Genomic DNA, 72,089 nt, shown 5'->3' with positions numbered 1-72,089 from the left:
ATAATTGCTGAAAGCTCTATACAGATTCCTAACTCTGCACAAATAGTCCCAAAAAATTTATGCTTGTGAAGTTTTAATGGCTATGACAATACTTGTAAAACATAAAAAAATCAGGGGTCATACACCATAGTTAATAGATAGATCAATAGTTCACCTAAGTCAATAACAATTCTATTGCACTGCAAATCATATGAGCTGTTGTGTGATTTTTCTCAATGATAGCTACTCCCTACTCTCATTATTATCTATTGCATGCATTCCACCTTTTTCCATTTTAAATTTTACGAGTGTTGTCACAATGATGAAAAATTCAGAAGTAGGAATTTTCATTATTGTTTGCATGAGGTTAAGAATCTGTATGGGGCTCATATTAAAAAGTGTTCTATTTAAATAAATTTTCAGTGATTTTTAGGCTTTTGTTTGTGAAATTTTTCAATCGATTTCAAACATTTTTATTTGATTGTATCAGAGTCGTGTGGTAAATTTCGATTTTATTTCTGTTTCTCTTCCTCCCCACGTATGCCTCACAGAACACAATAGAAATGTAGTAAATGGAAGTAGTCATATTCTGCTTATTAAAAATTCAGCTTTCTCACATTAAATAAAAAAGTCATTTATTGGATGTTTCACCTATGTGCATGACACAGCAATCTGAGCAACAACATAATTCAGTTGCTACTTCTAACTGAAACATTCCTCCTGCTCTCCCTAAAAGACTGAGATATATCAATACAAAAATTCTCAGTAAGTCACGGTATGAAGAGATTATGAATACTAGGAAATTCTGCATAACTTTAATACTGCAATGAGAAAAAGAAAGCTCCAATGACGACAAACAAATCTTAGCTCTTTTTAGAGAAAATCTCACAAATTCTTGATTGCTCGTAGGTCAGCATGATTTTACAAATAACTCAACATCAAAAGTAAACTGTGGGGCAGGATCCGTCAGACAACTGAGGCGACTGACGACATAATTGTTCGGCGATAGATGAAAGGTCAGCTTAACAACATTCTTACATAAAAATTTATGCAAGAATGAGGAAACGATTGGTAAATAAATCTCAGAGTGGTTTTGCTTTATAATAAAAAATAAACAAGGAAAAAACGCGTTAGGGATCATATTGTTATAAAAATGGTTCAAATGGCTCTGAGCACTATGGGACTTACATTCTGAGATCATCAGTCGCCTAGAATTTAGAAACTACGTAAACCTAACTAATCTAAGGACATCACACACACCCATGCCCAAGGCAGGATTCGAACCTGCGACCGTAGCGGTCGCGCGGTTCCAGACTGTAGCGCCTAGAACCGCTCGGCCACACCGGCCGGTTCCTGTTGTTATACCATCGAACAATCCACCCTCAATCTTTTCGATGTGGTCACTGAAACAATAGAAAAATAGATATAAAATTATATTCAGTACGCAGGAAACGATGAAAGTAAGGTGCTTTTAAATAAATCCAATGTATAACAAGGTTACAAAATAATCCTCTGTTTCGATTCAGTATAGGAAAGCGCTACTTACATATTTACAGCTCGACACCAGACAGAGAGTAGGCACAGATACGCAGAAAAAAAGGAAGATATATACTTTTATATGTCGAAAAACTGATAGTATGACTTCTCCATACTTCTAATTCTATGACCTGTTAATTATATTCTCTGGCAACTCTATAGTAAAATTATTATTCTGACAATTTGATGTTATGGTCTTCAGTCCAGAGACTGGTTTTATGCAGCTCTCCATGCTACTCTATCCTGTGCAAGCTCCTGCATCTCCCAGTACCTATTGCAACCTACATCCTTTTGAATCTGTTTAGTGTATTCATCTCTTGGTCTTCCTCTACGATTTTTACCCTCCACACTGCCCTCCAAAACTAAATTGGTGTTCCCATGATGCTTCAGAATATGTCCTACCAACAGATCCCTTCTTCTAGTCAAGTTGTATCACAAATTTCTCTTCTCCCCAATTCTACTTCAATACCTCCTCATTAGTTATGTGATCTACCCATCTAATCTTTAGCATTCTTCTGTAGCACCGCATTTCGAAAGCTTCTGTTCTCTTTTTGCCTAAACTATTTATCGTCCACACTTCACTTCCATACATGGCTACACTCCATACAAATACTTCCAGAAAAGACTTCCTGACACTTAAATCTGTACTCAATGTTAACAAATTTCTCTTCTTCAGAAACGCTTTCCTTGCCATTGCCAGTCTACATTTTATATCCTCTCTACTTCGACCATCATCAGTTATTTTGCTCCCAAATAACAAAACTCATTTACTACTTTAAGTGTCTCATTTCCTAATGAATACCCTCAGCATTACTCGATTCAATTCGACAATTTACGTTATTTCATAAGATAAAAAAGAAAATATGTAATATATCGAAATGAATATACAGTCACAAATACATATTTTAGTGCTTGATACATGTGTTTCCCATACCAAGATATGTAGTGTTTTATACCTATTGATTTTGCCTTATAGATGCTCTACAAATTAATATAACAAAAATTATATCTATATGAAGGTGCCTATTTTTTCCCACAATTCAATATTTTACTCTTTTGCTTCAGATGCGATATGTGCACTCTAATGTTATCTCATAAATACACTACACAAATTAAGCAGTTCGGATCCTATTCACTCCAACCTGGGATAGGCCAAGTGTTACAGTTTCCATACATTAGTGGAAAACTACTAGGGGTGTGCGACTTTTCCCTGAATACAAACACTATGTTGGTTTCTGTAATTGAATAACTGCAAATATGTGGCCAGTTAATTTTCTAATTTAATAAATATCCTGGTATAGCTTCGTTGGTCTCTGTGGTTGCAGTGGGTGCTGCTTTACTAGCTTTCCCCACCAGAGACCGCCTTCTCTGTAGCTGGCCAGCTTGTGGGTCCCATTGTTGCCACAAGATGTCACTCCAAACGACAGCCAATAAGAAATAGATAACAATACATATACTACACAGTCACCCATACCATGAACAATATTCATTCTTTGCAAGAACACACTTGAACTGTACTATTTATCTCCTGGGAAAATGTTATGTTAGTAAATAGGGCGTTACAAATTCTAAAAAACTATTGGTATTAGCAGGTCTGCAGTTGTCTTATTCCTATTTTATAATTACTGTGCCATATATAAGTAGTTGGTTAGTAAAAAATAATTTTCATCTGTTTTATAAGCCTTATACTTTTCGTCATATATTTCATTTCTACAAGTGATTTTCAATACTTTTATAGGTCTGTGTTGTTTTAAGGCAGTGCATATCAGTTTTCTTTCTGGTATTAATTTTGTGATCATCTCTATTAGCCTTAGACTCAAATGAACTGCTGACAACACATTTCATCTGCAAATAAGACGATTACGAAGCTGTAAATAATATCCCTCACTGCTTAAACAGATGGCTAGAAGATGTATTGATGGTGAATTATACAAATAATATTATTTACATTCTTTTATACAACAATTACTTTCCCCTAAGTAAGGAATTACCTCAAAATACTATTCCATATAGTATCAATGAATGAAATTACTTGAAATATCTTAACATATTGATTTCTGAACTTCTAATGTCGACCATTGTTTTTATTGGAGACATGACTGAAACAAAAATTATGTCATTTCTGTCCAGTTTAAATCTTCAGTGACAACTTACTAATTTTACCCTATATATTATTTCTTATTTATACACAACACTAATAGAGTATTTTGACAGTGAAATACGAATGAACTGAATATTTTCAAAATTTTAAATTTGCTTATCATGGAGAAAAATTAATAACTTTAGAATTTTGCTATTTTTTGTCATCAATCATTCACTCATTTTTACCAGAATACCTGAAGTCTGCATTGATGTGAGACAACTCTTAAGTACATTAGCTTATCAAAATTTTGTAAGAACTGTCAGGAGACTGACTGATTGCTGTTACTGACAGGTGTAGAGTCACCCTTCTACCACAGAAACCGAAAAGAATGTAACACACAGCAGTGTCAATAAGTACTGGGACTACATCAAAATTAAGTAGAAACTGATGTTAAAAAAATTTATTACAATATTAGTTCTAAACATAAATGCCTTCCTTTCTCACACACTCACGGCACCAATTTTAGATGTTCCAGACTATCATCGCAAAAATGTCTACTGGAATGCTGTTCTCTGTCGGCATCACATACTGCTGAATAAATTAAATATCTTGAAATACTGTCCCTTGAGAGCAGACTTGGGTTTGAGGAGTAGCATAACGATTTCAAGGGCTAAATCAGGCGGATATGGGAGGGAGTGGGATGTTCAAGGACTGTTATTCATCAGTTAGCCATATACTGGTGCACAACGTAAAAGGCAGCATTTATCATACTTTTAGGGTTGGACACAAAGAATTCCTACAAGCAGGCATTTGAAGATATTCTCGTTGCCCTGTCATGCAGTGAGTATGGTCTACACATTTCCATTCAGATTGCACACTTTCGTCAGAAAACCCTCTTCAGATATCCATCAATCTTTCAACTAGCCATTCATTGACAGGTCGTATTCAAAACTCCAGCTCTCATCACCTGTGATGGTGTTGAATAAAAAGTTTGCATCCATACCCCTAACTTCAAGAAAAATGTGGTACACCTAATTGTACTGCTCTTTTCCCCTCCAGTGTCAAGCGAGGGGAACAGACTTCACATGCACATAGTACACACTTAAATCTTCATGCATGACATTATGCACGGTACCTACAGCAACATGAAGATAAGCTTTGAAGCTAGTTTATTGTGCAGTGTGAAGCAGCTCCAGCACACTGTTCACATTTTCATCATTTTCGCATCTGACTGACCTACCAGCATGAAGACCCTCTTCTAGGGACTCACAACCATTCTTAAAAAGGGAAAACCATTTGAACACTCATTTCTAGTTGTTTGTTGAGGCTTTTTGCTCGTTTTGGTCACGATTTTACGACTTTTAAAACAAACTTCAAGTGTGGATTCTTGCTGCATTTCGAAGTCAGTGACAAAGAATCAACATGCATTGCTGTAGGTACTGTATACTCGAAGAAAATTGTTCCTAGCTTCTACAAAAAATGTTGTAATTATAGGAAACTTCAGTTTTCATAGTTCTGAATTTGTTTGAGTGACAGGACCACTTCTTTCTTTTGCATTGTCTGCATTTGAAGATTTACATTATAGTCATGGTATGTTCCTTTCTGATGGCTGTGCTACAAAGTTTTTAATTTCACTGACTTTCTACTCGATTACCTCAGCCCATAACTGAGCCAGTCACTCCGAGGCACCAAACTACGTACACAGCAAAACAACGGAATGGCTGCACTTCGGATAGCCTGATTTTACCATGTCCAGCCTGTAACAATGATATGAGTTGTGGTGAAGAAACGGGTACAATGGAGTAATAATCATAGGCCAGTCTCGTATAAATATTGCTCATTTTTCAGTGGAATTGTATTAGTCGGCAGCCAATCAGCCTAGAGAAGGGATCTATGTAGGTCCACCATTTGCTCCTCTAGCTGTCTACACACTTCTTTGGAAGGGCAAGTCCCATCCTGGCGACTTAGATGCTGTTGGCCACAGCGCCACCGTCCATGCTGGTTCCAATAAGGAGGACTTGGGTAGCTTTGATTATCAGGCAACTTAGGGGCCCTACTACAACCGCTGCCGCCTTCCGACTTGTGGGTGTCTGGTTCCTGTTTGGGGGACGTACAGTCATCCTTCACTGTGGATGCACGCCGACTTTTGCTCCTGTTGACAGACTTCATTGTACTGGGTACCCTACTGTACAGTGGCCACAACATGTCCCAACAAAAATCCGCACACTGCATGTATGGCTGTCATCTGCCAGTGGTAGCATAGATGACGCCCGGAGCCATCCCGTTACCTCAGCAGCCTTGTTCTACCCCTGTCGTCATAATAGCAACAACTCAGACCACACGCATTCTTCCCAGGGCATGCACTGCTCCTGCTTTACTGCCAAGGTCAGCCTAGAGCCCAATTCCATCATCCCTTTATTAATGAACAATAAATGTTTGGCTCTTTAATATCGTTTGACTAACGCCCAACAGGTGTAAGACAGTCACCCACTCAACAAGCCGCTATTAACCTGCACTCAACCATCATCCAACATAAAATCCAAAACCATGGACATTACACTGCTTTCTTCCTTCTATGTTTTTAAGTTTTATATTTATCGAGCTATTTGTAATTTCGATTTTGCCAAGCAATATTGCGTTTAAAGTTTTGGTTTAAATTTATATAGTGAGTTATTTCGATCTGTGTCGCTTAAAATACGTCCAAAATATAACAGCTTTGGAATGTAGCTGCTATGACCTTGTTATTACAATGTGATTCATTCATTAACAATTTATATGTAATAATACATATACTTCTTTAGTAAGTGTTGTTTTATAATAGTTATACCTGATTTCAGATGAATTACTGTCACTGTGTACCATGTCAAACTGCCTACATCAGTTTGCACAGTGATGGTGTTACAAAATGGGGCAGGAAGCAACAACATATTTTAAACTAATTTCAACACATATTTTTCTCAACTACACTACGTTGTTGCAATGCATGCCTTTTAGTATTCTGCCTTATATCGTACGTTTCATACAATGTATCTGATGTTAGGGTTCTCCCAGAATGTTCCATGAGCTGACACATAAAAAATTATTTTGATGATGAAGACAGCTGTATTACCATTTGCTGTTTACTTTCGCCACTGAATTGGTTGCTACTTTCCAAAGGTGATATTTAAATACCTGCTGCACTTTAAATGTCTTTTATAATGCTTCCATTCCATTTAATACAAATGGTATTTAACTTCTGTTATTTGCCTCCCCACTCCCTTATGATACATTTGTTTGCTGTTATCTTGCCACTGTGTGCATAGATATCTATATGAAAATCAAAATAGCTGCATAAGTGACATGATGACATTCTAGAAAGAAAAAAGCTGCAAGGAAATGGTGATGAAACTCTGGTTTGATGCAAGCTCATGTATCTCATAAAACATTAGCAGTAGTACTGCGCCACTCACACATATCCTTTTCCTACTGGCAATTCAAGCACACCCATTTTAAGAGCTCCAGCGGTGTTACAAAATTAGGGGCATAATACGTTTTATATTTTCATAACAAGAAACAAAAAAGAGGGAATGGGTGAAGAAAAAATCTTCAACATGAAAGAGAGGGAAGTAATTGGATCTAAACAAAAGTAAGCAGAAAAACTACATTAATTAATATGGCTCTTGGATTAATGCAGTGTAATACCACTTGGCATTTACCTTCTTTAGTCCCCATACTTATTTAGTTATTTAGACAGCTATATTGTACAATATTGTGTGGAATTATTGAATTATCTCTGATACAGTTCATTAAATTATAATTACAGTTTATGAAGATGTACCCCAGTCTATGATCTGTCATGATATACTCTTTGATACTTTTTTAACAATATTTACAAGTACCAGTTATGCTATACTGTCATAATGACTGTAGAGTATTTAGGGTATTCGGAAAAACTGAGCTAGCCTACAATGTGGTTTCTCACATGCATGAAGATAAATTTTGGGAACCTAAATATTATTCATTATTTGCTACTTTTCCTTGCACAAAAACATTTCTAATACATAACTGCTATTTACGATATAGCTCAGTCAAAAAGTTTGAGGAAATATGTAAATATTCTGCACAACATAGCTACATAAAAATCATATTTGAAATTCAGAAAGGAGCAGTGAGATTTGTAGCCAAAATATCACCCACACAAGCTTGCAGACAAGCTTTATTACACCATAATATATGACAGCATATTCACTGAAATGAGAAAATATAAAAACGCAGCAAGTGAATGAGGCAACAGGGAATAAAAAGTATAAAAATGAAATTGACATTAAGTGTAAAATGGCCAATCAGAGATGGCTTACGGTCAATTGTAAAGATTTGCAAGTATATTTCACTAGGAGAAGATAGATAGAGCCTACCAGAAAATTAAAGCATCCTTTGGGCAAAAGAGAAGCAGCTGTATGAATATCAAGAGCTCATATGTAAAACTGGTCCTGAGCAAAAAGGGAAAGCTGATAGGTGGAAGGAGTATATAAAGGGTCTATACAAGCATCATGACCTTGAAGACAGTATTATAGAAGGGGAAGAGAACAGATGAAGATGAGATGAGAGGTATGATTCTGCAAGAATAATTTGACAGAGCATTGAAAGACTTAAGTTGAAAAGAAGGTCCTAGGAGTTGACAAGACACTGTCGAAACTCCCAGTGGGCTTGAGAGGGTCATCATGACAAAACTATTCCATCTGATGTGCAAGATGTATGACATAGACGAAAAACCCTCAGATTTCAACAAGAATGTAATAATTCCAGTTCTAAAGAAAGGGACTGCTGACAGGTGTGAATGTTATTGAAGTATCAGCTTAATAAGCCATGTCTGCAAAATACTAGGAATACGAAATCTTTACAGAAGAATAGAAAATTTGGTAGAAGCCGACCCCAGTGAAGCTCAGTTTCGATTCTGGAGAAATTCAGGAACACACAAGGCAATACGAATCCTTTGACTTATCTTAAAAGTTAGGTTAAGGAAAGACTAACCTATGTTTATAGCATTTGCAGACTTAGAGATAGCTTTTGACAGTGTTCACTGAAAAGCTGTCTTCGAAATTCTGAAGGTAGGAGGGGTAAAATACTGGTAGCTAAAGGCTATTTACAACTTGTACAGAAACTGGACAGCAGTTATAAGAGTCGATGGGTGCCAAAGGGAAGCAATGGTTGGGAAGGAAATGAGACAGGATTGTAGCCTATCCCTGATCTTAATCAGTACAATGAGCAAGTGGTAAAGAAAACCAAAGAAAAATTTCGAGGGGGAATTAAAGTTCAGGGAGAAGAAATAAAAACTTTGAGGTTTTGCTATGTGATACCAAAGGACTTGAAAGAGCAATGAAATGGAATGGACAGTGCCTTGGAAGAAGGATATATGATGAACACCAACGAAAGTAAAACAAGGTTAATGGAATGTAGTCGAATAAAATTAGATGATACTAAGGAAATCAGATTAGGAAACTAGACATCTAAAAAAGTAGATGAGTTTTGCTATTTGGTAGAAAAATAACTGATGATGACCAAAGTAAAGTGGATGTAAAGCATAGAGTAACAGTGGCAAGAAAATCGAAGATAGACTTACTTGTTAGGAAGTCTTTCCTTAAACTATCTGTGTGGTGTTCAGCCACGTATGGAAGAGAAACATGGACAATAAACAACTTAGTCAACAAGAGAGCAGAAGAACAGAAATGTGGTGCTACAGAAGAATGCTGAAGATCAGATGGCTAAATCATGTAACTAATCAGGAGGTACTGAACAGAATTGGGGATAAAAGAAATTTGTGGCACAACCTGACTAGAAGAAGGGATCAGTTGACAGGGCACATTCTGAGACGTCAAGGGATCACCATATTAGTACTGGAGGGAAGTGTGGTGGATAAAAATCACAGAGGGAGACCGAGAGGTGAATACAGTAACCATACTCAGAAGTATGTAAGTTGCAGTAGTTATTCGGAGATGAAGAGGCTTGAACAGGATAGAGTAACATGGAGACCTGTTTCAAACCAATCTTCAGACTGAAGACCACAATAACCACAACTCACTGCATATAGTATACATCGTAATATTATAGCACTGAGAGTAAGTGATAAACGTCTAAACAAAGACGTACATGACCACACAACAAGAGGAAAGGAAAATTAGTACACAGGACAGCAAAATCTCAAACTGACAATGACTGCTCTTGATGATGCAGGCAAAAGGTTTTTCAACAATCTTTCAAAATCAAGGAAGTAAAAAACCTAATCTATTTAAAATCCTTTAAAAACTTGTCTTACAGAGAACTTTGTTTATAGTGTGTGTAAGTATAGATATCAGATTAAATATTAGCTGTTATTTGTAACAGAATCTATGTAATAACCTCGTATGTACCTAAAAATATAATTATGTTCTCTTTATTGTACAACTTTTTGTATGCAAAATTGTATGCTGAGCCCTATACTATCGGCTGAAAATTATTAGCTAGAGTACAAGCATAAGGAATAAATAAATAAATGAATACAAATTAAAAGAAAAGTATGTGTGCACAGACAGGGATCTACAAACACACAAGCTACATACTAAACCAGGCTTATTTGAGTAAAAATACCTGCAGATAATAATATAAATATATATTATTGATATAACAGCAATAAATTAAACTATAAAAATATGTCTATTTAGAACAGACCTCACAATATATTGCAAGGTAATGCAATTGTAAAACTCTTGCTAAAGTGGGTAAGTTTTAAGGTATTGTTAGCTGGGAGGATTAGGTTCAGTTATGTATGGACCATTCTGTAGTGGAACCTCTGTAGAGGATGGTGCATGTGTGGTGATGCTGCAGGTGGTGGGCAGCTAGTGAAAACGCTGTGGACAATTTAATAATATAACTTAATCGTATCTTCATTTCTACATGAGGCAGGCTTGTCTCTCCTCATAAGCTGTAGGTGGTGCTGCTGAAGTCGGCTGCTAGGACAGCGTTTGGGAATGCTGCATAAGGACTCAGCCCAGGTGGGGAAGGCAAGCCCAGGAATAGTTGCAACAGCAGCACTTCCCAGCAGAGAGACATTCTAGGTAGCGACCCAGCTGCTCTTCGCTTCTTGGCGGCAGTGGCGACTGTGTGCAGGTCTTGACCCACATCCATTGGGCAGATGGCAGATGGCAGCTGGAGTTGTGATGCCAAGTCCCACCCTGGGCATTAACATCAGTGGCAGCAGGCCGGCAGACTGTGGCATCAAGTCCCTTGATGGACCCAGTGCACTGGCAGACTCAGCCATGTCTCAAACTGGAGGCTGTGGCTGGCACTGCCCAGTCATCTCGCAGTCCGGCAGTGCTCTGGTGTCGTGGAGTGCCTACTCAGCGATGACCAAGTCCCTGAATCAAATGACGCCTTGTCCTCAAATTCAGCCTCATTTATACTTTGTTACTGTCCATTTGTTTCTCTAAGACCTGGTATCTAGTCAAGCCGCCCATAACAAAGAGTCACGTTCATGTGGTGGCAACGACCCACTTACCACATCATTCTTTCCTGTGTGGGGCAGTTTACTGCTGAAACTCACTTGCCCATCTGTATTGTGCCCTACGAGTCAACATAGCATGGCTGACAGCCAGTGCTGTTACCACAATTCTCTATTGTGGGCACCACGCTGCTTTCACTCACTTAAAATTCTGACCCATTATTCTACTTTGATTACAAGTGTACTATTTAACTTTATAGTTTCCCAAACTTGTCTGTTCCTAACTATTAGAGAGATTAGAGCGCGCATGGAGGCTTTCAGACAGTCGTTCTTCCCGCGAACCATACGCGACTGGAACAGGAAAGGGAGGTAATGACAGTGGCACGTAAAGTGCCCTCCGCCACACACCGTTGGGTGGCTTGCGGAGTATAAATGTAGATGTAGATCTAGATGTAGATAAGTGCTATGTCAAATAAGTCGATCTATCTGTCATCTCTTGCTTTGGGAATCCAATCTATCGGAACTTGTATTACCCCTGGATCGTGTTTCCCACGTTTGACATCTCCTATTCTTATACAGCTTTAAATGCTGTGGCATTTGATCCGCAGTTATCTGCCCTTCTTGGGCTGTTATCATTTGGCCTAAGGAATCGTCCAGACCTGGCTCATAAATGTTATTCAGAAAGGTAAGATTCTATTTGGATAAGATCTCTAGTGGTTTGTCTAGCCAGTACAGCTGTTTCTGTGTCACATTAAATAGAGCAACTCCTTTCATAGTCGCTGGTAAATGAAATGTAGATACTGCTATATCACATCTAGTCCACTGCCTCGCAACTTCAAACGTTTGGCATCCATGGGTTTCCTTTGCTCATAACAACTAGCGACCACCGTCATTTCATTCACTGAACAGTCTCAGTGGAGCCCTGCTCCCAGAAAATAAGGTTTTGATTCAATCATCTCCCTTGGGCAAAGATATTCTCTCGTTTTTCCCTAAAATAGTTGCAGGATGTATGTCCCCCTACTCATTATAGCTTCATCAGTCGGGCATGTGGTGACCATCCCATTCTGAGATTCCTGGAGATCACCCACACTCACCTCCACGAGTTGATCTTTGTCTTCTGCTAGCAGGAATGCCCCTTCTTCCCTTACTTGTATAAATTTCCCAACCGCCACTAGATTCACCAGATAAGTGTGCGCTATGTAACATCTGAATACTGTGTGTTTCCTAGCTACTGGTATTTTTATCAATACATACAATTGCACACTATCTGTTACTACAGTCACTGCTGCAGTGTAGTAGAAAAACGATAAGTCCTGACTACTCTGTTCCCTACTAGTAGTAATTACAATGGCAGTTCTCCTTGTACCTTCCTCAACCCCTTCAGAAATTGCTAGAGTGACAGCAAGACAAGATTTAATTGACCATGTAGTGCCTGATGGACTGCCTCTTGCAGGTTTCTTAGCTCAACCCCTGCGTCCCAGATGCTACCATGTAGCGGCTGCAATAACCTTTTCAAGGTTAACCTTGCATCAGATACCTGCATACACGCTTGAACTGCCTCCAAATCCCAGTTCAGAGTACTAGGCGAGGTCTTGGAATAATTCATGAGTTACTGAGTGATTTAGAGTAGTGGTTAGCACATTGCACTCACATTCTGGATGGTGACAGTTCAAACCCACATCCGACCATCCTGATTTAGTTTTCTGTGATTTTACTGAATGACATGAGGCAAATACAGGGATTGTTCCTTCAAAAGGGCATGGCAGCTGTCTTTCTCAGTCCCTCTCTAATCTAAGCTTGTATTCCTTCTCTAATGATATCGTTGTTGACAGGACATTAAATGCTAATCTCTTCCTGTTCCTCCTCTGCCCCCTCTTCCTCCTCCTTCTCAGCTCTCCTAGTCCATGACGTCCTTAGTCATCTGGCAGAGCATGCATGTATTGTCCAGCACACCACTCTCCAAGTTCATACTCTGCATGTTATTCACTTCCATTAAGTATTTAGAGCCTTCTGCCATTTCATTCAATTTACTCACATTGCTTGCATCTGCTGTCCCAGAGATTGTCTTTAGTATTCTAACCTCAGCATACATCCACCCCCTTGTACTTTCCTGCGCTCTTGAGGAACTACTTCAATCAGCTCTTGCATCTGCTCCTTGAATATGCATTAAATGATAATGCCCTCAGCAAGTCCCTGTGATCCTTTGGGACCTCTCTCTGTTTCCCACTACTAATCGCCAATTCTTGCACCCCTGAAAATACTTTTTCCAGCATTCTGATTTCATTTCGTAACTCCCACACATTAAATACTAAACTTAAAGACCATTTGTGACTAGAAAATACCACATCTACCTGTCTGGAAAACAACACTCAACAATCCAGGTAATGCACTTGCAATCCCATTACTCCACACCCAGCAGAGAGGTACAGCATTGCCAAAACTAGCATTATTCTTCTCCTTTGCGTGGTAACCTAGGGACAGGGATCTGCATCACCTCCCCACCCCCAAAGAAGCCTAATTCTCTGAAAAGCGATCATCTTATTGTTCTTTTGGTAAGACTACCACAAATAAATATGCAGGTCTACCTCTACTACTACCAAAATTATGTCCTACACCAGACACACAAACAAACTGCACAAAATCTGTATGCATAACTACTCTTGGCAACACCATCCATCAGCCCACATCAGTGGTAATGTCCCCCCCCCCCTCACTGTCTCTTCCTGTTTCTCCAAAACCTTCATATTTGCTCTTTGTACCCTGTTCCACACCTCCTTCACTTTTCTTGCAAAATCTCGGACTGCTTCTCTCTTTCTGCCATTCTTCTACTCCATCACGTCGAAAGGTGACGGTATCTTTTTGCCAAACACTGTCTCAAATGGTCATAACCTAGTACTAGTATGCACTTTAGAGTTATATGCATTTACGGCAAAAGCTAGGGTTGTATTCCAGTTTGAATGATTTGGGTCCACATAGTAACTAATCATTTTCGCAATTGTTTTATAAACTCTGTTCGTCCTTTCGTTAGCTTGTGGATTTAGTGGGCTATTCCTCAGCTTCTTCACTCTCAGCAACTGACACATTCATTCATCACGCCTGACATGAAGTTCGTCTCCTGGTCCGTTACTATCATCTGTTGCACTCTGAACTTCGAATGCTCCTATTAAAGTGCCTGTGCGACTGTGATTGACTCTTGGTCTGGCATTGGCACCATTGTGACGTTATGAGAAAAATGATCTATTATGGTCAGCACAAAACGATTATCAGCTGGTATTCGGCTGAAAGGTCCTGACATGTTCATTGGAATGAAACTAAAAGGTTCTGTTGCCTCTGGCAATTTTTATAACAATACCTGCTTCTGACTCAAATATGGACTATCAGACCAATTGTGTGATTGGATTTAAGAGTTCCTAGATAACAGAACGCAACATGTCATTCTCAATGGATAGAAGTCTTCCGAAGTAAGAGTGATTTCAGGTGTGCCTGCAGGGGAGTGTCATAGGACCGTTGCTATTCACAATATACATAAATGAGCTTGTGGATGACATCAGAAGTTCACTGAGGCTTTTTGCAGATGATGCTGTGGTGTTTCGAGAGGTAGTAACAATGGAAAATTGTACTGAAATGCAGGAGGATCTGCAGCGAATTGACGCATGGTGCAGGGAATGGCAATTCAATCTCAATGTAGACAAGTGTAATGTGCCGCGAATACATAGAAAGATAGATCCCATATCATTTAGCTACAAAATAGCAGGTCAGCAACTGGAAGCAGTTAATTCCATAAATTATCTGGGAGTACGCATTAGGAGTGATTTAAAATGGAATGATCATATAAAGTTGATCGTCGGTAAAGCAGATGCCAGACTAAGATTCGTTGGAAGAATCCTAAGGAAATGCAATCCGAAAACAAAGGAAGTAGGTTACAGTACGTTTGTTCGCCCACTGCTTGAATACTGCTCAGCAGTGTGGGATCCGTACCAGACAGGTTTGATAGAAGAGATAGAGAAGATCCAACGGAGAGCAGCGCGCTTCATTACAGCATCATTTAGTAATCGCGAAAGCGTTACGGAGATGATAGATAAACTCCAGTGGAAGACTCTGCAGGAGAGACGCTCAGTAGCTCGGTACAGGCTTTTGTTAAAGTTTCGAGAACATACCTTCACCAAAGAGGCAAGCAGTATATTGCTCCCTCCTACGTATATCTCGCGAAGAGACCATGAGGATAAAATCAGAGAGATTAGAGCGAGCCCACACTGAAGCATACCGACAATCCTTCTTTCCACGAACAATACGAGACTAGAATAGAAGGGAGAACCGATAAGGTACTCAGGGCACCCTCCGCCACACACCGTCACGTGGCTTGCGGAGTATGGATGTAGATGTAGATGTAGAGAAATTGGCCCTCTGTGCGCAATCCATACAATTCTTGACATATCGATCCACATCAGCCTCCCTTCCTTTTCACCAATACTTCTCTACCACTCTTCTATTCGTCGCCCTGCATCCACCATGACCTGCCAAAATGAGATAATGAATCTCATATAACGCTCCCAATTTTAACTTGGCCAGTGCCACTACTTGGGGTCCTAATTTCATCTCTCTGCACAATAATCCGTCATGCTTACCAGACTTCTGCTGTTTCTTATACTGCCTACATTCCTCATCAGTGCTTCATGCTGCTCACGCGTACTGCAAGATCGTGACCCAGTGTTTGTATTACACGTATCCAAGTTCAGCAGGTTTCAATGCCCATCTCGTTAATCTACTAGACAGGTCTTTCAAGCCTAGTACCCACTGTAGGGTAATTTCTTTCTGCAGCGTTCAACTGTCTTGATGCAAAGGCAACAGGATATTCTTCACATCGATCTCCTGGCTCAAAAAGCAGCCAAGAGCATAGTTTGAGGCATCACATGGCAATATAATTCTTTCTGACAGTCTAGAAACACCGAACTGGACTGGATGACAACACCTTCTTTAACTCGTCAAATGCTTGCACTGCTTGCACCAACCTCAGACCAGTCGTTACACCATCCTTACCTATGACATGGCCCAAACAGCTAATTTCTTCCAGCGCAAAGTGACACTTTTCAGCTTTGAGTGCTAAAAGTACCGCCTGTAATCTGCTGAATGTTTCTTTTAGACGTTGTCTATGCTCCTGCATATCCGATGACTGGACTATCATGTCATAAATATGCTAAGCACTGGTATGGTTTCAATCCTCTCAATTATTCTTCCAGCAACTTCTAACTGATGGTACCTACTATTTAAATCCAACACTGAGAAATACTTACTTTCTCACAGATCATCTATGGTCTATGTGATATTTGATCAGGGTTTCCATCTGCTGCAGTCTTGTTGTTCAAAAAACGATAATTGCAACAAAACTGATATTTCTGCAAACTGTCCATAGACTTCTTTGGTATGATTACAATTCCTGGCCCTAATGCACTATTACTTTCTTCTATTATTCCGACAGCTAATTGTTGATTACAAAGACTTCTAAAAGTGGTTGCAACAGCTGTGGTATTCTATACGGCACTTCATTCCCTGTTGGAATCCTGTCTTGTACTATTGGCTTGGTGGGCAACGCCCCTCTCAGACAAAACAGACCCTCTAATTCTAGAAAAGGGTGCTCCAACCGCACTCTTTCTGGTCCTTTCAAATGGTTCAACTTCTCTTGAAACGCAGTCCTAGCACTGCCCTGTGCTCCCTTATAGCTCAAATCTCCTGTATGACAATCTTCTTCATCTGGAATCTCTAGTGTAGCTAATATCATTCCCTTCAACAACTTTACATCTTCGGAGCAGTTTTTCAACCCAAAAGACATGTTCCTATATTGGTGATGTCCCCCATTTTCTGATAAAGCTGTTTTTGATCTATCTTCAGAAGCCACTTCTAAATGATGATATCTGCTCTTTAATTCAAACACTGATAAATGCTTGCTTTTGCCTGGGTTTTCAGGGGTCTCTGTTACAATTGGAATAGTGTATGCATCTGCTCTATGCAACTGCTGTAGTACCACTTTTCCTCCATCCCTTTCCTGTAGGCGTACAATCCTACATTTCACCAAATAACACATTGTGCCCAACACTTCACCTAATACTTCACTACCCTCCAACGGTTCTACTACACATATCACATCTACTGGTAAGTTCAGTTCCACATTCATCCACAGTCATTTTTCGGTGCCTTTCAACATACAGTCATGCTGCCTTAAGGCTATTGCTTGCGGTTTAAATGGACCATCTTGGATGCTAGACACTCTTCGCTTCAGATTAACATTGACAATAGTTTCCCCAACTCAGAATGTCTTCCCACTCAGTTCCACAATATGTCGACGAAGTTCAGTTATGGCATGATGTTGATGCAGAAATTCTAACCCTAGGATCATGCTCTACCCTCGCTTACATGAAACACAACTTCCACACACCGCCTAAACTTGGTTGTTCCAATCAAAACGTTCACCACTACTGACCCCAATGTCTGCACATTATTATTGTCTATCGCACCTAAATCATACCACATTAGGTTCCAATCCCTCCTACCCACCAATTCTCTCGAGGCTACTGGCACGTATGCTCCTGTGTACAACGATACTTCATACTCTCTTCCATCCACAACAGCCATTATGGCACATTCCGCACATGCAGTCATTCTGACTGAAATTATTCCTACTGAGAACTCCTGTCGGTAGCCCTGGGCCTCTGTTCTGGACTTAACAGGCCCTTCATATTCCCTGGACTACCTCTGCCAAATCCCTACAGCCTTGCCATTGACCAAACCCTCCTCTACTGCCATTTCCATCAAATTGTCGGCGACCCCTGCTACTCCAGTTGTGCTGTGGGTTTCTTAATTGGTAATATTGGCTTTGTACATGTCCCTTACAATGCAGTTAAAACAGTTAATATTCGATGTAAATATGTGCTTTCGCTCTCCTACCCCTGTCGACCTACCAATCTCTTCGTATTCCAGTGCTAACCTAACCCCTTCACAAAGATCCTTAGCTGCCCTTGACATTTCAAATGTCAAACCCCTTAAAATATCTGCTCGCCACTGACATAGTTGTGTCCAGAGTCGCATCAGAAACAACTCTTAGATGTGTAAAAGTTGTGTGAAGGAAACCTGTATTTACGAAGTCAAACAGGTAAGAATCACTTTTCAACTTTCTTGATGTAATTCTGGTGCTCTGCTGCATATGTTATTCACAGAATACACAAGCAATGCCTTTAATTCTTGATTGCATTTTGAAACATGCCTTTATTTATGTCATGAGAGATACTGTGGTGGCGCTCCTTTCAAATATATACAGTGGCTGTCCTGTATACATTGATAGATGTCTTTTTTGTTAAGGTATCGTCGTGCTGTGGCAACAATTCCAGCAGGCGAGTTGAAGCAGAAGCTATACGTGTTCAGATGGGTCATTCATTGCAAATTTGGAAACTACTGAATCTTTTCTTTCTTTGAATGTTGGAACCTGCTCACTTCATACGTATTATTTACATAGTGGTACGCAGTTCGAAAAGTACTTAAGAAGCCCCCCCAACACTAAATAAATGTGCTGGTTGTGTGAAATGTGTTCTAACTTGTGCGAAAAATTGTAACTGTTGCCGTATTTTCTTTATATAAAGCGAGAACCTGTGTACTACATATTCGGATTTACATTGTGGGTGTATTACAAAAAGCGCGTAAGGAGAAGCTCCCTCACTGCTAAATAAATGTGCTGGCTGTGTGCAGTACGTTCTACTTCTTGAGAAAAATTGGAATTCACTACCATGTAAGTAAACTTCTTCTTTTACTCTTGAAAGCAACTGATGCAACGAGTAAAACACCAGCAGGAATGTGACTGTACCAGTCCCAGAATATAAGTGCTATATTTGAAAACATCCTTCTTTGGAAAATAAGTCTCCTAAAATAACTAGCTTGCGAATTTGTTCTTACGCCTTATAGGCCCCTAACAATGAGACTAAGTCACATGTGTCAGCCTTTTTATGTTTTTTGTTCTGACAATGAATGGTAGTTTGTTTTTACCAGATAATCAATGTGTTTTAAATATTCACTCGCAGTTTCGTGTTCCATCCTTAATTTGTAAATTATTGACAGTGAAAATTCTCAGAAGCTCTCAGAAATGTGAAGGTGAATGATATAATTTTTGGCGTTGGTAGCACGTGAACAAAAATTATCATATTCACCATCCTACTTCCCCATCCACTACTGGTGACATTACACATTACACCTCAAAGATGACATGCATCTTATAACTTTGTCCTATGCCATAAGCTTCATGAAACCTTCAGACACTGATAATTCATCATCTAAAATTTAATATCAGTAAACTGTACCTTTTTGAGAGATTCACAATGTACTAGTGTTTTGGAGCAGCGTTTGTTTATAGGACGTAAATTATACTTGTCTGCAAAAGGCAAAGGTCCCAAGTTCAGGTCTCAGTCCAGCACACAGTTTTAATCTGCCAGGAAGTTTCGAATCAGCGCTCACTCCGCTGCAGAGTGAAAATTTCATTCTGGAAACATCCTCTAGGCTGTTGCTAAACCATGTCTCCGCAATATCAATGAGGCCAGACAACGAATCGAAAAGGGAGAATGCAAATGAAAGGTTGCCACTGCTCTTGATATGAAGGAGCCTGCTTTAAGGGAAAGACCAAAACCTGTGGGTAGAGAATATAGTTTTTTTTTTCACTTCCCTGTTAAACGTTCAATGTGCAAATACATAGGTAATACTGAAAATATTTCGATTATAGGTTGCATTTTCTTTTAGAGTACTTTATCAGCATTACTGGGCCATTTAAAAAGGAGTTCCTGAGATGAGCTGGAAAAAGAATTACCAAACCTCATCAGGGATCTGGATGCTAGGTTCTAGGGTATCAGCAGGAAGCAGATCATGCAATTAAGAGATGAATACACACATGCTAACAAGTTGGATCACCACTTCGATAAGGACACAAAAGCTGCTGGACAGCACTGGAGTTAGTAGAAGGAAAAAAGTTTTTCCTCATCGCATTTACAAAAGGGATGAGATAGGAAGGTTGTGTCAGCAGAAGAAGGCCAAACAGTCATAGTTTTCTGTGCAATGAATCCTGCCAGTTTCTTCATACCACCAGCTATCTTTCCATGAAAGAGGATGAAGGCTGAACGCTTCAAAGATACACCCCAAGTAACTCTCCCCATGATTTCATACAATGGGTTCATAAACTCTGTTCTCTTCATCAACAGTCTGAAGTATTTCAGTGACTATGCCAAGCCAACTAAAGACAGCCCAGACCTCTCGATACTCAACAATCACATGTCACACAGTAGTCTTCAAGCTGTTCTCCATTGTTGAGATCATCGCATAACTTTGGATCATCACATAACTTTGGACCACTGAAAATTGCTTGCACAGCTGAAGTTGACAAATGAATATGTAACCACCCAGGGACTACAGTTATGCTGGGTGGTATCTGTCTCGTATTTCTGAACGTGTGTGAACGACTTACCACTTTGCAGTAGGCAAAACATTCTTTCTGTGCAAAAGGTACACATCCATTTAGCCCTGATATGTTTGGAGAAGGAGTTTCTATTATCTAACATAACTGCTCGACCCCAGGAAGATCTAATCCAGAATTCCGTAGAAACAGAATAACTTCCACTTCAAGAGGCAGATTTCAACACCAAATACAGTGGTGACCCAGGTAGGAAGTGATAACACAGCAGAAATGGCAGTGTCTCCAGCAGTAATCTTGCCTTTAACGAAAGCTAAACAAACAATAAAGACTAGGTGCCAAGCCAGGCGATCGGAGGTCGTAAATCCTCTCCACATAAAATTGTACTTTGGAGAGAAAGCATGCGCTGTCTCATAGACCTAATGTGGGGAGATACTCTGCGTCGTAAAGAACATTGTTTCAAGGGAGGCAGACCGTTCCAGAAGTAATAGGCCTACTACGCCTGAAGTGACAGCAGACAAGTCCGTTATTTCCTGTCCAGGATTTGATGAGCAGTATGAGGAACCAATTCTAGAGGAATGGATCCAGTGTGTTACTTGTGAGAGATTGTGGCACGAACAGTGCTCTACATTTGAGTTGGTATTGTCTTCATTAGTGTCATTTGCTAAATCCGTACTCTTTGGGCATGTTTTGTGTTCTGTACTCTTAAGCACAGATGAACGAAAAAGTGCGAATTTCACGGTTTTTGTATTTTTGAGAATTTCAGTAAAAGCCTTACCTCTCTGCATCTGTTGTTTTCTGAACATGTAGATATGAGTTTGTTTTCCTATTGATAATAACCCAAATATTTAAGGTTATTCCTTAACTGCACACTCTTAGGTATTGTTCCCCTACAATTGTCTAATATTCTAAAATTGTGTTTACTTGCTTGTTTGTACAGTTTAAAAACTTGGTATGCAATTTCATGTGGGAATTAAAGAATCATGGCACCTTCTTATGCCTGGTAATCACTTTCGATGCCCAAAATATTTGCTCATACAGCTACTAACTAGTATTTCGTGTGATGCTGCTGACAGAGGGTCGTATGCATGAAACATGCTTGCTGTAGTGAAAAAAAATAACATTGCATTTGTGAAAACTTATTGATTCATTCGTGACTATAATGATCTTCATAATTAATCGCTGAAGGAGCTCGATAATGTAAACCCAACTCTTGGGTCCCACCTGTAGATGCCAGCGGTGTCGTTATCTAGAAACGATAATCGAGAGTTATTTCAAAGAGTAGTTCTTAACATCAACAGACTACAATATCTCTGTAAACAGAGTTTCAATAAACAGAAAATTATGGCGTATAGTGTGGTGTTAGGTGCATAGTCATCTTGTTGCGGAGACATTGTGATATATTCGAGCAATACTTGTGCGCCTCTGATTAATTTGGGAGGAGAGTAGAGGTACATGTAACGATATCCATAGGGTAAGATTACTGATTTGAAATTTGTGTACAGAAGGTCATTCCAATTTACTGTCACGTTTATTAAATTTTGTAAATGATGCCATGTCTCTGTTGCGTACCTGTTATTTCTGAGGAATTAATTCTTGTATTTAGTTACACAATTGCTTTTTTTTCCCTCTGTAGTTACGACCTTACAATTTCATTGCATAATGTGAAGACACATCAGTTCCTTTGTTTTCGCCTTATGCCATCCTATGTCCAGAACTATTTTGGTTACATTAAATTTCTTTTAGTCATATTAACGCAACAGTTACCTATTTGTATCATTATCGTAGGAGCGTAAACGACCAGCTCGTCAGTTAATAACGGGGAAGTTTGGTACTCGGTCTAGTCTCGCCTTATTATCGTTGCAGATGGGGGGAGTAACGAAAAATATTAAATTCAGAATTTATTCGAAAGTTTCTTTTAAAAGATTTAACTTTTGTGGTACATGTAGCCCGAAGTTCTGTTGTCATCCAGTGCCAATTAACGACCTGCGTAATTTGATGTTGCAAACTAGCGTTTAAAGAAAGATCATACTAATTTGTCTCCGTTGTTCACAATTTCTTTTCTTTGTCACATTAGTTTTCATGATGTAACAAAATGTAATTAAGATAAAGCTGCTAAGTAGTTGTAAACGCATTGTAATGTGACACATAAGTGTCACATAATTTATAAAGAGCAAGAACACTACAGTAATGGATGGCAGCTAGTCACATAGTTATTTTATGTAGTATTACAATTTCTTCTTCCTGAGTATTAATATACTAGTGGACCATCATAGTTATGTATCATGAGGAGTTACTGTGAATGTGTGTTGTTCACTGATGACAAATAATGCTGTTGCAAATATTGTTCTTGAAATGATATAAACAGACCTCACAGTCAGCCGTAATGTAGATGTAAGTTTAAATAGGATAACAGAGCAAGTAGGGTGATAAAAAGTTGTTAAAAGCAGCAGTCATTCTTATATGGGATAACTTGGGTTAATTGTCAGCCTCACCATATAAGTTTTTTTCAGAAAAACTCAAGCTTTTTCGTGCAGTTATAAGTATTTTGATCCAGTTAGTTTCCTGTATGATTGCAGCAGTGTTAGTTTAGAAAATGCAACATTGGGGTTTTGTTTCATCAAGTCTAATTTAATATTCCATTATACCAATGCCTCAGTGTTAGCTAAATTTCCTACAAAGTTATCATCCTAAATCAGACATTCTTAAACAAGAAATAAAATTTCCATGTATCTGTAAGAGGAGGAAATTTTGAATAAAGTGCCAGAAATTTTTTCTATGCTTTGGGACGATTTTAAGATGTCATCTTGTGGGTGATCCTACAAGGTAAACTTATTGCAAGCAAAATGTCAGATTAGCTGTGAATATACAAGATGTGTAAATCCTACTATTATTAGCAACTACAGAAGTGAATGAAATTTCCAGTATAAGCATGAAAAGTTATGCAAAATATGGACTAAGGGGACTTGTTATTCTCTCATCCCAAACGACTAGGTGGTTTCAGTTCTGGAGGGAAATCAGTTATTCCTAAAGATGAAGTGGAATTAGTGAACTCACTGAAATGTGGCCAAATGGACCTTTATATTAACAAAACTGAAAGACACTTTAAAAATGTATGTAACAGAGTACAACCTCCATACTCCTTTTGTCATTAACAAACTAGGATAGTGTATCCAAAACCTAAAGAACCCCATAATGTAACCGTGAAGAATGTAGAGGTCTTACAGCAGACTATAAGAGACTCAGAAATGATGTATACATGATTTACAGCCTTGTATAATTGGGTAGTATAAAAGATGATCCAAAATCTTGATAAGACCTGTTTCTGCCTAGTTCCATCAAAAATAAAAACAATTCTAATAAATAGGGCTTTTAAAGTATTAGGAGAGGGTAGGTATTGGTGACCATTGAAAGAATGTATTGGAGTTCCAAAGTCCTTCTTGGTGTTTGAGCCAATCAAGACAGTCGATCCACCTCTTTCATGTTAAATCCATTGATCATCTGCAACTACTCCATGGCAGTCTCTAAGTATTGCAAAGAGCTTTCTGAAGTTTAGAAACATTTAAGTTTCATTTCTGACATATTGTTTGTCACAAAGTTTTATGTTTTCATTATTTTAAACATAGGTGCGTAACAGCAACGGTTCCACGTAATTAGATTAAAAACAGCCGACCCGTTGCAAAGGATAAAGTAGTCTTTACCTAGGTTTCGATAAGTTTAAAGCTATCTTCTTCAGAAGTCGGAATACTGCCGACTTCTGAAGAAGATAGCTTTAAACTTATCGAAACCTAGGTAAAGACTACTTTATCCTTTGCAATGGGTCGGCTGTTTTTAATCTAATAAAGTTTTATGTTATTCAGTGTTTGTTCTTTCATAATTGTTTAATAAATATCCCAATATCATATTTTGGCCATATACATTTTGTGTTACAATTGTCTGAGTTGGTATTAACAATATTCCACTAAATTATGCAGGAAGCAGCTCTCTGAAAATTACCCTTGAATGTCTGTGATTTGCCGCATTCCATGGGATAATTTCCAAACACATTTTTATTTAGGCTAGTGTTTTGTGTGAGATTTTCTCCAGCAGATATCACACAAAGTATATTAAAAACACAAAGATACAGTTGCACTCAATCTGATGCCACCAACTATGGAAGCTACCCAACCAATTAGAAGCAGCTCTAACAACAAAAAACCAGACAATGGCCAGGAAAGCAGTGTGGTGACCACATACACTCCATACCACATCTGATGATGCCATTGGCTTAACACTGTGACATGCTTGTGTTGCTATATGCCTCTTGTGTAGTCATATGTGATGGATTGCTTGCTTTTATTGCACTTTAACTTCTTGACTAAGCATGATGATTGCCATGTTAACAATATCGTAAATTGTGAAGTGTAGTGATTTTTCGCTAACAGATTTGTAGTTCGTGATTATTAGTGCAAATAATATTATACTGTATAGTTATAATCTGGAGCCTGAAGTAATAGTTCAGTTGCAGACGAGATTGACTTGGCATGTAGTATATTATTCTTATATTCTGAGACTTTTTTCATGGCATACATTAAAATGTTTAAAATCTCATTAATTTGCAGCCTATGAAGTTCAGGACATGGCGGATGACTTATCACTACCAGACAGCCTAGAAAAGTTGGAGATTGACATTAAAAGGTACACACTATTCTGTAAATTTCTTCTTACATCCATGTCTGCAAGAAAATTGTGTATTTTGCCTCCTTGTTCCATGTCAGAATTTGTGTTGAATTTAATATACAAGTTGCCCATATTTTGTATCGGAGCTAACATTTTATATTTCACACAGTAATAGATACATCTTACATCTAGATAACTTCATAGTCCTATTAGTTTGTGACACAAATGTTACAGGAAAGCTATTTTGGACTAGTGTTATGCTAGAAACCTGAACCTCTAGGCTCCAAAAACAAAAATCTTGGTTGTGGTGACAGACTTATCTGTGGTGTAGCCCAGGATTTAGGTTAGGCTGGGATGTGATTTGGTTGAGAGCTTGTGAAGGCGAAATAAAGATTATGATAACATACAAATTTCTTATGTAGCCTGATGTCTGTGTTTGCACATATGTAACATACTTTTCATTACAAAAACAAAAATTGCAAGAAAATTTTAGAAAATTTAAATTATACAATGGAGAAGTCTGTAATGAGTATTTTGGTGCCTCTTATCACCCATAAACTACGTAACTGTTAAAATGTTTTTCACATTTGTAGTTCATATTAGGGCAATTGCATACTGAGTGGTGTACTGATTTCCATCTTACTATCTGATTCTGTTCAGACCCTCTACATAGATACCTATGCATATTATGTGTAGTCAGACATTCTTAGTTTGAGATGTGTATGGCTTGTTTTTCCAGGAGCCCCTTAAGTCAATGCTGGTGAATTTTTTGTAAAGAATGTGCAAAACTATTTATCATTTTTGAGTTGATGTCTTTCATTGAACAATGAACTACATCCCTGAGAGGTTGTTCACTACTTACATAGCGATCACTTTTGCGGCACGCGCGATCTTTTTTTTCGCCACTCGCTATATCTGTTTTTAAGCAACGTGTGTTCTTTTCCCCTGACCTGGACATAATTTCCCTACCCACTATGTACCCTAATCCTATACCACATTATTTACATTCATTCCGGAAACATGCATTCACCGTAGCCAAACTGAAATCCCACATACTTTTCCTCCGGTCCTGCTTAACCTTAGAAATTACCCCTAAAGGTCTTACCTTAAAAGTTCCCATCTCCGGGTGCAATTCCTCCTTCCACCAGTCTCTCCTGGACTTCCAGAACCTTCAATCCTTAGCCCTTACCCAACTTGTCCTGAATCTCTACACTACTTCATGTAACCACCACTCCCAACAGGTCCTATCTCTCTTCAAAGTCCTCCACCTCTCAAACCCTTGCTTGGAGAACACACTCAGGAACATCATCCTAGAAGCCAGCTGCAAACTTGAGTTCCATGCCACACACCACCTGAAAAAACTATCCACAGTGCTAGTGCAACACCTAAGAAGTGGGGTCCCTATCCCTCACAAACACCAACCACAACAGAATCTTCAACAAATCCCCCTCATAGCCAACAAACCTAGCCTAGCCACCCTACTCAATCTCCCCATCCCAGCACATACCCCACACAGACCAAATCTCAACTATAACCACAGTCAAATGCCACAGATCACCAGTCCCAATTCAGTCCTAAACCTCTCATCCAGATCCCTCTCTCCTCCAGAGACATCTGTTCTATCAAAAGGCTTAACCTTTAGCCCCACGCCTAAATTCAACCACACTGCCCTGGTTAAAGATCTCCTCTCATTCACTCAGAACCTCAACTGGAAATATCACTTCACTACCCAAACACAGCCCCCAAATACTAGACCCAGTGTTGAAACCTGTCTAGAACAGTTCCGACTGCCTTCTCAAAGGGATCCTCCTCCCCTCCCCCAAAACCATCCCTTGCAGACATTTCAGGAATTCCTCACATCCAGTGTTGCCTCCCAGTCCTTCTTGAAGAACATCCCGACAACCCCCAACATCACCCCAGCTGAATCCAGTGCCATTAAGGAGCTGAAAATAGAGCGCTCTATTGTCATCCTCCCGGCAGATAAAAGCTCCACAACTGTCATACTTGACCGTGTGGAGTATGTGGCAGAAGGACTGTGTCAACTCTCCGACACCTCAACCTACAAAGCTGTTACCCAGGATCCCATTCCCTCCATCCAGACTGAGCTGCAAAAAATCCTAAAAATCCAAGGTCCCTCACAAGGCCTCACAATGGCTTCCATAGACTTACTCACTCCACCTGAGCCACGTACCCCTACCTTCTACCTATTACCCAAAATCCACAAAGAGAACCATCCTGGCCGTCCCATTGTAGCAGGCTTCAAAGCCCCAACCGAACGTATCTCAGCTCTGGTAGACCAGCACCTCTAACCTATCACCCGCAGACTCCCATCCTACATCAAAGACACAAACCACTTCCTAGAACGCCTCAAATCCATTCCCACTCCTCTCCCACCTGAAACCTTTCTTGTCACCATAGATGCTACATCCCTTTACACAAACATCCCACATACCCATGGTCTCTCTGCCCTTGAGCACTACCTCGCCCAACGCCCACCCGAAGATCTTCCAAAAACCTCGTTCCTTATCACACTTACCAACTTCATCCTCACCCATAATTACTTCACTTTTGAAGGCCAGACCTACAAACAAATCAGGGGAACGGCCATGGGAACCAGGATGGCTCTGTCCTATGCCAACCTCTTCATGGGCCGCATGGAGGAGGCTTTCCTGAAGACCCAACAGCTGCTTCCCCTGGCCTGGTATAGGTTTATAGATTACATCTTTGTGGTCTGGACTCATGGTGAAGAAACACTCCTCAATTTCCTCCATAACCTCAACTCCTTTTCGAATCTGAATTTCACCTGGTCCTTCTCCAAAACCCAAGCCACCTTCCTGGATGTTGACCTTCATCTTGTTGAAGCTCACATCCACACCTCTGTCCATATCAAACCTACAAACAAACAACAGTACCTTCACTTTGATAGCTGCCATCCTTTCCACATCAAACGCTCCCTTCCCTACAGCCTAGGTATTCGTGGCAAACGTATCTGCTCCAGTGACGAATCCCTCAACAATTACACCAATAACCTGACCAATGTTTTCCTCTCCCGCAACTATCCTGCAGACCTTGTCCACAAACAGATTTCCCGAGCAATACATTCCTCCCCGTCCAACAACAATGTTCCTACCCCCAGACCACACAGAAGAATCCCCCTTGTCACCCAATATTATCCTGGCCTCGAAAACATCAACAAATTACTCCGCCAGGGATATGACTTTCTCAAGTCAACCCCTGAAATGAGATCATCCCTTGACAAAATTCTCCCCACACCACCCAGAGTTGCCTTTCATCGCCCCCCTAACCTCCGTAACATCCTTGTTAAACCCTACAATATTTCCAGACTACCTTCTCTACTCAGCGGTTCCTACCCCTGTAACTGACCCCGCTGCAAAACCTGCCCCATGCATCCCCCCACAACCACCTACTCCAGCCCCGCTACTGGTAAAACGTACACAATTCAAGGCAGGCCCACGTGTGAAACTACACATGTCATTTATCAACTGACATGCCTGCACTGCACAGCCTTTTACATCGGCATGACAACAACTAAACTGGCTGAGTGCATGAACGGACACAGACGAACTGTCCGCCCAGGAGATGCCCAATACCCAGTAGCAGAGCATGCCCTCCATCATAATTCTAGGGACCTAGGAACCTGCTACACCGTATGTGCCATTTAGCTTCTCACACCCAACACCAGTCCCTCTGAACTGCGGAGATGGGAACTTGCACTCCAACACATCCTTTCATCCCGCCATCCCCCTGGACTGAACCTACGTTAAACAACCTCAATCCCATTTACTCTTCAGTCTTCTTCTCTTTCCCTTTCCTCTTTAGCCATTCACGCATCTTTTCATCCTACATAGTTGTGTTTATCTTTACACTATATACCTCTTTACTTCTGTATGCATCCTCTTTGGTTTGAAGCTGGCACAGTACTTACAGTAGAATATCTTTGGCTTCCCTCTGACAACAATGCCTCCATCATTGCTACTCTCCCTATTTTCCTTTCCCTGTTGCTTCATAACCTGGGTTGTGAGTAACTGAATCTCCTTTCCCTTCTTCTCTTTCTTTCCCCTCTCTCCTCCCCGATGAAGGAACATTTCATTTGTTCCGAAAGCTAGGAACGTAAATTTTCGGTTCTGTTTTATGTGTATCTATCGGCTGTACTGAGCTGAGGTAAGTACTGGCCAGCCCCTCTATCTCTTTGTTAGTAATAGTTCACATAGTGTAAGGTATAAGAGTTTCAAGATTTTTTTATGTAGACTTCACTGCACCAGGGGCCCTCTGTCATCAAGAAACTTCATTGTAACGAAATACAGAGTTCAGCTGTGTTATTTCATAAAGTAAATCTCATAAAAATTTCAGTTTTTGTTCAGTTTCTCTGTGGCATGTGTAAAGTTTCTTTTAGGAGTGGATGAATCTTGACATAAATGGAGGCAAAGTTTATTCCAGAGAATTGTCCCTCAATATTTAGACAGTTTTGAACTTGTATCTGAAAAGGCCACCCATTCTGCAGTTCATTCAACATTCATTTTAAAAACCCGGTTTTTATGCGTAATATATCTTAGTTTTGTTTTAGTAAGGTAAAGATATGCAAAAAAATTGTGTGTTATTCCCTCCAGAAATTTCCATTGTTTTTACACAAAAATTGTGCAGAATTTCATTATTGACAAAATGTATGGTTTTTGTTGTAGGCATTGCACTGTTTCGTAATTATAAAGGACATTAAACACCATAGGAAAGTCCATTTTTACACAGCTTATTTGAAAAATTGAGTACCTCATTTTGAGTTAACATGTTAACTCAGCACAAGTTCATTGTAAGCAAGGGTTTGTTCCCAATCTTGGTGCTCTTTTTGAGCATCTTCTTTGTTGGTTCAGGATGGATTTGTCACTGCCATTCTGAAGAAAATGGAACACCTCTCTCCCCAAGCCACAAGGGGACCCATCCTGATATCCAGGCAAGTGCAACCACAGGTGGGGCACATTTCTGAGAGAACCCAAGTCTTACTGTGAGCTGCTTAGCCAACATTCCCAAACCTCAGTTGGATTGTCTAACAACTCACGACCTGGAATTCTGTGCACAAAACATCCATTTAGCATTGTTATAACATTGTTTTACAATACTTTCTTGTATGAATGTGTGTGTGTGTATTTCTTGCAAGTCTTTTTGTTAACATGTCTGAAACTCAATATTCGCCTTTGCTGTGAGTGGCATTCTATCCTTTCCATAATGTAGCTGTTGATTTGATGGATTTCTTCTAAGTACATGTAGGTTTCTCTTAAAATTCAAAAGTTTACAAAACAATAGTACTTAATTGCAGTGGTAATGAGGTACTGTAATTTGGAAATATGGAACAAGCTTACATCCAATGTGCCAGTTAGGACAACTTGATTTTGAATCTTGCTTTCATACACTTTTGTTAGTGAACTACTGATGTAAAAGTACAGCTTTCTCACAGATAGAAGAAATAGCTAATGGTACAGAGCAACAGGAGTGTGTTAATGCAAAAATGGACTGTCTGTTATGAAAGGCACTCTGTTTGAAAAGCTCCATGGCTGTTCATTTAAATTTCCATGAACATACCTTTAGTAACGTTGAGATAGATTTGTACTCTCGCTTGCTTTGTGCTTCATTCATAAGATCTCGCTGCACTGTCATTCACATGCATGGTGTTATCAGATAGTGTCATAGGCAGAGCTCCAAGTGCTGCAGCTTAAAAAGATGTGCAGATCAGTCACAATTGCAGACAGTAAGATGATGCAAGTTTGGCACTCTCTGATGGTGTGTGTAGGGCCACCTAGTGGCATTTGGTGAGCCTTATGTAGCAGTGACTTCCAGTGGCAGATTTAAATGTTTCTTCTGCCGAGATGAGAGCAGTGCGCACCATGGCAGGATGCAGTCAGTGAAGCAACTGTCGATGCCATGCCATTTGCTCCTGAAAGCAAAATTTTACAGATTCCATCAACTAACTAATAGATCAAACAACCTACAGCAGAGCCTCTGATGACAGTTACTTCAGGAAATAACTGTGTGTGAACAGGGTTGCCACAGGTTCTGGAAGTAGGGAATTTCAAATGTGTTGGGGAAACTTGGAAAAAAGAAACGCTGGAAAAATATTGTTTTTGTCTCAGCAGATGAAATGGTTTGTTTACTGAGATGTCATACATAGTCGCTGGTTATGTGTAGCTGCCCACATGTGTTGCTTCCCTGCTCCCTCGTTACTGCTGCTTCTCCCCTTCCTACCACTCCCCTCAGTTTGCATCAGTGTTGCCACCACTTTTTGACGCTGGCCTAGCAGCTGCTGACGAGAGGCAGGGAGGTGTGGGGATTGGTTTGTTTGGATCTGATTCTCAGAGGCTGTAGACGCAGCGGCCGGAGAGTGCAGTTGTATGTACTTGAGTTGTGTGTGAGTGAATGTGCATGTGCTCTCAAATTCTGACAAGGGCTATGGCCGAAAGTTTAGTTGTGAGAGTGTGATTGTCTTTTCTACGTGCGTGTCTGCTGCTCAGCAATCATCTTTACGGTGAGTTGCTACCTATCCTCATTATTATTGATTGTCAGAGTATTTGTACAAGTTACCTGTTGCATGGATTGATCACTACAATCCCATTTCACCAACATGCTGTCTCTGACTCCTGAATAGCTGGTAACACAATTGGATTTCTGTGACAGGTCCAAACCGTAGGCCATTTCTGCAGGTATCTAATGGATGGGGCCTGCTAATTTGGAGCCCTTTGTTTCCCACTAATGTAAAGGTCGTGCCCATCAGATTTAGACTCACTGAACTGCCCACAGGCCGGGTCTGTCTGTATGTGGCCTAATGCAGTGGATTTTTGTAATTTATCCATGAACCAAGGACTGCAGTGCTCCTCAGCAGGCTAGAGGCCACGGGCGATGGATTTCGGAAACTGTGACTGTTCACTGCAAATACATTGTGCACTGCGGCATTTATAGACATTTTATGTATTCTAGTACATTTTGGAACTATGAAAGTAGTTCATATATTAGAAAGTATGGGCAAAAAGAAGAAGAAAATTGTGGCAGTCGCTGGCAGTTTGTACACTATGTAGTCAAATATTTCTTGAAAGAAAGCTCACATTATCTGTAAGATAATACATATAACACAGTGGGTAATAACTGACAATAATGAATGTCACAGAACCAACATTTTATTGGCAGTCAACTATATTGTTGGTTTACACCTTATACATTTCTTTCAAGAGGCCTATTTCTTTCTGAGGTTATTTGTGAAATCAGTGAAGGTATTTTCCCCCCAGGGGGTCCACAACTCTTTTGTGGATACGTGCATAGCGACCACGGGACCCTGAGCTAATGTGGCCCTCCTTCCTTTCCAGGCTGCATACCTTCCTTTTCCGCATCCTTCCCCATCCCCCATCTTTGCCCCCCCCCCCCCTCACCTCCACCTCTTTCCTTCCCTTTCTCCCCCTCTGGGAGTATGTTTTGTGCCTACGTCCAGAGACGGACGCTTGAAAATGTAATACATTTCTTTCTCTGCTTGCAAGTCTTCGTCCTTCCTTTGTCCTTCTCTTTTCCTTACCTCTTCTCTTTCCCCTTTTCTCCACTGCGGCATTTGAGACCTATCTTCTTTCCTTTCCCTTTCTTTGTTTTTTCCCACCTCTGCGTGTCTGAAGGCCGACCCACGCATTTCCATGCGTAGCCGGTGAGGGGGTAATGCATAATTCCCCGCCCCGGGTAGACATGTAGGACATGTACGTACCCCCTGGTAACGGCCAGGCCCAGGGAGGGGTGATTACCCAAGCTGATACCTTCCGAAAGTGCCGATTGGTCCCTCCGTCCGTTTCTCAGGAGGTGTGCCCTGAGGTGTGAACAATCACCTAAGGCGGGAGTGCCCTCAGAGAGGGCCCCCACAAGGGAGGAGCGGCATCGGAGACGCCGGTAATCATGGGGGTACTTCTGCAATGGTTTCCTCATCTTCTACTATGTCTGCTCACAAGTGTAAGATCTATGAGTCTCAGCCTCAGACAGTTCTTCCATCATGGCCACAGTTCCTTGTTTCTCGGTCTGACGAAGGTCACGACTTCTCCACGGTCAACCCTTTCATTATTCAGAAAGGTGTCGACGCAATTGCAGGTCCTGTAAAGTCTTGCTCCAGATTACGAAATGGCACCTTGTTGTTATAAACAGTCAGTGCCCTCCAGGCACAAAAATTGCTACATACTTCACTGCTCCACACCTTCCCTATCCGGGTGCAAGTGCACCGCACTTTAAATTCCTCATGTGGGGTCGTTTATACACGCTCCCTCGACAGATTGTCTGACAAGGAAATTCAACACTACCTGTCTGACCAGGGCGTAACGGCTGTTCATAGTCATGAAAAGGGTTGACACGAACATCGTTCCAACCCGTACTGTCTTCTTGACATTTGACAGAGTTCAACTCCCATCGAACATAAAAGCGGGCTATGAGATAATTTCCGTTCGCCCTTACATCCCAAACCCTACACGTTGCTATCGGTGTCAGCGGTTCAATCATACCAGCCAGTCCTGTTCCAATCCGGCCAAATGTGTTACGTATGGCAAGGATGCCCATGAGGGTGCTTGTCCACCTCCATCCCCTCGTTGCACCAACTGTATGGGTGACCATGCCGCTTCCTCTAAGGATTGCCCCATTTTTAAAGACGAAAAGCTCATTCAGGAAATCAGAGTGAAGAAAAAGGTGTCGACCTTTGCTACTCGAAAATTATTCACCAGTTGAAAGCCCACTGTGCCTCAGGCAGGTAAATACAGCACTGTCCTTGCCTCTCCTCGGCCAACAAAGGAGGCAGCCACGCAGACTTGTGATCTCACCTTTAGTGCCACGGTCGTCAGATCGGCCAGCGCAAAGGTCGCCCGTTCAACCACCCCGCTTTCACCTGCTCACTCTATGGCTCACCCTTCATCGGGTTCTGCTAAATCTCGAGCCCAAGTCAGACACCCGGGCTTCCAAAATAGAGCGTACTCATGAAGATTTTTTACGTACCCCAACTTCACAACCATCAGTTCCTCCTTCGTCGAAACATCCTGTTTCCAAGAAGGCTCATAAGAAACCCAGTTCCTCTCCTTCTCCACCACGGCGTGTCTCATCTACAGCACCAACTGGCGGTAGCCGCCCTCGGCCGTCTTCTGTGTCGCCGAGGCACACTGCTGGCGGCCGATCACTGGTGGCAGGAGCTGCTCCTGAACAACCTATGGATCAGGATCTTCTGCCTTCGGCTGAATGCCGTTCCAAGCTGTTGGTCGCAAGCTCTGAGAAGTCGTTGAATTGAGGGCAACGTTGGTCACATTCTTCCATTTTCTGTCCACCTTATGTCCATTATCCATTGGAATATCCGCGGCATTCGAGCCAATCGGGATGAATTGTCGATCCTCTTATGATCCTACTCGCCGGTCATCTTCTGTCTTCAGGTAACAAAGCTGCGTCCCCACGACGGCTTTGTTTTCCCCCATTTTCAGTCAGTCCAATTTGATCTCCCTTCTGTTTAAGGCACTCCAGCACATGGAGGACTCAAGATTCTTCTCCATGATACTCTCCATTATCGCCCAATCCCCTTAAGGGGACACAGTCGTGAGGGAACTCCCATAAGGAATCAATGCTAAAACGAGCAAACGTCAAGTACACTTTCTGACGTAACTAATGGAGATAAAGACCTGAAACTTTTTACAGTGTACAGCTGAAACTTCATTCTCAAATCACATAAAAATGGTTAATGTATTTTATACATTTCATGAGTAATCATTTTTTTGTTCTATAAGACAAAAAAATTAAAACTTTTCTAAACACCTTGGAGCTTGTAAATCTGTCTTTTTATCACTACTGGTCTATTTTTTTATCTAATTAATCATCGTTGTATTAACAAGAGATACTGTAAGTCTGATGTCTGTAGCAGTCATAGTTTTTGAGAAAAGTGTACCAGAAGGTCAAAAAATGTAGTTTTGAGAAAAATGGTACTAAAGTTTTACATGCAAGAAAGTAATGTACAGTGTCATACAGACACACTTTTAAAACATTCCAGGGCTGTACTGTGGCTCAGCTTCCTGATCTTTATCTTCTTTTCTTTGATCTTCTGGCTATCCTGGCCTCCTTGGTAGCATTTCCTGAGAAATATCAACATAACGGATATGGTCCATATCAATCTTTTTCAGTCCCCTTTCAGTATTGATACCATCCTTTGTTCCCAAGAGTCTTAACATATCAGTCTTCTTTGACACACCAGCATTGAAGCGCATCCCTGCACCATGAACACCAAATTTTAGTGTTTCTTTTCTAACGAAAACAGTTTTTTGTAGCCTTGTCCAAATGACAGAATTCAAACTTTCATTTGGGTTTTGAGTTTTTCCATGGAGACACTTTTTCAAGAGCTCTTGTTGGCTAAGGTCTCTGAAAATGGGTTTCACAGCTAGCAGGATTTTTTCTGGAATTGAATGTTTGTGCTTATAGCTGGAAGATGTAGCTGGGTTGTTGAATTTGCACCAGCTGTCAGCTCCCCGTGGGTAAAGGTTATGTTGTGGTTCCTCATCTGTTGAAATTTTATGAAAGAATATAGTCCACATGGCTCTCCTCATTGCTTCTACATTGTTGCAGTTATTTCTAATGGCCATACCATAATAAGTCTGGATCCTGTCTATTTCAGCCTTTACCACCTAACTTTTTTCCTTACATATCTTTAGAAGTTGTGATCCCATTCTTTTCTGTACATGTACTATACATTCCAGTTTATTAATTTTGACTCTAGGCCCGTAAGGTTTATCTTATACCACTTTCAGATAAGCCTTACTGTCCCTGTCCCCAAGATAGTCTGTATAGAGGATACCTCTTCACTGCACAGATCTTTTGAAAATGTTAGCAACACCAGCCATTTCCATGCCTCCACTAGAACCATCATAGTCCTTTTTGCACACATGTTGTATAGTGGGATTTTTGCTACAGATGTCACAGGACTTAGTAATAATTTCAATATCCAGAACCTTCCCAGTATCAAAAGAAGTTGCTGACACAATGCCATTTAGGGATGTATGCCCACGTTTCTGCCAACTGCCATCAAAACCAACGGAAATTTGCCTTGGGTCAGATTTCGTATCATTCAGCTGAACTGCTTCTTTGGCTGCGCTGAACTGCTTCTTTGGCTGCTTTCAACATTGTAGATTCAATTACCTCAGCTACAACTGCACCAATAGTCTTGTTGTAAACATCAAACTTTCTTGGAGGTAGAGGAATGTTCATCACTGCACAAAGAACAGCACCTGCACTTCGCCCTTTTCCAATAGATGTAAGTGCATACACTAATCTTACACTGTTTTCATACAATCTGCTTCTTGTTACGTGGGATGACATTGTATTGGCAGTACAGCTACATTCCAAACATGTCAAAACTAAATTACAAACAGTTCCCTTGGTTTTCACCACATCTTCGTGCAAAGTAACGTTTCCACCACAGTTTTTAGAATTTGTGTGTTTTTCAATAAGTTCATGCAATAACCTCGTGGAGATGAGAATGTTTGTGTCAGTAACAACAGAAACACTGTTCACGCCACATATTGCATTGTCACCCATTTGAGGGGCACTTGGAAAACTGGCAGCACCTAGAAGCTTCTTGCTTGAAGCACTGACACTCGCACTGACTTCAGTCTCAATATTTTTTTCTGCCCTCTGTCCAAAACTAGCAGTTTCGCAGTTTATTTTTACATATTTATTTCCACGAAACTTAGGCTTATATTCAAACTTCCTCATTCTACCCATTGTGTTATAACGTTTCACAAAATCATTACATTTATATCACCAAAACGTAAACAACTAGGATGAAGAAATTGACAGACGATAGTCGACAATGCAGACAGGCTGGCAAACATCAGAATAACAATTCTCTCCTGCAAGCCAAATAGAGTATTTATATCCGTGGAACATAAATGATTGTTGTACTATAGTCAATGCTGACTACTGCGCAAGACACAGCAAAAATGGACGTGGCGCTAGTTACCATGCTTCACGAACAAATTAATAACTCCGAATCTAATAATCAGATTTGTATGAAGCAAACTGCATTTTGTAGCCAAATAATTGGAGCATAGATTAAGACTAAAAAAAATTCGATTTTTTTTTATTATTTTCTTTTTTTAAGCCTGTTCGCGACTGTGTCCCCTTATACACTTCCTTCTAGGCTGTCGCTGTCCGTCTTTCCCTTTCTGGGTACACCTTCTCTCTTTGTATTGTATGCATTCCATCGTCCACACCAATGGCACGAGCTGATCTCCTTCATCTTCTTGGTCAGCCTCCACCCCCTATTTGCTGGTTGGGGACTTCAATGCCCACCACCCGCTTTGGGGATCTTCACATCCTTGTCCGTGTGGCTCACTATTGATAGACATCTTCCACCAAGCGGATTTTGTTTGCCTCAACACTGGGGACCCTACATTTTTGTCTGACTCCACGACAAATTTCTCTCTTTTGGACCTTTCGGTCGGTACTGACCCGCTAGCTCGGCGCTTCGAATGGTTCGCTCTTGCTGATACACACTCGAGTGACCACTTTCCATGTGTCCTTCGATTGCAGCCACAACTGCTATATGTGTGCCCACGACACTGGAAGTTTGCCCAAGCCAATTGGACACTTTCTTCGTCTCTAGCAACATTCGATGACCGTCACTTTCCTAGCGTCGACGATGAGGTCACTCATATTCAGTCCGAATTGCCCCGGCACCCCCCAGTTGGTGGAACGAGGCATGCCGTGACACAATACGTGAGCAGCAACGTGCTCTTCGCGTTTTCAGACACCATCCTACTTTGGCCAACTGTATCCGCTATATGCAGTTCCGTGTGTGATGCCGTCGCGTCATCCGCGATAGCAAGAAGGCAAGCTGGGACTTCCTTACTAGCTAATTTAACACCTTCACTCCCTCCTCGGAAGTTTGGAGTCGGATTCGATGGTTATCTGGCGCGCCTAGTTTCTCCCCGGTCTCTGGGCTCACTGTCGTGCGTGATAAATTAGTGGACTCCGTCACAATTTCAAACTCATTGGGTCAACACTTTGCTGAGATTTCGAGCTCTTCAAATTACCCGCCAGCGTTTCTCCCGAAGAAACGTGCAGCGGAAGTGCAACCTCTTGCTTTCTCCTCTCAAAATCGCAAAAGCTATAATACTGTTTTCTCCATGCGGGAACTCCAACATGCTCTTTCTTCTTCTCGCTCCTCCGCCCCAGGACAGGATGGTATCCACATACACATGTTGCTGCTTTTATCATACCATAGTCTGTGTTACCTCCTTCGCCTTCATAATCAAATTTGGACCGACAGTACTTTTCCCAGACGATGGTAGGTAGCTACCGTTGTTCCTGTTCCAAAACCTGGAAAGGACAAACATCTCCTCTCTAGCTATCGCCCCATTTCTCTCATGAGCAGTGTATGTAAGGTTTTGGAATGTATGGTGAATTGCCGTTTAGCCTGATGGCTGGAGTCCTGCAGTCTTTTAACACCTGCCCAATCCAGTTTCCGAAAGCATCGTTCTGCAGTTGACCATCTTGTTGCTCTCTCCACTTATGTCATGAACAATTTTCTCCAGAAACGCCAAACAGTAGCAATATTTTTTGATCTGGAGAGCGCATACGATACCTGTTGGAGGACGGGCATTCTCCGCAAACTGTTCTCTTGGAGCTTTCGAGGTCGGCTGCCCCTTTTTCTTCATGAATTTATGGCAGAGCGCACATTCAGAGTGCGGGTGAACACTACTCTCTCCCGTACTTTCTCCCAAGAAAACAGGGTACCCCAGGGCTCCGTGAAGTGTTGTACTCTTTGCCATTGCCATAAATCTCATTATGTGTTGTCTCCTTCCTGATGTCTCGGGCGCCCTCTTTGTGGACGATTTTGCACTCTTCTATAGCTCTCAACGGACCAGCCTTCTTAAACGACGTCTTCAAGAATGTCTCAATCGCCTCCACTCTTGGAGCATTGAAACAGGCTTCTGCTTTTCTCCCAGTAAGACCGTTTGTGTTAATTTTTGGTGTCGTATGGAGTTTCTTCCACCTTCCTTACATTTAGGACCTGCCAACCTTCCGTTTTCGGACGTCGCTAAAGTCTTGGGTCTTATGTTCGACAGAAAACTGTGCTGGTCCTACCACGTTTCCTATCTCTCAGCTCGCTGTCTGCGATCCCTCAACACCCTCCATGTCCTGAATGGTACCTCCTGGGGAGCGGACCGAGTGGTCCTTCTCCCCCTCTATCGCGCCTTAGTGCGCTTGAAATTGGACTATGGAAGCATAGTTTTCTCCTCTGCTCGGCTGTCTATTCTTCGGCGTCTCGACTCTATCCACCACTGTGGATTACGTTTAGTGTCTGGAGCTTTTTACACCAGCCCTGTGGAAGGCCTTTATGCTGAGACTGCTGAACCTCCACTGTCCAATCGGCAAGCTGTCCTTCTGAGTCGTTACGCTAGCCATCTGTCTTCCATGCCTGCTAATCCACCCCGTGACATTTTTTTCGACGCTTCATGGGATTTAGGGTACGCAGGCCGCCCTTCCTCCCTACTACCACCGGGAGTCCGCTTCTGTCAACTGCTCCCTTCTCTTTCCTTCCGCTTTCCTAAAACTTTCTTGACAACTTGGGGTACAGCCTACCTGGTCCCTGACCTTTCAGTTTCCCAAGGATGGTACGCCTTCACTTTTTTATCGTTGAGCATTTGCTGCTCTATGTGCACAAATGAAGGAAGCCACATTTATTTACACTGATGGCTCAAAAACATCGTTTGGTGTAGGGAGTGCTTATATTGTTGGCGACACCCCAAATCGATGTTCGGCTTCCCGACCAGTGTTCGGTTTATGCTGCTGAGCTTTACGCTGTTCTCCAGGCTGTCCAATACATCCGTCGCCATCAGCGGATACAGAATGTTATCTGTTCAGATTCTCTCAGCTCTCTCCTCAGTCTCCAAGCTATCTACCCTGTGCACCCTCTGGTCCACCGGATTCAGGACTGCCTCCACTTGGGGGGCGTCTCTGTGGCGTTCCTCTGGATTCCAGGAGACGTTGGTATCTGTGGAAATGAGGCGCCCGATATAGCGGCCAAGGCTGCAGTCTCTCTTCTTCAGCCAGCTATTCGCACGATTCCCTTCGCTGGTCTATGGGGTGTTTTATGTCGTCGTGTTGCTTTTTTATGGCATGCACATTGGTCGACACTTGCCAGTAATAAAATGCGGGACGTGAAAGCTCTTCCCTGTGCTTGGACCTCTTCGTCCCGAACGCGTCGTTGGGAGGAGGTAATTTTAACTAGACTCCGGATAGGGCACTGTCTTCTTTTTAGCCATCGACATCTTTTAAGTGGCAATCCTCCCCCACTCTGTCCTCACTGCTCTCAGCTGTGGACGGTAAGACACCTTTACTTGAGTGCCCCTATTTTACTCCGTTACGCACCCATCTATAGCTGTCGCCTGATATATCTTCCATTTTAGCAGATGACATGCGCTCAGCCAATCGTGTTCTCGAGTTTATTAGTGCCAGTGAGATGACATCAGTCATTTGAAGCTCCTTTTGGGGACAACCAATCCCCTTCTATAGTGGTTTTTTAAGCTTTCCTTGTGTTTTTAGTTTCTCCAATTTTTTGTGTTTTGCTCCAATTGCTGCTGGTTTCCAGTTTTGTTTTTTAGCTTTTCGTAAGTCACACACCGGCCACTAATGACCGTAGCAGTTTTGCGCCCTAAAACCATAACAAAAAACGGTGAAGATATTTTAATCTGTCTTGCAACTCCAAGGAAGTGCGTATTTTTGTCACGAAATGGGTTTTGTTTTATTGAAACAAAATGACTTCAGTGGTCTCAATGAAACACACATACCATTTGACTTGCTTTCTCCAGCTAAAAACAGTTCACTACAAAAGATGTTGATGTCAGTAATTAAGACTTTTGCTCACATTAGAGAATACTATCTGCTTACAAGTTTTATTCAGATATTTTCACGTTTGGCTTTGTTTCTTGTAATGTAGCTGTGTAGACAGATTGTCAACTTAACATTTTTACTTAACCTTGAGATCTCAAAATTTGTTAGGGAAAAATGCTAAAACTTGTCTGGAAATTGGGGAAATATCAGGGAATGGCAATCAGGGAAGCTTGTGGCAACCATGGTGAACTTCAAACTCTTTTTCATTACAGTGAGATTTATAGAGTGAGTGCCCCTACTGCAGCGAAACTCGTAAAACTTGTGTACTTTATACTACCAAGAAAATTGAATTAGTGTATCAACTCTTATGGACAAAGTTTAACTATTTGAAGAGATAAGCAACCTCAAAAATGACAGCTTTTGCATTCTCATCACAAAATCTCAAAATCTTTGACATAATGGTGTCAAGCACTGCATATTGAGAGGTAAGAATCTGTGGAATTATTTGTAGTATGCAGAGGTATTTGACACCAAATATGAACAATCTGAGGGGGTAAGATTGGGATGATTCCTAAAAGTGGTTCGCTTGACTCGGAATGACCCATTAGCACATGTAGTGGACTGTGGAGAGACTAAAGGATTAGTTGCAGCTCGTAGTGCTATACCTCAGAGTATATTCTTAAAATAGTTACGAAAAAGCATTGTAATTTTGAAACAGTGATATGAATAAAGGCAGTCAAATACTATACTGTACTTGGGATTCTAAAGGACTCGTCTAATTCTGAAACGCCCTTTGGAGATTTTTAAGTGTTTGTTGACTGACACAGTCAGTGTGTCACAAATTATTTGCCGAGAGTCTGTTTTAGGGAACAGAATGAATTGCTCCAGGTTTTGTTGCTCATTCACAGCTACCTGTGGCCTATTCACATACCTGTAGTGTATTCCGTATTAACCATGGATTCTCAGGCTGCCACGCCCACTTTCCGTTGTGCAGTTTGTGATTTACTCATCCCATAAGTATTTCTACGTTTCTCATTTAGAAATAGATGTATTTTTGAACACTATTTTGCTGGTCAAAAGTTATTTCTGGCCTCTTTCTTACAATTAGTTCTTTGTCAAATTTGTTGTTGGCTTCATTCAAATTAACCAGTTGTTCTGTGAATAATCTTTTCAATCATGGTCCATTATTATTTAGGTCTGTTTATATTACGTTGCAATAATTGCAGTTTGGAGCTTGGCCCCATAATAAACTGAAAATTGTCTCGGTGATCTTGGTGCAGCATGGAACAGTGACAGAGAATAGTGAGAGACAAAAGTAACAGTGAGCTTGCAAAGGATTGCTGGAAAAACAATCTCACACATTGTTGATATGCTTGTAGATTAACTGTTTTGTTATTCATGTGTAGATGGAAAGTCACAGAATTCTTCGCCAGTGTATGCAGAACATACCGTGTAGATGGTTCTCTCTCTCTCTCTCTCTCTCTCTCTCTCTCTCTCTCTCTCTCTCTCTCTCTCCAGTTTAAACTAGTACATCAATCAGAATTGGGAAACAGTTTCTACAGCAAAATTACAGGGGTCATTCAAATATAAATGGAACTTTAATTTAGTTCACTTTGTGATATGATCAGCATTGTGTGCTGCGTAATTGCTTATGGGACGATGACTGCCGTAGCCATATGCACGGCCAATACATGCAAGTCTGCCATTTCAGTTTTGCTAGGAGTTAACATGGTGTACCATTCTGTTGTGCAGCACATTTTTTGTTTTCTTGACAATGAAGGTGTGAAATAGTGACATTTTGAGGAGACTCCACATAATATTTGGAGTACAACTAAATTGTACGCTTGGGTCTAGAGGTTTTGAGACGATTGTGATAAAGTGGAAAGTCAGTCACAAACAGTGCTCGGTAACCAGTGTCAGTGAAAATAATGGTCAAGCTTTGTGTGAGCTTATGATAGGTTATCATCACATTACTGTTGTTGAGTTCACACCACAGTTGAGGACAAGTGATGGAAGTGTCCATACAATTTATCAGACATGTGAAAAAATATTGGCAAGGTGGGTTTTATGTTTTCTTACAGATAACAGAATGTGCAGAAAGACATCTGTCAAAAACTAAAGAGGCTTCTCTGAGCAGTATTGTGATCTGCGACTAAACAGCATTCCATCACTATATTTCATAGAACAAGATGACAGGTTCAAAATGGAGGAAAGTTGGAGTCGGGGTAGTGATCAACAAATGCGGTTTATTTCAGCAAGCTGCTGGATGATGCCTTACTGCTTTCCACTACCAACAATGCTGTTGACGCTCATGTTGTGGTCTTCCTTCAAGACAAGACACTTTTGAAAAAACTCATTGTGCTCAACTGATGACCTTTTTAACACCAACCTTACAGGTCAACTTGTTCCCTTGTAACAGTCACTTGTATGGTCCACTGACAAAGGGATTAGGATGGGAGTGGTCTGAAGACGTGCTGCATCCAAACAGTAGGTGCGCAATTTACTAGTGTGGCAGTTAACTTCATGAAGGAATCGGAAAGCTTCCTGTCCAATGAAGAAAATGTATTTCTGTCATCTGAAACTATATAGAAAAGAAGGTCCTTAAATCACTAATAAAGCTATGTTACGATATTCTGTTATATATTTGTAGAACCCTCACACCAGCCAGACTTTGAACAGTGTTGATCATAAAGTTTTATTTGCTATTGTTGCAGAATGTTTCAAGTGAAATCTTTTACTTCAGAGATATACACAATATATTCAGAACCATACCAGTGTGAAGACCTCTTAATTTTTGATGTTGTGGTCCTGTTTTTGTTCTAAAGTTTTGTTCTATCTAGCAATTGAACAGTTCGTATCCCACATAAATGTCAGTGGCAAACATTCGGCATATCAAGAAGTTCATTGGGAGAGCAAAGTAGGACAGATTTGAGCTTGTAGTGCAAGTGCTGTAAAGTTACCCAGTGATCCACTACTGCTAGCTAAACTCTTAACATAAGTGTCATCTGACGTAGAACTGTGTGCCTAGTAATTTCAATCCAATAGTCTTTAGTTCTGTTTTCACACACTACCATCATTGGTTTTCACAACTGTAGTGGGTAGTGAAACATAAACTTACATGGCTGGAAATGTCACATTTACTAATTTATTGTGTTCTTTTATGCCATGGTCAACAGATTTCTTGTTGAAACCCAATGTTTCAGGTCCAGCTGTGGACGACATCTTCAACGGGGATTGTAGCTTTTCAGAAGTTCGATGCACATCCTGGGTTGCTTCTGACAGAAGTAAAATTCAATTTCCCCATGGTCGGGGCAGAAGCATGACATGATATTTTGAAAACACTATCACATTTGGACACTGTCAGTTGCTGTCATCCATTGTTGCTCTAATCCCATGCGAGAATTCAGATACCATTTAATTTATCACCCCTCTCCTTCTTGTTAGAAGTTATTGGCGTGCTTTGTAATCTTTCTGGCCTCTCTGTACAGTCTTTCATAGTATTGTTCAAGGCTGCCAGTACTAATTGGCTGCAAAGCATGTCCCACAACAGTTGGTCTATCTCCCCTTCTACAGTTGCCCTTGTGTTCTTGTGGACGTCTTTTGACCATTCTTTTAGTAATATCAACATGCACACCTCAGCTACACAATATCCTGTAAATTCCTGCATTTTTCAATAGTTTGCTAGCATCCTTAGTTGACTTTAGGGGGGTTTCTGCATCTTTTGGGAAGGTTTGTAGATTATACTAATATTCCACTTCAACAACATCTGAATGGAGAAAAAACTGAAATTTTTCAGACCCTTGTACATCACTATGATCTTTCATTCGTGGCTGTCTTAATTCTCTATTTGTTTCTGTGGATGAATACCATTTGCAAGGCATTTAATTGTGAATTGCTGAGTAATCATATAGATGCGGATATTTAGTATTCGGCAATACATGAGTGAGGGACTGGTTGTATTCTGTGGAAACATGAAGTGAAATGTATTTCATGGAAACGTGATGTGAAACTTATTTCACAGCCACTGTCTAAGGTTACTGCCATTTTAGGATCTGTAGAGGATTATTTTGGTTTGCTTAAGGCAAGCAACCAGTGTATGCATTTCAGTTGTGGCCTGTCACCAAACCATCGAGGCCATGGTGGACATATGTATTGTGTGTAAGCATCACAGACACTTATAACAGCAGAGCAAATCTGCTATTGCAGAATATTACCTTGTTACCTTGGCAAGAGTCTTCATGTGGAATATAACACTACAGGGAATCTGGCATGCACTTCAAACTATTCTGCTGATGTTATTAAGTAAGCAGTTAATATTAAAGTAGCAAGTGTACTTATAAACAGAGATGGAAGTTGTCACTTAAATTGTGCTTGGACTTGTGCTCTCCCCCTGGTCAAAAAAACGAACAGATTTACTGCTACCTCACATGTTGGAAGTGTGTGTGTGTGTGTGTGTGTGTGTGTGTGTGTGTGTGTTTGTTTGTTTGTTTGTTTGTTTAAGCATATACCCAGTATATCGAAGTTTGCAATTCCTTTGCACAGCATTCTCTTGTTGCTTTGAAAATGATATGGTTTGCAGTTGTTGAAGTATCATCGGCAGTTGCCAGAAATGTTCATAGGGTGAATTTCTGTTAGTTGTTCAAACATTTTATGCACATAGAAACAAAGTCAGGCATCACATTTATTGTGCTGGTGCATTCCTGTTCTGTATGTGCAGATTGAATGATTGCAAACCATATATTTGTGCTGTATAGATCCTTTGGTAGAACAATATTAGTGATTTACACTGTTGCATTTCTCTCTGTCTAATAACTTTTGCAATTGCAGTAATGTTGAAGCAGGTAACATGAGGTTCTCAATTAGTTGTTTGTGAGAAAGTTCTTTTAAACAGAATTTATGCACACTCTTTGTTCTTTGCATTCACAAAACAGTTTTCATTTTCAGGGTCACAGAGAGGAATTCTCTCTCTACATCAAATCCATTCAGTCAAAAGACTGTTATAACTGTTGATGAAAGAGCTTTGCTGAAATCTCTTAGTCTTTCTGGAGAGAAGTGTGTAAGTACCTCATGTAAGTGTAATACACAAAAACATAAATCTCATAAAAATGGAAAGCTGGAAGGAAATCTGAGATCATCTACGTTTAAGCGAAGCATTGTTCGCAAGAGCAGATTGAATTTCTTGACCGGATCATCTGTATGCAAACGAAAAAACCGACATAATAGTATACTGAGAGATCCAATTTTACACTTACCAAGTTTTTCACCTTTGAAACCAGCAAGGTTTTCTGTGATGGAAGTGAGGCTCAGAAATGTCACCCAGTTCAGAGTTACTGAATTAATTATAAGCCCAGAAGTATCAGGTGTAGTACCATTTGGAAATAATGTCACTCCCAGTGATTTCAAATCTCTGTTCCTAAAATGTGAAAACTCCAATGAAGAAACAAAGGACTATGAGACAGTGAACTTTCAAAATCTTCAGGCTGGCACTTCATTATTGACAATAACAGATGATGATGACGATGAAAGCAAAAGCACTAAAACAGCTGCAAAATCCTCACCAAATCGTGGCACTCAAGGACAAACTTGTTCACAGCAAGCTCTCATGTCGACTCCAACAAATTGTGATGATGTAACTATTGATGAACTGGCAAGTTATTTTGACGTTTTTGTGCATATCCCAAAGAAGATGTCTCACATGGCTGAAATGATGTATATTTAAGTGTCCAGGTTTAAGAAATGTTTATTTTATAGCTGCTTTAATTTATCTGCTGTTGCCCTTTTTGCCTCCCTTTCTTTCAGTGATAAATTTTTGTACCCTTTGTGAAAAATAATTTGTTGTTTAAGAAATTCTTTAAACTATCTCAGGTATGATGAGAGATTATTGTGCATTAAGTATTGTGCATTAAATATTGTGACGCTAACATTCATTAGTCATGTAGGAGTAATGTCTGTTAAACTTGGCTGTAATGTGAGACAAGGAAAAATAAATTGTATGATATGTTTTGCTGTTACTTTTTTCTGCTGTTCTGTATACAGAAAATTTATACCTTACCTTCCATAAAGACCCATTATATCTTTCTGACACCAGTGCAACAAAGTAATGCCAGCCTGCAACTTCCTGAGAATGTTTTGTGACATTAAACCACTACCAGTATGTTGCCATGGTAATTAAAGGCAGGTGAAAGGAAGAGAATGATATATGATTCATAATATCTCTTAGAACTGACTTCAGAGTGTTGTTATCTTTTTGGTAATAAAACAGCTTTGTTAATCATTCAGCACACTAGCCCACAGACTTAAAAATAGCCTGTTCTGTGGAAGATACTGTCACAGTGTATGTAATAAATGTGAAATCTTTGCACACAATTTTATGATTCCAGCTGGACAAATTCTAGAACCATCATCATTCAGATTGAGTTTTTAAACCTCTACATATTATGGGAAAATTACTGTACTTTAGTTTTTTTATCCACAACTGGATAGTTTCTATTTCCTTTGTTTACTGTATTAATTTTTAAGGTGAAGCTGTTGTTAACAAAGGACAGTGTCAAGATCTCTCTGCAAAAACACTACCAACTTCTTAGATATGACAGAAAAGACTGAAGAAGATGGGAGAAGGGGGGGAGAGAGAGAGAGAGAGAGAAGGGGGGGGGAGAGAGAGAGAGAAGGGGAGAGAGAGAGAATGAATGAAATTAGTTATCTGTTAACCACATACAGTCAGGTATCCCATAGATGCCTATTTCCAAAGTATCAAGAACCAGTATTCATTTGAGGAATCAAAAAATACACTACTTTCATCTACATATCACTCTCATAGGTACCCAGGAGTTCCTAGACTAATTGCATAGTTTGCACACAGGCATCCAAGCAGTTACCCTTCACGTGATCCATACTCATTGAACGAGTAGATACCAGTACATAGTACAGACAGCGCTCTGTCCTGCACCTAGCTGGTCTGTAAAGTATGGGAGGAGATATAGAGGTGAGCTGTTGCCTTTCTTCGTCTGATTTGTTTTGACAATTTTGGTGCAGTCCACTGATTTTGTGGACTTAAGAGTGATGTTCTGGTGGTGCGATACGTATATACCGTATTTACTCGAATCTAAGCCGCACTTTTTCCGGTTTTTGTAATCCAAAAAACCACATGCGGCTTAGAATCGAGTGCAATGTAAGCGGAAGTTCTGAAAAATGTTGGTAGCTGCCGCCACAACAAACTTCTGCCGTCGAATATATGTAGCGCTACACAGGCATGCTTTGCAGGCACTGGCACCAAAACCTCTGCGTCAGTAAATAAATTAAATTATCCATCAAAGTAAATACAAATTCTGTATTGTTCTTCTTCGAATGTTGCAGCGTTTCAATGTACTACGAAAATCCGGCTGGCAAGAATGTTAGGCATGTTTGTCAATATGGCCAACTCTACGTTTGAATTTTTTCCTACCTGTGAGAAGAGATGGTTGCTAATAAGAACTTTTATGAATTGTGAATCACATACAGTATTCTCTTCACCATAAGAATAATACGAATATAAACATTTTTCCACGTATTCTTTCGCGTTTGCTACTATCTCATTTAAATTATGTCTGCCTGATAAACTACAAAACTAGAGTGAGACAACAGCAAACGCGGAAGAATATACATATCATGTCATGTTTATATTCGTATTATTCTTATGCGTAATAGTGATACAGTCTGAAATGAAGCACGGCAATTGACTAGATTTTTATATCTAAGATGACTCTAATTTCTTCTCTCTCTCTCTCTCTCTCTCTCTCTCTCTCTCTCTCTCTCTCTCTTTTTTAAAAAAAAAAAGCAGCAGTAGCGCGCACAAAAGCAAGCCATGTCGCGAGCGGCGACAGCTCGTAAACACTCATTATCAGAATGTGACAAACAATGCATGACACAGTAAAGTAAACACCTATAACAAAGAGAACGGCACTTAACAGATCAAAGAAAAATGAGCAATCAATTCAAACCAGACGAAGCACGTGAAAAAGGAAGGGTACCCATATAAATACGGACGGAGCGCCTGACACGTAGCAATGGCTACCTGGGAAAGAAGCTTACGTCTCGAACCAAACTATTGTAGCTGTATTGTCATTCATTCAACCTAAATTGTGTTCATATTACAATGGACCAACTTTGTTTCGATTTGGAGGTGCGGCCTAAAACTTTTCTCTCCCCTTGAATTTAGAGTCTCAAATTTCAGGTGCGGCTTAGATTCGGGAAATTTTTTTTCCCTTGATTTTGAATCTCACTTTTCAGGTGCGGCTTAGATTCGAGTAAATACGGTACATAATTTTTTTCAGGAAACTTGGCAGAGCTTGGCAGGTGCTGGTTTTCACTGTGTGACAACAATGTTCTATATACAGAGTCTTGTAAGACCATTGCTGCAGAATTTACACACACAACTTCAATCACATCTCCATTGTTTAGTCATTCTATCAAAAAATAATTTAAGAAACCACAGGGTAGCACTTATCTTACAAAGGCAAGCAGCTGTGCACTTCAGTCTTTGTTTGTACATGAGAAAAGGCAGACCACATGACAGTTTTCTTAAGCAGTTAGCTTCTGGTAAAAATACAGAAGAAACTATTTGTAAATAATTGCTTGGAGATTTATTAGGTGACATCTTTAGGCACTGTACTGAGAAAATTTAGAGTGAAATAATTTTTTTCTCTTTCAGCTCTGCTGACATTAAAACCATACTGTCGTAATGCATAAAGTCAGGCTATGGCAGGCACGGGTTGTAGTTAAAGGCTCTGAGGTGGAGCTACACCAAAATACATATTAAAATATATTTCTCATTTAAATACTACAGAATTTAAATTATCAGGACACATTTAGCATATTTCCCCCACAAGAGTAAAGTGATGACACTCAGTGTTTCTGGAACTGTTGGTATCAAGTGATGCTTTAAATAGGTAGTTGCTAGTCTCACTGCTTTGCTGTGAAATGCCACTTAGCTCTGTGTAGTTGAGGTTTGAGGGTGTGGCTTGTTTGTAGTACAGTTCTTATGGGTCTCCTGAAGGCTCCAGTGGTTGAGCCTATCACTATAGTGCATTAGAATATGGTGACAGAAGTGTAACTACCTAGTGAGAGTTCCACAAATGAGTGAAGGAAATAAGCATGGAAGACATGCATATTAGCAAGATTGAAACTGTTGCGCTGGACAGAGACGAAATGGGGCCTATGCCTTTTCACGAGCAAGTACTGTACTGACTGAGCTACCCAAGCACAATTCGTGACCCATCTTCCCGTCTTTACTTCCATCAGTACCTCATCTTCTACATTCCAAACTTCACAGAAGCTCTCCTGCGAAACTTGCAAGACTAGCACTCCTGGAAGACAGGATATTGCAAAGACATGGCTTATTCACAGTCTTGCAAGTTTTGCAGGAGCCCTTGTGAAGTTTGGAACGTAGGAGATGAGGTACTGACCAATATAAAGCTGTGAGGTCAGGTCAGGAGTTGTACTTGCCTAGCTCAATCAGGAGAGCACTTGCCCGCAATAGACAAAGGTCCTGCGTTTGACTCTCGGCCAGGAAGTTTCATCCATTCCCTTGCCTCTAATCTTCACTTAATACCTGTGTGAGACCAAACAAAGCATTGGCTCCCACCCTATCATCACACAAAAATCAGTTATGTAACAACTGCCTCACAGCCGGAAACCTGTAGTAGGTCATACAGTTGTTGGACAAAAATATTGAAACACTGCGAGAAATGCATATTGAAAATAAATGCAGACTCTTGCCAAGCCTGCAGGTTTTGCCATTGTACTCGACTATGAACGGCACCTGTGCAAAGTCCTGAACACATTGAAAGAATCAGTCGTAGTCAGAACAGTGTCATGTTCAATTGTGAGTGCATTAGGCCAGAGCTAATTGAATTTTTGTTGCTCATATGGTAGATGCTTGTGTAACTAAGATACCTGAAGTGTTCGGTATTTCCAGAGGTACTGTATTGGTATTGGCATAGAATGGGGCACAATGAGGGTGATGGGCCTTGAACTGGAACGAGATAGGACAAGTGGGCAGAAACTGTTGATGGGAGGATATGGAACAGTAGCTTACCGTAGATTGAGGTCAGAATGATTTTGGGAGAAGAGTATGCGTTGCAATGAATGTCCCATCCGTGTAGTTCAGAAAAGTTGGTGGTGGAGGGGAGGATCCAGATGGCTTAGGTTGTGAAATAACCATTGAAATGGAGCCCGTTATGTTCAACTGCATGTTGTGCCATGGGGTGGGCCCACTTTGCTCTGCACCACAGTTTGATGGTGGCAATTCATCCTGGTGGATAGTTGGTTGGTAGTCATACCAATATAAAAAGCTGTGCAATGATTGCAGCAGAGATGGTACAGGGCATGGTTGTTTTCACAGGAGGCCGGCACTCTGATGGGGTACGACATGCCTGTTATGAGACTGGAATAAAAAATGCTGGATGGGTGGACTGGGCAGATTTTGCACGTGGATCTTCCATAGAGATATGCTCCCTGTGGCAAGGGATTGGAGTGGCATAGGGATGGACTAAAATGTTGTGTATATTGAGTCAGCAGCAGAACACTGCTTTAGGCGGAGTGGGAAGGATCTTGGGTAGGATGTCCCAAGATTACCAAGTAGGTAATCAGTCAAGACAAAGGATTTGCTACAGCAGGTCCAGTCGGGGTAGTTATTGCATGATGGGGGTGCTCTTTCGTAGCTGGTTCTTGGGTGTGTGGTGATATGGCACAGGAAACTGTTTGTGAACAAGATCCCTAGCTAGTTCCTGTCTGTGAAGGCCTTTGCGAGACCTCCAGCATACTGGGCAAGGGAGTTCCCGTCACTGAGACATGCTGTCCATGGATGGTCAGGCAGTTTGGAAGAGGTTTTTTGGTGTAGAAGGGATGGCAGCTATCAAAATGCAGATACTGTTGGTGGCTTTATGTCGACAGAGTTGTGGATGGAGGCATCTGAGAGGAAATGGTCACTATCCAGGAAGGTGGCACATGGGGTTTGAGGAGGATCGGGTAAAGTGGATGGGAAAGAAGGTGGTGAGGTTGTGAAGCAATGAGAATAGGGTGTATTTTATTTTGAGTGCAGATCATGAAGATATCATCAATGAACATGAATCAGACCAGGGTTCCTTCTTCTTCTTCTTCTTCTTCTTCTTTTAGGCTAGGAAGATTCCTTTTAGATGGCCCATAAACATGTTGCCATAGGAGGGTGCCATGGAGGTACCCATGACAGTGGTGCAGATTTTTTTTTTTAATACCTTCCATTCAAAGGAGTACTTATATGTTACGATATAGTTAAACAATGGAAGTTCTAGGGTGGAATATCGACAGTATTATGAAAAGGATAAATTGCTGCTCACCTTAAAGACAACACGTTAAGTTGCAGACTGCCACACATTATAGCTTTCGACCAAAGCCTTTCCAGCAAAGAACACACACACACACAAGAATATTTCATGTGCGCATGACCTCTACCATCGGCAGCGCCAACTGGAATCGAAAGCTGCCGGTGGTAGTGGTCATACATGCTTGCTTTTGTGAATGTGTGTGTTTTCTTAGCTAGAGAAGGTTTTGGCTGAAAGCTATAATGGATGACAATTCCTTCATTGTGTGTGTCTGCAACTCAGAGGGTTGTCTTTACAGTGAGTAGCAATCCATCTTTTTCCTAATTTTATTAGGATAGAGTTATTAAGTTGTATGAGGAATAAGATAGTGGATTCAGAATCTGAAGGATGTTGGAAGAAGTACTATCCAGTAGTGGCAAGACCATGACATGAGGGATTTTGATGTAGAGGGAAATGGGGCCAACAGTGACAAGTGGGAATCCAGGTGGTAAAGGATAGGGGATGGTGGACAGTTGGTAAAGGAACGGGTTGGTATCTTTGATATGGAAGGCTAGATTTCAGGTAATGAGTTGCAGGTGTTCAGTGAGGGCTGAAATTCTTTCAGTTGGAGCATAATAACCAGCTACAATTGGATGTCCAGGATTGTGGTTTTTGGGGAGCATGCGGAAGGTGGATGTGCAGTGCGTCATAGGGTGAGGGAGGAAATGGATTCAAGGAGAGGTTCTTGAAAGTGCATAAGGCTTTAAACTGGGATTGGAGATTGTTGGACTTCTGCGATGGGATCAATCTGGCAAAGTTTATAGGCGGAATAGGTTACTGGCAGAGGCCTTCTGCAAGGTAGTAACTGCAATAAATAACAACAGCGGTAGAATCTTCGTGTCCACATGGGATGATTAGGTCAGGATCTGTTTTGAGGCTGCATATGGCTGTCATTTCTTATGCTGAAATATTGCTGTTCTTGGGAAGGGATTTGGGGAATGATGGTGACGCAAAGTTGGAGGTAAGGAATTCCTGAGAGGTGAGAATGGATGATGAGGTGAGAAGAGATGTGGATCACGGTTGGATTGTGGTGTGAACAGGGTGACAGGGTTCAGCGTTGGTGTTAGGTTTTTCTCTGGCTGGAGGGATTGGTGGCAAAGAAGTGTTTCCATTGCAGGGATCCCAAGAAAGAGAGTAGTTCTTTTGTCAAGTCCAACAGGGTTAAATTTGGGTGTACAGGTGAGGCTTTTGGATGGGGATGACACTTCTGCAGGGTTGAGGGTTTTGGTGGAAAGATTAAAAATAGTGATATGGTATTGTTTCAGCTCTGAATTTAGTGGATTGTTGGTAGAGAGTTTGGGGGATGTGACAAGTTGAAAAGATCAGCTAGGCACAAGCTGAGTGCTAAGAGGGGTTTACTGGGAGGAAGACTGTAGTCTGGTTGGATGGTGAAAGGACAGGGCATAATGCCAGGAGGCTATGGGGGAGGGAGAAGGCAATTGGGAGCAGAGAAGGGGAAAAGACTGGTGTATATATTGGCAAAGAGTGGTGCACATTGGGGGTGAGGGATTGTAAATTAGGAGGAGGTAATAGGACAAAGGGTGGAAACTGTTGGATGGAAGAGTGTGGGGACAGTAGGGTACCGTAGCTTGAGATTGGGATGATTTCAGGAGTGCAAAATGTGTTGATCATAAAAGCTGGCGGTGGAAGATATTAACCAGATGTCCCTGGCTGTGAAGGAGCCATTGAAATCGAGCCTGTTTATGTTCAGCTGCATATTGTACCACAGGGTAGCCCACTTTGCTCTTAGCCACAGTTTGGTGGTGGCGATTCATCCTGGTGGACATTATGATTGGTAGACATACCAATATAAAAAGCTGTGCAATGATTGCAGCAGAGCTGGTATAGGAAATGGCTGCTTTCACAGGTGGCCTGGCCTCTGCTGGAGTAAGAGAAGCCTGTGACAGAATTAGGATAGTGCTGGGTGGGTGGATTGGGCAGGTTTTGCATGTGGGTCTTCTGCAGGGAGATGATCCGTGTGACAAGGGGTTGGGGGAGAAGTGGCATGGGGATGAACTAGGATGTTGTGGATGTTTGGTGGATGACAGAACACCACTGTGGGAGGGGTGGGAACTCAGCATGTCTTCTTTAGGGTGAATAGCAATCTATAATTTCCGTAATATTGTTTATATTCCAACCTGAACTTTCCATTGTGTTTATTTTGCCTAACAAATTTTCTTCTGTCCCACAACCTAGTGAGGTTTTCTTTTGTGACTGTTCTCTAAAGCTTTCCTCTACATAGTGTCTTTCTTTCCCTTCTTTTGTGTCTTTTTTTATCACCTCCCAAGCTGCACATACACTGACATCCAAGCCACACTGCATCAACAGTCTCATCTGTGCTCAACACATGGCTATGTGACTGAACGGATTGTTGGTGCAGCATCTCATCCCCCAAATTCTTCCCACTGTTAATTATAACTAATCAACCCCCCTCCTCCTTTCTTCACTTATCCTTACATACAAATACTCCTATATACCATCCATTCCATCCATGTTTTATGTGTATTTCTCCCTGTCAGAGTATTTTTACATGTGCATATTTTTACACACCTTGCTCCATTATCCAGCTCCCCTCTGTCACCTAATGCCTTCATTTGCTCATTTCCTACGTCATTTCTTGTTTCTCCAGTGCCATCGTTGCCCTAACAAACCCGTCAAAATGAACCTACGGAAAGCTACTGTCCCCACACCCTCCACCCAACAGTTTCTGCCCCTCTATCCTATCATCTCCTTCAAATTCATGTCCACTCACCCTCATCATGCACTGCTCTCTGCCAATGCACCACTCGGGCTTTTCCCCTTCTCTGCTGTTCTCCCCCTCTGTGCCTTGAAGCCTTGCCCTCCCCCCATCCAGTCCTTGCATGCTTTGCCAAGCAGCACTGACTCCCTGCCCACATACCCTGCTATCCCTGCCCCACTCTGAACTGCTGCTTCCTTTCGACATGACACATTTGCTTTCTGGTCTGAAGTAGCAGTCACATATGTGTGAAGTATGCTTGCTTGTGTGAATGCGTGTGTGTTTTCCCTTCTGAAGAAGGATTTTGTCGAAAGCTCTAATGTGTAACAGTCGTCGTCCCCCCCCCCTACACCCGTCTGCAACTCAATGTGTCATCTTTACAGTGAGCAACAATCTATCTTTCTCATAATATTGTTGATATTTGAACATGGACTTTCCATTGTTTGACTTCCTGTCACTTAGAACTTAGCCTGTTTTACTTAATAAGGACAATCAGATGCCACAATTGCTTTCAACATTTACTAAGTGATTTTTATGAGTCTTATTGTTAATGTTATTTACAACAACCTAGTACATTAAATTGGGAGCTGCAAGAGGCTGTTTGTGAATTATGGTATTATATACAGGGTAGTTGTAACATCAGAAAGTTTTAGTAAAAAAGCATTAAAACGTGCAGAGGAATGACACTTGGTGTCAGGCCTCAAAATTCTGTATACAAATGTAACATACTGCATACAAACAGACGGAAGGACTCACTGTTTTTTGATTACACAGTTGGCAGCCACACACTATGGACACAAGTACTTGATATCTAAGAATACACATACAAAGTGATTTAAAGTAGGCTGACCATATAAAATTAGTTGTAATAAAGACAGAAGCCAAACAGATTCTTTGCATGAATCATAAGGAAATGTAGTTTAACAACATAGGAGGTAACTCGCAGAACCTTATTTTGACTGCTTCTGTAGTACTGCATTTCAGTGTGGTCTCCGGGGACTTGTTTTGCTTTGTACAAATTAATCACAAGGTACTCATCCAGGTCCAGATGCAACAAGGGAGGTGCTGAGGATCACACTGCAAAAAGAGTTCTGAAACATATTACTTCCTTCCATATATATGAGAGGCAATCAAAAATTTTGCATTTGAAGCCCATACAGACCAGAATCAGTAGGCCAATCAGGTAAAAATCACCGACGCACTGGACACTCATTAGGTAAAACACCTTGTCCTGCTGCTCATCCTCGTCCAACAGGAGTCAATCCTATCAGACCTTTTTTTAAGGGACCAAAGGTGTGATAATCACATGGGTAGGGATCAGGACTATAGGGCAGGTCTCGAGTGTCTCCCACTTGAGTTGGTGTAGCATCTGCATAATGACATTTGCAATTGGGGGGCGGCGGCGGCATGATTTATCATGAAACAGCAGCACCTCTTATCATAAGTGTCCACCACTCCACCCAAAAAACAGCCATTTTTTACCCATTCTTTGACATCCAGCATCTTCCCAACAGTCTAGAAACAACCACTACATGCCCATTTGCACTGAACCAGAGTTATCCAAGGCTTTGCAATATGTAGTCCACAAACAGCTAATTATTTAACATGAAATAACCTTTTAAATGAATACCAGTCTGGTTTCTGGCAAAATCACAACACAGTGACTCCTCTTGTAAAAGTGACTGATGAACAGAAACAAGCTCTGGACAAATAACAGACAGTTATTATGTGCAATGTGCACTTTGGATTCCAGCACAGCTTTCAACACTGTTTCTACTTGTTAAACTCACAAGTCAAAATATTTGTGCTGCGCAATAGTTTCACCCGTACCTTACATTCCACCAACAGCATGTAATGATCAAACAGTGGAAAATCCAGGATGGAATATAACAGTATTATGAAAAGGAAAGTTGCTACCCACCATAGAGCGGAGATTCTGAGTTGCAGATAGGCGCAACAAAAAGCCTACCACAAATAAAGCATTCGGTCACTAAGGCCTTCGTCAAAGGCCTTAATGACCAAAAGCTCTATTTGTGACAATCCTTTCAAGCTTAAAAAAATAAGCTCAAGCTCTTAAGAGTCACTAAGACTACTCATACTTGACTATGGTGATGCTATTCACCAAGGGCTTTTGTAAAAAAAAAAACTCACACGGGTGATGAATGCTTGTCTATGATACATGTGATGTATGCTAATATGACAGTGTCACTCCTGTTTACCAACAATTATCATGGCTAGTTGCTGATAAACATAGAGACCATCATACACTCTATTTGCTTTATTGCCTTCTCAAGCACTATTATTTGAACACACAGCGAAAATACTCATTCTCAACAAAGTAAAATCCCTTCTGTACCATCATGCAATGCTGCTGTGTTCTCTAAATCATTTTCTGTCATGTAAAGCTAACTCTGGAACAATCTTCCTCAAAACAACAGATAAATTAAATTACTTACAAACTTCAAAAGACAGCTAATGGCCCACCTACCATAATAGCTATCTCTGATAAACTATTTTGTGTCTGACTTTTGTTAATCATCCCTTCCCTACAATTTTTCCCTCCCCCTTGTCAGCAGAGTTCCTTATTCAAATTCTGTACTCTCTTAACAGCCACTGTTACTGCCCATTTCAATCTTCTCCTTCTTTCACCTTTTCCACTTCAGATAACACTAAGGAAGCATGGCTTTGAATGTGCTAAACAAATGTATATCATTCTTAGTGCCTATTATTGTTGTTGTTATATCTGTGGTATGTGTTGTTTCTTGTCAGATGTAGGAAGGAGCCTTAAGGCCATAATCTGGTCAGGCTATTCAAGCAATAAATTATAAATAAATCTATTCTTTTCAACAGTTTTTAAACACCTTGCAACAAGAGCAAACATGGCTTATGAAAACATACTGACAACACACAGTACATTGCGCAGAAAGACAAACTGGTCATGTTTCAATAGGGAACCATTGTCTTGAACTTCGTAAGTTTGGTACTGTGGGCATTAAAGTTTGAGAATGATGCTGTCCAAGTATCAGATAGTGTTTGGTTTTCTTACTAGTTATGCAAACTATTGGCCACCAGTGTAAACCGAACATATGATGCCACACCTAATAAATAGGGTAACTTTCTTTGTAGGCACGTGTTTGGCCTTGGAACATCATTAGTTTACTATCCTGTTCAACGCGCTAACCATTGGATGCATCAGGAAATGGTAAAAACGTGCAAACAAAGAGTGTACACTGACTTTGACTACTACATTCTCTCTGCTCACTGTGAAAACGTATGAACTTCATTATCATTGTGAACCAAGATTAGAAATTGTTTTCCACCAATTTTCTTCAGTTGCTATACAGTCCATTTTCATTAACAGCTCATTTATATCATGCAAATAGTTTTCCACAATAGGAAACATCAGAACATGGTTATGAGGGACCAGGTTAGAACCACGGGGAATGATAGTCCAATTTCTGTGGGCTTCAGGAATTTAATGATCTGTTTCATGCTGCAGAGTGAGGTGCAAATGGCTCTGAGCACTATGGGACTCAACTGCTGAGGTCATTAGTCCCCTAGAACTTAGAACTAGTTAAACCTAAGGACATCACAAACATCCATGCCCGAGGAAGGATTCGAACCTGCGACCGTAGCGGTTCCAGACTGCAGCGCCTTTAACCACACGGCCACTTCGGCCGGCCATGCTGCAGAGTCTTTGTCCTGCTGTTAGCCACATTGCTCAAAGCTTTTCTAAAAATTTTGCTCTGCTTACTGTTACATACTATGTGACAACCCTTTGTCTTCCCAAAATGAAGTTACGTTAAAACTTTTCAAGAGAAAAAATTGGTATGCTCTCATTTCTTGATAACTTTTTTGTTGGTGGATTACATTTGAATATCTAATCTATTGACATCTAGCTTTTGGATCCCACAACTAAATACATTGTGACAATAGCACAAGTGAGTGTGTGTGTGTGTGTGTGTGTGTGTGTGTGTGTGTGTGTGTGTGTGTGTGTATCTGCCTTTGGGGCATACATTTTTGTCATTTGCTAGAGTGAGGCACCTGTCAGGCTGAAACTATCTGGACTCCAAGACAGTTGTGTCTTAAATGCTGGACATACACAATGAAGCAATCTGTAGTGTCATTTCAGCCCTTAGCAACTCGGATGTCTGGAACTATGTTCACCTCTGCAAAGATGTTTTTCTATGTCGCTGCAGTTGCAACATACACACTCCTGTCCTTGTCTTCCAATGAGGTTCTCCAGAAATAACAAAATACACGAGAAGGTGAAAGTTTCTCACGAGCTTTCTGCATTAATAGTTCAACAAGTTTAAACTTCCACAGGTAAATCATGCAAGATGCTACTGTTGTGGTTGTGTGAATACCCATGTATTAGTAGAAACTGAAAAATTAAACCAGAAAGGACAATGGTATGAAACATTTCAGGGTTAACTTTTTATTACCAGTGTCTTATTACAGTGAATATTAATTGCACAAGAGTGAACACCATCTGTGTTATGTATAGGCCTATAGAGCCTTGTTCTCGGGAAAGGAGTGGTTTAATTATATTCATTTCTGCATTACGTTTGACGCATAACAAAATTTACAGAACATTATTGAACTATGTGAAATAATATTCTGAGAACATATATCACAGTAAGATCTTTGTAATGTTTTCAATTCTATGATGCCTTTGCTGCTGCTGCCGCAGTACTTCCGCATATATTATCAACAAACTTTTTTAGCTTGTCAACATCTTGCAGGCCAATTAAACGATCTTCTTCCTTGCCATCCTTTATTGCTACAAGCACAGGGACTGAAGAAACCTGGAAAAATAAATGAAAAATAGTCATTTGCTTAATAGGACGTAATTGTAAATTAACAATGAGACCAAGCAAAGTGCCTGTGTGTGTAGTGGGCACACGCGCATGCACCCACCCAGAGAGAGAGAGAGAGAGAGAGAGAGAGAGAGAGAGAGAGAGAGAGAGAGAGAGATTAATATCAGGTTGTTGCCAGGAATAGGTGGAAACCAGCCAGCACATCATGTATAGCTTATTCTGCCAATCGTTTTAAAAACAAAATCATTAATGACACACATAGAAACAGCAGGTTGCCCATAATCTAAACATCTGTTATACCATTGCTTGTCTTAATCCCTCACTCCTCTTTCTCCTCTATTATGCATACAATGCAATGTAACTGTATGATGAGATACATTTAGCATTGTTTTCATTGTCACTTTTCTTGAATATCATGTCCACAACTACATATATGTGTAAATTCTTTAATGGATGTTATGATAGGCATAATGAAACTCTTCCTGTTTGTCATGGATTCCATCTGGTGTTACCTGATCCTTAAGATTATTACTACGTGGGCTGTAGTGTATAAACAGATTATAGCGGAGCAGCTCTCTTGGAAAGTAAACTGTGATACCACAGGTTATTTATCACTACTGTACATGAAACAATCTTTAAGTGCACTGTCAGCTGGAATGTAGTGCCAATCACAACATTAAATTGCTATAAATGGTTTGATATCATTACTCTGTAGTTTGAGACTTGAGTTTGAAGTTTGTTGCAGCACTGCACATATTACAGTTATAAATAAATTTCGGACTGCAACTTTAGGAAACACTGAATATTGTTGAATTTATGGAAAAATGTCACAAATTTTTGACTGCATACACAATTATGCTGTACTGTATATACTAGCAACATGACATACTACTTCCTTCACAAAAGTTCATGTCAACGACTCTTCTTACAGTTAGTTGGTGCTCCAGCCTCTAAAGTAAGCAGTGATCGTCTGCCTTTTAATCAGAGAACAGTGCGTCATATCGTATGGGCACAACAAATACAAGTTAGTACTACAAAGTGCTGTTTGCATGCACCGTGTGTGTTACCCTACTGTGTAAGTCACCATACTGTTTATTCGTAAAAATATACAGCTGACTTGACACCAATAAATAAATCTCTCGGCAAGTTTCAAAACAGCGCACACTCCGTTGCAGTATGAACAATTCGTTCTGAAAATACAAAAGTACACTTACGTCATAATCCAGTGCCAGATCTGTTTGTTCATCAATGTCTACCTTCGCAAGAACTACCTGTCCCTTTTTCTCAGCGATGACAGATTCAATACGAGGCGCTAACATTCTACAGGGGTTACACCATCTATCAAAAAAACAAAATATATTTAGTAACACAGAAAAATTAGAGGCAGCTGATAAGCAACTTGGTAGACAGTAGCTGTGCGCTGCCTACAGATAATACTTACGTTGCGAAGAAATCTACAATAACAGGAACTTTACTATTCTTCACTCTTTCATTGAAATCATTTACATCCTGGATTTTAAACGAATTAAAATTGTTGCAACTGACTGATATGTTTCTGACCAGCGTTGTTTTAGTACCAAACGCAGTAAAACTTTCCTTCGAGGAGTGCCTTAGTAACGGAGAAATATTAACCAAAACACGCTGCATGGTGTCAATACTTCCGCTTGCCCTGACCTTTCCTCCTAACCACTGTAATGTATGCTGTCACACACGATCACTTGCACAACATTCCGTAAGCTCTCCTTCGTGCAGAAAGATAACACACTTCATTCTAGCCTAACCCCTGACTTGCAACTACGGCTCCAGGCTCGAAGCGAGCCGAATTTAGGCGGGAAATACGAATTTAAGTAATTTGTGCATGGCGCGCAGCACAAAGCCAAACTGATCCTTACACCTGACAGGTACAATTTATCACTCAAATTAAACGCATTTGCAAAAAAAGTCTTTCGTTATACCTGTTATCTTACATAAGCTCTACCAGTTCTCTGCTGATAACAGATGATTCCAAATTCGTGCTTTGTGTTGCATATCACTGGCACTCACCCCGCTGTACCCATTTATTACTTCTGGAGTGGAAATCAATAACGGGCTAAGTGCCAAAATAAACTTTTTGAGTTAGACCCGAAAAACCAAGCTAAGTGCCATCCTACCAGCAACCTGAAAAGCGGGCTAAAAGCTGCAATCATTTCTTGTAAGGCATATAAGGTCCGAAAGATGACATGAGCCGTATGTGCTGTGGAGGCTGTGTTTGAACACGAGCTGTTGGAATAGTTTAAGCAATGGAAAATCCAGAACGGCATAATAACAATATTATGAAGACGATGGTTGCTACTCACTATACTGCGGACATGCTGAGTCGCAGATAGACACAATAAAAAGATTGTCAAACAAAGCTTTCGGTCAAACAGGCCTTCACCAGAATAGACAACATACCACACAGCTCATGTTTGACAGTATTTTGTTGTGCCTATCTGCGACGCAGCATCTCCAATATGTGGTGAGTAGCAACAATCCTTTTCATAATATTGTTTGAATAGTTTACGTCACAGTTCGGAAAATCTCGGGTTATGCTCGATCTTTTGATGGGCTTGCGATCTAGAGACGGTTCTTGAGACTAGTGGTGGGCAGGAAATCGCGTATCTGTTAGAAATCACAGTGATTGAGAAGTCACAGATATCACAATAACAACTTTACAAAATCTAACTGCGATTTCAGTCACAGTTAGCAGTCGCAAGTAGCATTTCATATTCAACGCCGTGAGTCATCTGTTGGCCGAATTCCGTACTGCTTTCTGCGATTTCAGTGACAAATCGCGGCTAGAAGTCGCAAGTAGCAACTAAAAAGCGTAGTTAACAGTGCTACCTGTTGGCCAAAGTTCGTACTACGCTCATATCTGCGACACGCTATCGAGTCTAACTGCGATTTCCGTGACAAGTCGCAACTAAGAGTCGCAAGTAGCAACTGAAAAGCGTAGTTAACATTCTTTTCCTAGTGCCATCTGTTGACCGACGTACGTACTTCGTTACGAGAGCCTTGTGCCTCACGAGGTCGACGTGCCGTGTGTGACTGTGTGCATAATACTGAATATGAAGGGCTTATTTCAATAGTGGTACAAGTCCACTTTTGTTCATTTTGAGATACAGAGTCGTAAAGTTAAATGAGTGCTGAAAAATCTGCAGTTGAGATACCAGAAATATTCAAGCATATGGCTTCTTGCTAGAGATGAACCTTTATTTATGTTTGTTTGGATCTTTAATTTCAGAAGCATTATAGACAAAAAAGTGGAGGTAATGGACTTGTACCACTATTGAAATAAGCCCTTCATATTATATGACGACATGCACATTCAGCATCAGCTATGGTTGGTGAAACACAGCTGTGACTCTGAATGTATTATATTAATAAGAAGCAACATTGCCTCTTTCTCCTGAAAATACCAAGTAACGTAACAAATGTGTTTGATTCTGTTTCCAATATGACAGTTTTGGTTAATACTCCACATGCCTACAGGACTTTGCAATGTTAACACAGCAGAACTCAGACACCTGTATAAGTGTAGTGAAATAAAAACAGTATTATTGTGTCATATGAATGCCTCACTTTTGTTCCGACACAGTTCAAGACTCGGGAGAAATGTTTTACACCTGGTGTTCTACATGGAAACTTCACACACAAGAACTTTTTGCCGACACTACTACCACCTACATAAGTAAGCTTTTCCTGTGTTACTTTCAAGTAATTCACTTAAGCTATTCCTGATTTAACTGTAGGATCTGTACTTCCCACTTTCGTATCAACAGCCTCAAAATGCATATTGTAGACTTCGGGATATGTTACAGGTCAGTGTCACACCAAAATTGTGGAGAAAGAGGGGGGGGGGGGGGGGGGGGGCGACATGTCACTCTCCAACAAGTGTTTACCAATAAATATGTGGCGGAAAATTACGGGTATAGGACGGCTTAACATGTGGAAAATGAGATTTTCATTATTCGCTCACTATATTTAACATTTATTATTCCTTTAAAATCGCACAACAACTTCAATAAAACACAGTTTAATCACTCATCTGCACACTTATTTCGCAATAATGTCACTTTTAAACTGCAAATCCTCTAAGAGCTCTCTTGAATCTTCATGAGTATCTCCCAACAGCCTTGATGTGGATAGATAACGTACAGCAACCTGAACTGTGTCTGCAAAATCACAAGAATTATTAAACAATTTTTGCTGTCACTAATTACAAGCAATATAATTGACAGAGTAGATTGCTAATATTTACTGTAATGAAAGCCACTCAATGGGGTATATTTCACATTTGCAAGAACGATCTCACTTAAGTAATTAAGTCCATCGAAACACTTACAAGGGAACATCCCCATCGCACCCCCCTCAGATTTAGTTATAAGTTGGCACAGTGGATAGGCCTTGAAAAACTGAACACAGATCGATCGAGAAAACAGGAAGAAGTTGTGTGGAACTATGAAAAAATAAGCAAAATATACAAACTGGGTCGTCCATGTGTAATATAGGCAATATTAAGGGCAGTATGAGACGAGGAGCGCCATGGTCCCGTGGTTAGTGTGAACAGCTGAGTTCTTCAGTTCAAATCTTCCCTCGACCGAAAATTTTAACTTTTTATTTTCAGTTTATGTGAAAAACTCTTATGTTTTCATCACTTTTTTTGGAGTGATTATTACATCCACAAGAAAACCTAAATCGGGCAAGGTAGAAGAATCTTTTCACCCATTCGCCAAGTGTACTAGTTAGGTGGGTCGACAACATATTCCTGTCATGTGACGCACATGCCGTCACCAGTGTCGTATACAAAATATCAGACGTGTTTTCCTGTGGAGGAATCGGTTGACCTATGACCTTGCGATCAAATGTTTTCGGTTCCCATTGGAGAGGCACGTCCTTTCGTCAACTAATCACACGGTTTTGCGGTGCGGTCGCAAAACACAGACACTAAACTTATTACAGTGAACAGAGACGTCAATGAACGAACGGAGAGATCATAACTTTGCGAAAATAAAGAAAGCAAAATTTTCAGTCGAGGGAAGACGTGAACCAAGGACCCCTCGTTCCGCAGCTGTTCACGCTAGCCACGTGACCACGGCGCACCTCGCCTAACATTGCCTTAATATTGCCTATCTTACGCATGGACGACCCAGTTTGTATATTTTGCTTATTTTTTCATAGTTCCACACAACTTCTTCCTGTTTTCTCGATTGATCCGTGTTCAGTTTTTCAAGGCCTATCCACTGTGCCAACTTATAACTAAATCTGAGGGGGGTGCGATGGGGATGTTCCCTTGTTAGAAACTAACCTCTCGTCTGACGAAAACGGTCTAAAGACGCAGTGGCAATTTCTCCAGATCTGCTGACAATGATATTTTGGGTTACAACTTTACTGAGTGATTGAAATGTAGTTCGGGTACCTGAGAACATAACAATACGTTAGAATTCATTTTCTAAACACGAAATATTACGGTACTGTATGGCTACTTACATATTAATTACACTATTAATATTTTCACAGTTGTTTCTTTAATACAAGATAAAAGCCAACGGAAGAACAAACGTAAAACATACTTACCAATGACAGGTTTGTTGAGATGCAATATTCTGTGTGGACAGATGTAGCTTTTTCATACGGTGGTAAGTCGCAGAAATCGCACGAGTCACAGAAATCGTAGAAGTCACAGAAATCGCAGAAGTAGCAGAAGTCGCAGAGATCGCGGAAGTAGCAGAAATCGCAGAAATAGCAGTGGCGGAGGGATACGCGACTTAGGTTCCTTAACTGCGACAAATCACAGTTAAGAATAACAGATATTGAATAGTAGCATTCACAGAAATCACTGATATCGGAAAATCGCAGTTTAGCCCAACACTACTTGATACTATCACAACGACCTGTCTTAGTAAAGGAGGTGGAAGAATGTCAAGTAACTAAGGACCTTATAACATTTATGGAGAATGCGACACCTAACAATTCATTTGTGATTACTATGCTTCATTCTGATGATTTTTGGTTTTAAAGAAACAGGCGATACACGTATTAAAATAACGAAAATAAGTATTTCCAAATGTCAGGTGAAAAAAATTACACCTGGTGTCGTCAAGACGAGAACAACTTTTAACGAACTTGAAGTCTGGAGCGCCTACAAGATTTTCTAAAAAGGGGTTGCCACTGACTGGATTTTAATAATAAAAGTGAAACACGGACTGAAATACCTCCTAGGCTGTAGGTCATGCGTAATAACGACAGCTAATAAATAAATAAAATATTGTAATCATGATTGTCCAATTTTCCGCTTTCGTTCGACCTGCGATCTAGTGACATCTGATGGTATTATCTCCAACATCGGTCGTGCTGCTGTAAGTCATTCTCGAGATAAACATTAGCCACTTTATTGCGATATATTTCTTACTCTGCATTTAATTCTTAATTAATTGTGTTGATTGTTTCACCTCACTGCTGCCGCCTTCTTTTCAAACTGATTATCGTATGGTAATGTTTTTAACTCCTTTTCTAATATGTGATCAGGAACTGAATTTCTCGTTTCCAACCCAAATTATTACCGGCTCTCATAAACAAATAAAACGTTATAGTGCATTCAACCAAGTAACATTTTTGGAGGACAACATGTTCGTCTAAACCAGCTTAAATGTCTAGTACTGTATGAGAAATCAAACACAACATGAGGTTATGCAGTGGTAGGATTTCATGATATTTTCGGGAAATCTCGAGCCCATTCAAACGCGAGCCCGCTGGTTTAAGCGAACGAAGAACCACAAAGCTTTGTAATTGAGAGCATTATCTGCGGCACTACTGAGCAGCCACACTCTGTTTTTTGTTCCTGCTTGTTAACTTCACGAAAGCGGATTGTAAATAGAAGGATTTACAGTGACATGAGCAGAAAAATAAAGAAGGGAGAGTCAGTTCACGATGAAAGAAAGCTTCTTAGAACTGAAGGGAAACCATATGTGAGCAGTAAAAACTTATTGCTGGAAGCAGAAACTGAGCCTACAGAAAGTTGTGTACTAAATATTCGTAACTAATATCTAATGTTATTATGTAATATTTTGTTGTTTTGTGCAAGTCTTGTTTCAGTTCAGCTGCAAGTGGTTGTGTCCCATATAAACAAAGAAAAATTCTGTTCCAAGACTTTTAAGCACTCAAAGATTCCGTGTAGCAAATCTCCTATTTGACGGGTTTTGTTGTCATTAAGTGTGTGAACAGAAGGCGTCATTCTCAGTATGGTGACGCTAAAGACCACAGGTGGCGTACAGTACGTTACTCGTGGCTAGATGGAATGGGTGACATTGTCCAGGCCTGTAAGATCACTTTTATGTCTGTTTTTGCAATAACCAAAAGCAGAATCGAAGCTCTTGTGTTCGCACAGAGGAAAGGTGAAGTAGCGTTCACAGAAAAGTGGGGTGATATGGCATAAAGAAGTAGTTCACGGCAGCAGATGAGAAGCTTGTTTTCGGAATATGTCAACTCTTTTTCAAAAATCAAGAGTCATTATGGAAGAAGAAATAGTAACAAGGAGTATTCTGGCCAAGATCTGAACGTCAGCAGGCTTTACGGTGCCTTTAAGGAGAGATATCCAGACTCCGAGAGTGCATCTACATCAACATCTACATCTAATCTCTGCAAACCACTGTGGGGTGCACGGCAGATGGTACGTCACATTGTATCAGTTATTAGGGTTTCTTCCTGTTCCATTCACGTATGGAGTAATCATTTAAAGCCGGTTCTTGAAACTTTGTTAATAGACTTTCGTTTGGATAGTTTACATCTGTCTTCAAAAGTCTGCCAGTTCAGTTCCTTCAGTTTCTCTGTGACACTCTCCCACGGATGAAACAAACCTTTGCCCATCTCTGTATGCGTTCAGTATCCTCCGTTGGGCAATATTCTAGAACTTTAGCAATATTCTAGAACCAGTCGCACAAGTGATTTGGAAGTAATCTCTTTTGTAGACTGAGTGCACTTCCTCAATATTCTACCTGCTTTATCCTCGACTGAACCTATGTGATCATTCCATTTCATATCCCTACAAAGTGTTACACCCAGGTATTTGTATGAGTTGGCCAATTACAACAGTGAGTCACTGATATTATAGTCATAGGATACTATGCTTTTTTCATTTTGTGAAGTGAAGTTTTACATTTCTGAACTTTTAGAGCAAGTTGCCAATCTCTGCACCATGCTGAAACCTTATCAAGATCTGACTGAATATTTGTGCTGCTTCTCTCAGATAGTACTTAATTACAGATAACTGCATCATTTGCAAAAAGCCTGATTTTACTATTAATATTGTCTGCAAGGTCATTAATATACAGCATGAACAGCAAGGATCCCAACATACTTCCCGGATGCAAACCCAAAATTATTTTTTCATGTGACGATTTCTCCCCATCCAAGATAATATGCTGTGTCCTCCCTACCAAAAACTCCTCAACCCAGGGTGGGTATGGTACTGAGTCAAATGCTTTTCGGAAATCAAGAAACACTGCTTCTACTTGGTTGCCTTGATCCAAAGCTTTCAGTATGTCATGTGAGAAATGTGTGAACTGGGTTTCACGTGATCGCTGTTTTCACAATCCATAGTGGGTGACATTGAGAAAGTCATTCTGTTCAAGGTTCATTACGTGTAAGTTTTATTATAAAACCTAACAAAAACTTTTCCCATAAATTTCATTCCGTCAGCCAATCATTGATATTTGCTCTAAACGTGACACTATTAGCAGAGCTGTCACAAAAACAGAGGAAGGAAAGGGAAGAAAAGAAACAGCAGGAAGCAGACCAAAGACAGGTGATCATCATTAATGAAATTAGTGAAATTCAGAAGCGACAAGACAAAGAGGAAAAGAGACAGGACGAAGTCCTGAAAGAAATTAAGGAAATCCAAAGGAGAGCTGAGGAGTTTGTTGAAATCGTAAATCAGGTCAGGAATGAAATTGAGGGTATAAAAGCAGAGGTTGACGACATTAGGAAAACGTCGGATGATGCGCGAGAAGTAGCAGTAGAGTCCAACTGTGAGGTTAGGACAGTCAGACTAGTAGCATGAGATGTACAGGAAAATACCCAAATTTCGTGAGATCAGACAGAGCTGGCAATGGTCGAAGTGAGCGCAACCAAGATGACTATTTCTGCTCTCAAAAAACAGGGACAAGGAGTAGCTGAAAAGGCACAGGAAGAAATGTTAAAAATAAAAGAAGAGCAAACATGTCTCACTACCCAGCAGAATTACTTGGCTCATGAGATGAGACAAATGTGCGAACGGGTCGCCCGTGTAGAAGTTCAGCGCGATGCCACAGCACTTCGCCGTGAGGTTTTTGACCACCAGGTATGTGAAAGATAAAATTTTACAACTTAACCCGTAGCCACATCCCTGGCACAGGCCGATAAATGGCAGGAGCGCCCGCTTAGCGGTATATGGCGCTCGACGGAGCGCGTGCAGCCTGTGGCGCGTAGCGCAGAAGTACGGAGCCGGACCACCGTTACGCTTAACTCAGGCGTACGGAAACATTACCACGTAACTCTGATGACAAGAGACGTGGGTACGGCAGCCTTCAGGGACCGGCGGGCCATGAAACCTTGGGCTCATGCACACCAGCAGTTAAAGTCCTGAAACACGTATGTAACGCAGCAGCGATGGCGAGGCATTGTAGCATCTGTGACCAGAGAGTATGCGCTTGACCGCGCGAGTGTTGCGAGCGGTTCTCAGTCAGTAGTAGTCTTTGCGAGTTAGTTGTCGCTATGCAGAGTAGCAGTCAGTCAGTCGTTGCGAGTCTGTAGCTCTGTCTAGTTGAGAGCAGTACTCAGTCTGTAGTCGTCATGCAGAGCGGTCGGTCAGTAGTAGCAGCCCAGTGCGGTTGTGTGATGTAGGCGGTCGGCAACAATGGTCAAGTTGAGGAATAAGGTATACTGTTAATTAATATAATCATTAGATAATGAAAAATTTTATTTATTGTAATTATTCTCCAACAAGTCTCCCAATAATAATTTTTTATTTCAAAAGCATTTTCTCAAAAGTTTAATTTTTTTTGAACTAAAGATCTCGTTGCACTTCCCATTTCATTCCACTTCTTTTTGAAGAAAAATTTCACTAGAATTACAAAAAAAAAAAAGGAGAATATTATTATTTGCAATGTAGTTCCTCCAAGTGGTGCGCAACAACAAGAGCAGATATGTGACATCCATTTATTCTGAGGTAAGACTTTAATTCTGATTGTTTTTACACAGGGCCAAAGACCGATATTTCGGTTTAATTGAATTTTCTTGTCACTGAATGGACTTTAATTTTTTGAAGGATTTATAATTGAGTCAGATTGCGAATTTCACATTTGTTGCCATTGTCAGTACATTTGATTGTAGGCAGGTTACGCATAGAGCCATGTCCATCAGCATTTCTAATTAGTATCTTTATTTTCTTTTAAAATTTTTGTGGGGAGGTTACACTTGGCTCCCATTTCTATTAAGTATTGCTATATTTTCTTTTAAAAATTGCGGTGGGGAGGTTACACTTGGCGACACCCAGTCCAGGATCGTATTTCGTTGAGAGTCTTTTGAGCGACAGTCAGATATCTGCTCTTATTTGCTTAGATAATTAGGATTTGGCGCAACGCTTTTAATAATATTGTGACTTTCTTTCTACAGGTCAACGGCAATTTGCTGCTTTGTTGTATTTGTGTGTTGCTTTTGCATTGTGCTTATTTGTTTTGTGAAAAATTTTGACTATTGTAAAAATGCCGCGAAAGACTGTGAATAGTGTATCGCGAAGTATTGTGAATGAAATTACCGACTTAAACAACGTGACCGATAGTAATTGTGATACGCAACGTAATGATGACAATCCTGCGTTCACTAACAATCAGTGCATTCCAACCACTAATGATGACTTTCACCTTAATGATGAACAAACGAACTCAATTGTCTCGTCTGTTAACTTGACGACAATTGATGACGCAGAATGCTCTATGGTAATGAGCGCTGCCGAGCTTAACACACCCGATTTAGAAAATCCAAATAATGTACAGACAAATTTGTCTAATGAAAATGAACAGGATACTGAAAGTACGATGGATTTATTTAATTCCGAAATAATGTCTGACAGTGTACATCCGACTGCTCAGAATAACCAAATGGTTACAGTAAGCGTGAAAGTTCCAGATCCACCACTAAACAGCACAGAGAGTATAAACGCTAACTTTGGCTTTGAACAAATTATGGTAAGATTGCTACAACAACAGAGTGAAGATTTCAAACAACAATTTAGTGAACAGGACAAAAAATTTAATAAAATTGATGAAAATTTTAAACAACTTAGGGAAGATAACAAACACTTAAATGAAAAACTTGACAATAATGACGAAAATTTAAAAACAACTTAGTGAACAAATTACAGCCGTTGCCGCGCAGTGCCATGACACTAAGGAACAGTTGCGCGTGGAAATTGAGGCTTGTTCACAAAAAAATAGCGAAGAAATAAAGTCGGTTGCGCAAGAATTAAGGGAAATGCAAACAGCCGCAACAAATACACTCAGAGACGAAATTAGCGGAGTCGCTAAACAATGCTCTGAAAAAGCTGCACAATTACGGGACGAGTTTAAAGCAATGACGGTAGAACTTTCGCGCACTATGGACGCAAAGATAGACGCGAAATTCGAACAGCAGAACACTCAGATTAACGAGCGCTTTAATCAGCACATTCAGAACAGTGATACGCGTTTCCGCAGATTTATTCAGGATCAAAACAAAGTAAAACGACAAGTCATGGAAACAATCACTGCACAAAGACAAGAGGACAAACGTAAAATATTCGCGAAAGCGAAGACGTATGTAGACAATAATATTACTACAGTGTCCGACAAAATTAATACCATAGAACAATTGAACGCGGAATTACGGGATGAAATTTCTGATCTTAAAGCAAAAACGGATACACACACAGTAAATATTCAAACAGTGACAGATAGATTCGAACAACTAGATCTAACACAGGATTGCGATGTCATCAAAGCTGATGTTAAAAAACTGAGCGAAACTACGCGCAAGTTGCAAAAACAGATTAATGCGTCTGATTCTAAAACCGATGATCAGGTTAAAATATTGACTGAA

At 40.6% G+C, this 72,089-nt stretch overlaps 2 protein-coding genes across 3 annotated transcripts; one reads left to right on the top strand and one right to left on the bottom strand.

Moving 5' to 3' along the window:
• Positions 1-21,784: 21,784 nt before the first annotated feature.
• Positions 21,785-47,032, top strand: LOC124605588 (oxidative stress-responsive serine-rich protein 1). Of its 2 annotated transcripts, none has more exons than XM_047137376.1 (3): positions 21,785-21,938; positions 25,089-25,164; positions 45,973-47,032. In XM_047137376.1, the coding sequence occupies exons 2-3, from the start codon at positions 25,106-25,108 to the stop codon at positions 46,745-46,747; spliced, it is 834 nt and encodes a 277-aa protein (XP_046993332.1). In that variant the 5' UTR covers positions 21,785-21,938; positions 25,089-25,105; the 3' UTR covers positions 46,748-47,032. The 2 variants fall into 2 exon arrangements, with proteins under 2 accessions (XP_046993332.1, XP_046993331.1); XM_047137375.1 differs by having other exon boundaries at positions 21,791-21,961.
• Positions 47,033-59,562: 12,530 nt separating this feature from the next.
• Positions 59,563-61,729, bottom strand: LOC124606681 (thioredoxin, mitochondrial). The gene is made up of 3 exons (XM_047138696.1): positions 61,402-61,729; positions 61,175-61,298; positions 59,563-59,948 (listed from the first exon to the last, which is right to left on the bottom strand). The coding sequence occupies exons 1-3, from the start codon at positions 61,605-61,607 to the stop codon at positions 59,805-59,807; spliced, it is 474 nt and encodes a 157-aa protein (XP_046994652.1). The 5' UTR covers positions 61,608-61,729; the 3' UTR covers positions 59,563-59,804.
• Between the last annotated feature and the right edge of the window lie 10,360 nt (positions 61,730-72,089).

Source organism: Schistocerca americana, chromosome 3, assembly GCF_021461395.2.
Source record: "Schistocerca americana isolate TAMUIC-IGC-003095 chromosome 3, iqSchAmer2.1, whole genome shotgun sequence".
Taxonomy (NCBI): Eukaryota; Metazoa; Arthropoda; class Insecta; order Orthoptera; family Acrididae; genus Schistocerca; species Schistocerca americana.
This window is presented reverse-complemented; position numbering and strand designations above follow the sequence as displayed.

Excerpts from the sequence above, each read along its gene's own strand:
- LOC124605588 (XM_047137376.1), top strand. The coding sequence starts at position 25,106 with ATGGCGGATGACTTATCACTACCAGACAGCCTAGAAAAGTTGGAGATT. Across the intron at positions 25,165-45,972 it reads TTGGAGATTGACATTAAAAG|GGTCACAGAGAGGAATTCTC; the intron begins GTACACACTATT and ends TTTCATTTTCAG.
- LOC124606681 (XM_047138696.1), bottom strand. The coding sequence starts at position 61,607 with ATGCAGCGTGTTTTGGTTAATATTTCTCCGTTACTAAGGCACTCCTCG. Across the intron at positions 61,299-61,401 it reads ATTGTAGATTTCTTCGCAAC|ATGGTGTAACCCCTGTAGAA; the intron begins GTAAGTATTATC and ends TTTTTTTGATAG. Across the intron at positions 59,949-61,174 it reads ATCTGGCACTGGATTATGAC|GTTTCTTCAGTCCCTGTGCT; the intron begins GTAAGTGTACTT and ends TTATTTTTCCAG.